We start from the raw sequence: 62,417 nt of genomic DNA, 5'->3' as shown, positions 1-62,417 counted from the left end.
ACCTGCATCTCATGGTTTATTTTCTGTAGCATCTATTTGGCTTGTTCCTGTTCTTTTTTTACACCTTTAACTTAGAGTACACAGTGTAGGTGGCTTTTTAAAAGGGCACGATTTCTTTACCCGTCCGACTATTAGCCGAGTACGGAGGCCATTCCAAACATCAGGTTGGAGTGTTTTGTTCGTGTGTGAAGAATCGGATAGGTTTTGGCACGTGGGAATGAAGATAGGAGAAAGGACCTGCACTGTCCCCCTTTGCTTTGTACTGCAATGGCTGTCAGTGTGACATCAAAACCTTTCCTGGAAGTCGATATCTCCGCAGCACAGGGTTTTGTCCATCGATCAACCTTGACCCGTATTTCGCAGATATCGGTATGAATATGACGCACGGAGCCTCGAATGACGCCCCTCCTTCAGCTAGCTGATCCTGTTACTTTATCATTTTAGCGCGCTTGTAAATTGCATCGCCTGGGAAATATCGACAGGCACGCTTAATATTATCTGCAGATAAAGAAGTCAGCTGCACTCCATGTTTCCCTCCTTTTTTGTGTGTGTTTGAACACAAAAGTGGGGCGTTAAGAAAGATCAGTGGATAAGACGACTCTTTGCAAACTTTATCAGAAACTCGTGACCTTTGCCTTTCGACATGGAAATAAAGCAGTTTGACAAACTGGATGGCGTTTAAAATAAATAGACTTATAGGTAACTCCATTGCGTTCGTATTTTTGTCATTGTCGTTGAAGACTGAATGAGGCTACTGGTGCTGCGCAAGTTCGACCGGCAATGTTTTTTGAGTACTCTTGTTCACAATGGCGTCCCTCATGGCCTGAGTCGCTTTGGGACGTTAAACCCCCATAAACCAAACCAAACCACTCTTGTTCTGAAATTGCTAGCGCCACCTACATACCTCTCGTTTACTTGCTCAATAAACCCAACTTCCAGCACGGAGGTGGCCAGTGGTGATGGTGGCGATAAACTTTAGTCATTAAAAAGCTTTGCGCCCCCCCCCCTCCCCCAACTAGAATGGCTCTTAGTCCACGGCTCCTACGGCCTCAGCTGTTTGCTGCGCCCGCTGAACCAGCTGTCTTTGGTTTTCTAGGCTTGAGTTGCACAGCACGGCCTCCCACTGCTCAGGTTGTGGAGGCGAGATTTTTGGCGCGGCCTGCATGCTTTGGCAAGCCCATGTAGTGTGATACAGTGCGGTGTGCGTAGCAAGCATCTCTGTTCGGGTATAACGTGAGGTGTATGCAGTGTAAGAGGCTAATGTAGTGGGTATGTGTTCGTCTGTGGCTGTCTCCAGGCTACGGCTTTTTCGCGCGTCATCTTCTTGAGTGGCCAGAAAGAAATATTCAGAAAGAGACAGAGAGAGAAAGGAATTTTAATGAAAGGGAAAGGAGGAGAGGTCGGCCGGTGGTAACATGGCCCTGACTTGCTACTCCACGCTGGGGAAAGGGAAGGGGAGGAAAGGGAAAGTGCGAATGAAGATTGATGATGGCAAAATACAGTGAGTTTCATGGGTGATGTCCACACATCCACACTGGCTGGCACTCGCATCGCTGTGAGTAGATGCACGGTAAATTCGTGTCTTGAACACACACACCGACGCATGTCATTAATACACACTGGAGTACCATGAAAACACAAATGTGCACTCTCACGCATGCCAGACCGTAAACCGTGTAAAAGACACTGTAAACTGTGTAGGTAGTGCACAGGCGGTCACAGTCGGGTATCCAGCCATTCAACATGGCCTCCGTTCTCTCTTCCCATCATGCCTGCTAATCTGTAACCATCGTGACATAAAAACTGTTCAGTTGCCTGTAAACAGTCTTCAGTAACTTCCAAACAGCAGCTATTGCATGCATTAAAAATTGCCCTATTTCTCTATTACGTCTGCTCTTCACTCATAAACTTTCTCTAGTGCATTACGTTTGTCTTCGGGAGGATTCCAGTTTGCCAGTCCTTGCACGTTCAGTCATCTGGAAACAGAGAAAATTAAAGGCAGCAATTTACGGGGACACCTAATTCCATTGCATTACGTGCTGGCAATGCGATAGCACTAGAAGCTGTTGATGATTTTACCGGAAGTGACGTCATTTCCCTCCAGTCAATGAAAATTATCTGGTCCGATGACGTCAGTTCCTTCTAGACAATAGGTAATTTTGTGAAGAACGGCACTTTTTTTTTCCCCTATGAGGCTTTTAATGCGACAACTTTAAAAACCTCGCATTTAAAATGTGTATTACATCTTCCGTCACGTGCTTCACGAAGGAAATTGCGCCCGCGGCTTCGGCTGATGATCACTGTTCGCTACGGTTTTTGCTACAGCCTAGCCAACTGAGAACTTACACGTATTCCGTGATTTAAAATGCGGTTCTATAAGTCACCCTGGCTGTGGTTATACGAAGGCCCCCTGCCGACCTGCCGTCTAGTTTTCCTTCAGGATGCCTTGCTGCAACCGTCGCGAACTTGAGAAGAGAGCAGCTTGCGCTGTTTATTTAGTTCGCAAACCTGTATCATCCTTTTCAAGGCCTCCACTGTTTCCCTTGTTACTTTACTCGTCCCTTTTTGCGTTATTTTATTTTGTAGATGTCCCCGCTCTCAGCAGGACATTGGAGACCCCACACAGAACAGTCGCTTGCCTTTTCAATCACGGGTCAAAGAGGATCGCGTCAAAAATTGCTCCTCGCACGCCCACCTTTGACTGCAAGTTTTGAGTTTGGTCATTCAGCACAAATTTCCTGGAAGCATCGTTGCCGTCAAGGCAGCCAGCTTGATTGAAGAAAAACATCGCGATGTGGGTGTCTTTTTGTCGAATCTGGCTAGCTGCAGCGTTAAGTGGCGTCAGCGTCAGCACTCCGCGTCAAAGAAACCCAGCTTACGCAAACAGTGCGAATATTGCAACGCACACACCCGACGGTAAATAGTTTTCTTGCCAGAAAACCCGCTCCCTGGGACCTGCTCGTTTACGCGGAAGCGCATATTGCCTGCTTGCTTCTGTAGCCAGCGCGGCGATGCCCACAAATTGTCCGCTTGCCGTCTGAGTGCCAGCGAGACGGTCTCTGCGGAGAAAAACACTCTCGAGTCGGGCCAGGAACGCCAGGAACATTTTGTGCATCGCGTGCGGGCAGTGAGCGGTTAGAGAGACGCGTCAAAGTGACGTAACTGAGCTATTTTATGCGCTTTGCTCTTGTGGGCGTGAGTGCACCAGACTGAGAGGGAGAAATATGGGGGGAGGGGGGGGGGTTAACTAGATTGAACAGAAGCCAGGAGACAGAAGTAAATTGCACTCGTCGCGTGCAGAGCTAACTGCGTAGAAATGAAAAGAGTTTGTCGCTGGAACAACTAGGACATGATTCTTTTCTAGATTCTAATGCCTTGGCAGAAAACAAAAAGGCGGCGAATATATCTTTCATTTTTGATTACTCATGCATAAAATAAAAGACCTCAAGGTTGTTCTCCACCATCCAGCGTGAACATCTGATAACGACAGATCTACCACAACAGTCGTGAGGATGCTGCCACTATACAGATAGTAGATGAATCCAATAGAGGAGGACTCCCCGCTCCACATACGTTCCGCGGGTGACGCTGCTATGCAGGAAAACTTTGTTAAACCAATATCATCGCAGATGTTATCAGAGCGAACGAAGAAAGTAGAGTAGAAGAAGAGATTTAGTAGACATCACTGCGTGCCTTTGCTCTTGATCTTGTAACCATTCTACCTCGTGGTGGAGCAGCGCAAAGGACGGGACACAAGAAACAAGGAAAGACGTACACAGGCGCTGCCTTGTTTCTTGTGTCCCGTCCTTTGCGCTGCTCCACCACGATGCAACAGCACCAACTAGCCCAGCAACTTGCTCTTCTAAACCATTCTACACTCATACTGTAACGCAGCATGGACCGATAGGGCGAAGAAAGAAAACAACGCAGGCTCTCGGGGGGTCTCTTATTCATTCGTCCTGTCTCATTATGCATTTGTATCAATTGGGCCAGCTAGCCCAGTTATTGCCGCTTTGGGCCCAATTCTGTGCTGCTGTGCTACGACAGGTGCAGAACTGGCCGACACGAAGGATCTCGAATGTATACAGGCAGGAATGAGACAATTCAGCGAACAAAAAGAAACAGGAAGATAGCGCCGAGTACTTTGCCTGCCAGGTCTTTCAGAATGGATCGCTTTGTTACTTCAGCTAACGCCAGAATCATACCCAACAATTTTGGGCGAAAGAATTTTTCATCGGCAAAGAGTCGATCAACGCAACTTTTTTCGCGTATTGCCAGATTTCATATAACAATCACTATATCCACAGGTCTCCCGTCGGTATCTTTGCATATTTTTGCTATTAACGTTTTTGCTGGCGTCAAAAACGTTCCCCATTAGTTTCGATGGGAGACATGGAAAAAAAAAAAGAAAGATTTCGCTACGTATCGGAAGAATGGGCCATTACCTTCAATATTTATTTATCATTACCATACAATATTTCAGTATTCAATATCTTTGTCCAAGAATTCTGGACAAGGAAGACAGCGAAACATATCCGTCGCAGTTTTTTAACCCCAGTTACAAGGCCCTAAACGGCTACCGCGTCGAGATAGACCCAGTTTCTATTATCTTTCCGGCATCTATAGGTAATGGGAGTTTAACGTCCCAAAGCGACTCAGGCTATGAGGGACGCCGTAGTGGAGGGCTCCGGAAATTTCGACCACTTGGGGTTCTTTAACATGCACTGACATCGCACAGTACACGGACCTCTAGAATTTCACCTCCATCGAAATTCGACCGCCGCGGCCAGGATCGAGCCCGCGTCCTACAGGTCAGCAACCGTGCGCGGTAACCACTGAGCCACCGCGGCGAGTACACTCTAAGCAGAAAGGTGTAAAGAGGCAGTAAGCTGACCTCTAGCGAGCGCACTTTTATAAAACGGGGTGCACTATAGGACAGCTTACTGCATTTTTGCCCCCATATCAACGAATTAATATTACGAGTGCAGTCAAAGTACAAACCATCGCTGACTACCTCACGGGCCACAAGTCGATGCTTTTCAAAATCGGTGTGAATCAAGAGCCATAACTTTAAAAATGGTTAAGACTTGCAAACGGAGTACTTAATAAGAGAACATATATCAGCCTGCAAGCAACAATTTAAGCCAAGAGATAAGAAACAGAAAAATCATAGTAGATGCAAGAAAAGCTATCGCTCGAGTATTCGGTCTAACATAGTTAAACCGCTGTCATTTTGCGCGTGAGAAATTTCGGGCTGATTTCGAGCAGCGGCTTATTTCCTGGAAGAGGCTCTACAACCGCAGAGGCACACTCGCTGTCCAGAACAAACGAGGAAGGATGGACGGACAGACCATGACACGAGTGTGTGCGCAGAGACGCTGGCACGGCATTGACTACTACCCGCTCGGTACTCAAATAAAAGACGCTGCTGGTTCTTTACGAACTCTAAACAGAAGGTCAAAGTTCACGTGCGAGGCATGCAGCGTCCTTATCTGATTCGTATTGTTACAGGCCTGAAGATGACGATTGGTGTGAGGCTGCGAAATATAAAGGATAACGACGCCCAACCGCCTGGTGTGTTGGGCCCAGGGGCATCCATCTGGTACCTGTTGCACCCCGTCTTTTGAGGTTCCGATCATGAAACCCAAGCACTTGACAGTTTGGTGCAGGTTTCGGGTATAGATCACCACGAACCCCTGTGAACATCCCTGGAGCCGAAGACTCGCCTGTCTTTCTCCACTGACTGAGACGGTGACCCAAGAAGGCGACGCATGGCAGCCAGGAACTGTCGCGACATTCGCTTGGTGGCACTATAGCGAACCTTTCTGGTCAGCCCTGTAGGGACGCGTATAGCTGGCTCACCTGCGGATGAGGAAGTACAGCCCCTGGGATGCCCCCGTCATACTGGCAAATGCTGTGCTTTCTTTTTTGGCCATGACAACATTGACTTGAAAACCATTATTCCCCTTTTACGAGCTGGGACCCCTTTGTTGAAGGAATTAGTAATTGCATCGTGTCATGACTCAGCTTGCGACTCGCGATGATGCCTGTGGTGGTGTTGGTGGTGGTGAAAACATTTATTTAGAACGGACAGGAGGTGTTTGGATCAGCCCGTAAGGGACCGATCCTTACAAACTCTAGGTGGAGGTCCCTAGTTTGGGACCCCAGTGGCGGTAGCCGCCGCCCGGGCGCGCCCGACTAAGGCTTGTTGGGCCTGTAAGTCGTGGCAGCAGAGCAGGGTCGCCTCCCAGTCCTCCCTGTGGCGGCAGCAGTAGCGGCAACTTCAATAGGTCGCTTGACCCCACGATGACCCCACCAAAAAAAGGATGACTGGCTGGGAAGTAGCCTGCTGAGTTCTTCCCACGCTCGGCTCGGTGCGAACGACCTTCCCTTTGGTTCCCCACGAGAAGCGACCGACGATGGGCAGACGACAGGGGAAGAAGGGATTAACCGCGTCTGAGAGGAGCCGGCTCGGATCGGAGAGAGCCAGCCGCAGCGGCGGCCCGCGGCGCCACCGCGCCTCACCTGTGTTTGTTCGAAAGACACGTATGTTGCACCACAGTGCGAAAAAGCTGCGGACTTGCGTTTCCTCCTCGCCAGTTCCCCCACGTGGACTCTGCAACGAGTGCCTCCGCTTGCTGTGCTGGGCCTAACTGTGCCGTCGTGTTGAATTGGCCACCGCCTGGTGGAGGGGCGGAGCCTTAGGGTATTTAACCAGCGCCCTAAGTGAGAAAGAACGCTCTGGTCCTTGGCGACAAGGCTCATCCAGTCGGTCGACGCTATGAACTTTTAATTCTTGTCTGTTTGCTCTTTTGTACGGTATGTAATTAAGTTTCCTAAAAGTGCAATTAAACTCGCTTGTTTTTCGTTTCCCAAACTCCGAAGCTTCAGACTTACCTCAGCCCGACGACTCAACACGCTACCAAATGAAGCCCGGGTTCGAGCTTTCTTGTGCGCCACAACAACTGGTGGCAGCGGTGCGATGCTGCTACCACGACTCGTAACAATCGGTAACGCTGCGCTAAAACGAAGCGCGCCGAAGAAACCTTCTCACAGTGCGCGCAGACATCGTATAAGGCATGCACGACGTACACTAAAGATGTCTTACGGCTGTGGAACGTGGTCGATCCCAGGATGTCTGAAGAGGACAAGTTTGTCATCTTCTGAAGGGTGTCGCCAAATACTTCTGCAGTTTTTTTACCAGAAAAGAAGATTTTGATGCTACCATTGACATCTTCATGTATTGCTGCACCTTTAAAACACAGATTTTTCGCATCAAATCGTATGAGCGCCTGTGAATTTTTAACGCGACAGTGTCAAGGAGCTCTTGTCGCCGAAAAGCCGGCGTCGTCATCGACGTCTGTTTTCGGCGTCCGCGTCGTTGACAGTGAGCGAAAAATCTTGTGACGCCATCACAAGCTGCCCGCCCTATTGTGAGAAAACTGCCCACTGTGGCAGGTGGCAGTTAAATTAATGATTAGTCGCGAGACGTTGTTCACCTGCATTGCACAAACCCCATCCGTGGCAGCACCTGCCATCGGAGAGCACTGGACCATCGCTTAACCGCTGCACCACTGCGCAAGCAGTGATGTAAGGAGTATTAGCGATATATGAATGTTAAGTAGAAAATCAACAATTTTGCATCATCATCATCAGCAGCAGCAGCAGCCTGACTAGCCCCCTGCAGAGCAGAGACCTCTCCCGTGCTTCTCCAATTAACCCTCTCCTTTACCAGCTGCGTCCAACCTATCCCGGCAAACTTCTTAGTATCATCCGCCCACCTATCTTTCTGTCGCCCCCTGCTACGCTTGCCTTCTCTTGGAATCCACTCCGTTATCGTTAAGGACCAGCGGTTCTCCTGCCTTCGCATTACATCCCCTGCCCAAGCGCATGTCTTCCTCTGTATTTCGACTGGAATGTTATTAACACGGGTTTGTTCCCTCACCCACTGCGCCCGCTTCCGGTCTCTTAACGTTACGCCTACCATTTTTCTTTCCTTAGCTCGCTGCGTTGTCCTTGACTTAAGCAGAAGCCTTTTCGTTAGCCTTCACGTTTCTGCCTCATAGGTGAGTACCGGTAAGATGCCGCTGTTGTATACTTTTCTCTTGAGGAATAGGTAAACTGCTATTAATGATCTGGGAGAACCTGCCGCACGCCCTCTATTCAATTCTTCTTCTTTTTATTTATTTCCATCTCATGATCCGGATCAGCTGCCACTACCTGCCCTAAGTAGACGTAGTCTCTTACTACTTCCAGCATCTCGCTACCCATTGTGAACTGCAGTGTCCTTGCGTGACTTTTGAACATTACTTAGGGTTTCTGCATGTTAATTTTTACACCCACCGTTCTGCTCTACCTGTCTAACTCATTGATCATGCTTTGCAGCTCATCGCCTGAGTGACCTAGGAAGCAATGTCATCAGCGAATCGCAGATCACTTAGGTATTCTCCATTAACTGTTATCCTCAACTGTTCCCTATGAAGACCTGGGAACACCTCCTGTAAACCGGTGGTGAATAGCATTGGCGAGATAATGTCTCCCTACCTGACACCCTTCCTTATTCGAATTGTATTGCTTACTTTATGGGGAACTATGATAGTGCAGTCGTTATAGATGTCTTTTAGTATGTTCACATAAGCCTCTTCTACACTCTGATTCTGCAATACCTGCATGACTGCTGGGGTTTTCACTGAGTCAAATGCTTTCTCGTAATCAGTGAAGGCTATTATAGGGCTTGGTTATATTCTGTTCATTTCTGTATTCCTATATATGGGCGTTAACCCATTAGCGCCATCGCTTCATACCCTTAAGGCGGAGCTTATGGCCCCTCCATTTCTTTTTTAAACCATCTACCGGCTCTCAGCAGCAGAATAACTGAAAAGATTCTCGCGCTTCACATTAAGGTTATTACAATATCTTTAAGAAGAATCACAGGAATTATTTGGTCGTAAACACTGTAGATCGATGAAACTCAGAATGAGGTCCCAGAGCACAAAGGCTCTCCGAGACGTCTTATCAGCAATTCAAACATTGCAATGCAAACAACAAAACAACAAAAGTTCATGTTGAAAATGCGGAAAAAAACAGTATGATCAGAAATAAAGAAAAACAAGATCAGACCAGTATGCGTTATACACTGTGAGCAATAAACCAAATTAGGGCATAAAAAGTGAAATTGGTTCACACATACCCATAGATGACAGATGTTTGATGTTGGTGGGAAGCTGATAGTACTAGATTGTTTGCCGTAATTGGTTCATGTTTTTTGGAGCAGATGAATGTTACTGGCGGCGAATGTTGTTGAATTGCGTTGAACTGATTTACGTGTTTTATCCTATTTGTATTTTTTTTAAATGTGATTCAAATATTACAGAGTTGAAGCAGAGAGCATAGAGAACGGTCACAGAGAAAGAACCGTTGAACCTATGACGAAGGGAACCGATGGGAACGCCCAGACTTGAGAAATTAGTCTTGATCAACATTAAAAAACCTAACTTTAGCTCAACTGTGAAGAAAAGACGCTTTCAGCTAACTGGGTCTCTATGAATGACTGCAGTCAGGGCAGGGTTTGCCAGAAAGTGGGCGCCGTCGAGCTCCTGCCACCACGTTGTCCCACCGTCGCCGGTGCTGCTCGTTCAGCTGCCGCCGTCAATGAGCCCTTGGCGCGGCCCCCTCCGGTGCCATGCCGTCGCCGATGGTGACACGCTGCCACGGCATGCACGTCCGGTTTTCGCGCGAACGGGGGTCGCAGGCCGCGCTTCGCTCGGCTCCGGAAACTTATATTTGGAAGCTTGCCTGTGCCCTCCTGCTTCTCCACGCTGGGGGCTCTGGCGGGGTGGCAGAGGCGAACGAACGTTATATGTCAACGATCGCACGATATCGTGCCACTGCGCGCTCTCGCATCGTCTCAGGGGTTAGGAGAGACGGAGACCGCGGGTGTGTGTGTGGGGGGAGGGGGCGTGTGTGTGTGTGTGCGCGTGCGTGCGTGCGTGAGTGAGTGAGTGAGTGAGTGAGTGAGTGAGTGAGTGAGTGAGTGAGTGAGTGCGTGAGTGCGTGAGTGAGTGAGTGAGTGAGTGAGTGAGTGAGTGAGTGAGTGAGTGAGTGAGTGCGTGCGTGAGTGAGTGAGTGAGTGAGTGAGTGAGTGAGTGAGTGAGTGAGTGCGTGCGTGAGTGAGTGAGTGAGTGAGTGAGTGAGTGAGTGAGTGAGTGAGTGAGTGAGTGAGTGCGTGCGTGAGTGAGTGAGTGAGTGAGTGAGTGAGTGAGTGAGTGCGTGAGTGAGTGAGTGAGTGCGTGAGTGAGTGAGTGAGTGAGTGAGTGAGTGAGTGAGTGAGTGAGTGAGTGAGTGCGTGCGTGCGTGCGTGCGTGAGTGAGTGAGTGCGTGAGTGAGTGAGTGCGTGCGTGAGTGAGTGAGTGAGTGAGTGAGTGAGTGCGTGCGTGCGTGAGTGAGTGAGTGAGTGAGTGCGTGAGTGAGTGAGTGAGTGAGTGAGTGAGTGAGTGAGTGAGTGAGTGAGTGCGTGAGTGAGTGAGTGAGTGAGTGAGTGAGTGAGTGAGTGAGTGCGTGCGTGCGTGAGTGAGTCAGTCAGTGTGTGTGTGTGTGTGTGTGTGTGTGTGTGTGTGTGTGTGTGTGTGTGTGTGTGTGTGTGTGTGTGTGTGTGTGTGTGTGTGTGTGTGTGCGTGCGTGCGTGCGTGCGTGCGTGCGCGCGCGCGCGCGACACTTTTCTTTGAGCAAACAAAAACAAAACAGAACACTTAGAAGGCGAAGAGCCTTTATCAGTACAGGTGCCCTGCCATTTTTTCCGTTCACGTTATCCCCGGTTTATATTAAAATGAATCAGCTTGCCCCTGGTGGTTGCAAGCTTGAACTAGCTTGTTGAGACCCATTTGATCGGAGAGATTAGTAAAAGTGAGACACCATAGATGTCGGTATTATTAATGGATCACTGCTGCGACCAGGCTTTCAATAGAAACAAACATTTTCCGTTCGCTTTGCTGTCGTCTTTGAGAGTAGGCTAATGTGCAACGAAATAAAAGGTGCCAGTGACAACTGAAATCTGTGTTCATGAAATGACAAGTGCTTGAGATATCGCAGTCGTCCGTTCTCTTCATCGTACAAAACCCCTACCCCCTGTTTTCGCTCCAAAAAAAAAGAAAACAACAAAAATCTGCCTTGTGTCGCGTTTTCCTATTGCGCGCTGGCTACTCTGGGCCTGGTTGTATGTCCCAAGAACTATACAAGAGATCACCGCACAAGTAATCTCTTAACAGCTGGACAGTCTCCCGACTGTGAGCAGTGCAAAGTTTCTCGGGTCCCAGATTCTGAGCTCTGGGCATGAGCCCCGATCAAGTGTTGTATATTCGTAGACGGGAAAAAAAAAAGAGTCCCACTACTCCAAAATTGCGATGCGTAACAAAGAACGGTTGTAGGGATTACAGATACACGCGAGAGTACTCTTACAATTCCTCACGGCTACTTCATCAGTATACGAGCGGTGTAGTAAGCCCAGTTACAACAGTATTTGAAAGCCCTTTCGGCGTTTATTGCGGTACCGTGTAGAAAAACAAGGATTCTAGTCGAAGTTAAACAACGAATTTTTGAGTGCTCGAGTTTCACTGCGAGCTTTGAAGCACAACTTATTAAGAAGCACCGGATTAATCTTCGTCACCTGGATCTAATTTATCTGCACCGTAATCAAGGTGCTTAGGCGACTATCTATCCACTTTCATCGGAATCTGGTTATCCCGGGAGAATATCGAAACCGTGAACTCTTAATAGAGTGCACCAAGCACTATATAACTGAAAGAAAACACGAGAGACGAGGTATGGATGGAAATTATTGAGACGTTCCTGCAGGTGACGGTATAGAAGGTGCGTTTCATTTTCGATGCATTCAAGCATGGGCGCAAATAAAGTCCCCCAAACTACTTTGATGTTCACTTGCAGCTTAAGTTCCTAATCTAAAGAAGTCTGTTGCGCGTCTTACGCTTGCATTGACAACTAAGTGGCACAGCGATGGTTATGTGCACACTTATAACATGGTGCGCTACAGCCTGAGCGCAGCCCTCTCGAAGATTTCTTCCTACGTTCAGCACAGCTTTTTTGTGAAAGACACGAAGCACGCCTATGGCAACGCTCCAAAGATAAGTTACTTTTTAAACCTTTCTGTGCTTTCGTTTGCATGACGATGTTTAAGCCGACATGCACTTACGACAAGAAAAAAAAAACACTGTTAGATACCGAACGTTTATTTGCGCCACCGCCACGACCACCACCGCCACGATCACCACCGCCATACACTAGAACTTCAGTCGCTGCGGATATAGCAAGTGTATGCGGTCACTCTCGAAACTCGAATATGCCTATGCGGGAGTAAAAAATGAGTAAACTATTCTCTAACACACACTCTTCTATAAAAGGGATGTGTTAGAGAACGATTTCCTCTTCTTTTACTCCTTTTTGTTAACAATGCACTGACATGTCAGTTTCGACGCGGTTATGCGCGAAGTGATACAAAGGGACATTTTTTTTTTCAATTACTGGAATAAAAGACAAAGACTGAAGTTGGCGCTGCGACCGATGTCACTGCGCACCTTTGTTTGGCAGGTCTCACTCGTGGCACGTCGCTTATAGCACAGAAGTCTAAGTTAAACTTGCTGTCTACAGTTCATTACAACGAGAACACAAACAGCGTAGGGCTTTTAGCAGTGAAAACAACACTACTTCTGTCGAAGTGCTGACGCACCGCCCACGAGTGACTTACTGCCGTTTGCATCCTGTTTGGATTCCTTAACTGCGCCAAGCACTCTTCAGCCACGCCATGCTGAACACAGGCGATTTGCAAGCCAGGATAAGAACACCGTTAGTGTCCTGCCCTGACTGCGCTGAAAGCAGCGCGCATTTTCGTTTTGCGCGAATTTACTTGTTCCCGCACCGTTCGTGGCGCACTCTTTTCCAGGAATGACAAATCGGAATACCAGCCACGCTTTCCAGCTCTCGAGGTCACACGTCGGGCATTCTTTCACGCACACCAGTGAGCCCCAAGGCAGGTGCTGGTGGAGCTTGCGATGGATGGTGATTCAGCGAGCTGTGTAAACGAAAACAAAGCCGTCTCGTGCCACCGCATTCCATAGGACTACCGCTAAGCGAGACAAATATGCGAGGTATTTATTACAGGAACACGTGTTTGTCGGGAAACGGCGCCGTACTGTAAGCAATTTTAAAAGAGAACGGGTCTCTATAACGGCAAGCCAGCCCGCTCCCGGCATCACGCGCGTTAAACTTCAAAACCAAACCAGACGCCGACTGTTTATATGCGCCTCTTCGGGAGTAGAGAAAGAGGGGGGGGGGGGGGGGGGGGGGACGTGCCCTCATACAGTTTACGCGGAGAAAAACAGACCCGATGGAAAGCGCTCCACGTGGCGATGGAAAACAAAGCGCACGTGTGTTTTGGCTCGTTGAAGCACCGCTGGCCCCAACCTAGGCTAGGTCCACACCATTGGTCGTAACTGGACCAAGTTTTAAAATAGGTGACGTCAGCTTGAAGTCTGGAGAGCAAAAGCAGGGGTACTGCAGTGACCATGGGAGCAATGCATCAAGTAGTACTAGGAAGGGAGGAATATAAAAAGATAACTTGAAAGAACAGCTTGCGAGCATGAAAATGGTTTTGTGATCAACCGATCATTCAGTTTATTCGAGTTCAAAAGATCTGAGGGCGCTGAAGAAAGCCCTGAAAGAGGCTTCAAGAGCGGCCGGCGCTGCACGCATAAATTGGCAATGTTGCATATCTTTGTTGCGTTGAACATCGTGAAAAGTACAGCAGCAGCAATGTCAGTAAACTTTGGATTTTCAAATTAAATACAACCACAGTCAACGTTATTTAAACACGCAATATGTCCAGGTACGTGCTTCAATAGAAACTAAAAGCTATACCACTACATTAAACACATAATTCGCAAGTGTTTTTCCTAAAAACCAATGAAACCTATTTGCGTACAGTGCACATGCGTTCTCGCGTGTTTCGTTTGATGCCCCTGTAATAGGAAAATTAAGTTTCCGCACCTAATTTATATCACCCTAGTAACGTTGTTTCGTACAACTCTGGAAGGGGTGGCGTTAGCTACCGCACAGATAAATTGGGTATGCTCGTATCACAAAACATTATTAATACTTCGAAGATCTTTTCCTGACGCACAGGTTCAAACTTTGATATTAGAGAATGACGTAGTACCCCATAATAAAGCAGCAATAACAGGCGATGGAGCAACACAGTGAACCGCATTACAACCGCTTGGCACACTTCGGCAATAAATAGTGCAGTCTGCACGAAACATCGGCATCTATTGACAACTTGTCCTCCATTACTTCAACTTGTTCCTTCCATCCGTATAGATGTCCGTCTCGTCCCACCGTCACCAAAAATAGGCATAGCCTAACTCTGTGTGTGAATCAGCTTTTCTAGCCATCAGCTCCACGCTTTTTACGCATGCGCCTAAAGGATCACATGCTTCGACTGTCCCATTTAGAGCGATGTTAAATGCAGCACCACAAACCGCTAGCAAGTGGAACATTGCAGTAGTTGCCACATGGCAAGTAAGTGGCACATTGTTGTAAAATTAATTGCAACAGGGTGGTTTTCCGGTGTTGTCAGCGACGGCTGGCGTGGGTGGGGAATGACGTCACAAGGCCGTGACTTCAGAACATCCTGTCGTGTAGCGGAGGCCATTTGTCACAAAGATCCGCTATAACGTCAGTGCCATTGTCCGAAAGTGCGAATGCTTTTTGCGGCAGAGCTACTTCTTTCCCTACTAAACCCCGTTAAAGAAACATGGATTTGTTGTTGCTGGTGCGGCTTTGGACCCATTTTCCCGATAATGGACGCAAGTACCGCTTCTACAACATCTCACATCATTCTGCCATCATTTGGAGCGATATGCGTTTAGGTTGTGTTTGCTAGGACCCGTGGTCTTGAGGGAGCCTTATGAGAAACGATTGTCACGTGACCCAAAAGACCTGCGTGTTCCTGCGTTCCTTCACGAGGCGCAGCGCCTACCTTTCTCGTTGCTATTAGTGCAACATGCCGCATTGCTTCTGAATACGTCTGCTACTCACTCAAGTCAGTCATTCTGCAGGCTGCAAAGTGTCATATCGGCACACCGGTTCCCGCCTTTGGTCGACCTTACTCTTTATACTCAATGAGAAGCCAAATTGTGCTTTAGCCAATAACAGGCATGATTACTAGGCGGCAGACAGTTTAGGGCCAAATATTTAGGTGAATCCCCCGGGGTAGAGAGTATTTGGCAGTCAATTTATCTGTGAATGCGCATCGTACCCAACAATTCTGAACAGAAACATTTTTGAGTGGGAAACCGTTTACGAACACAGTTTTTTTCATATGATGTAAGATTTCACTATAACAATCTATATGCCCGCAGATGCCTCGATGGCAGTCTTGCATTTTTTTTGCCATTAACGTTTTTGCTACCGTCAAAAGCGATCTTCATTGGTTTTCTATGGCGTTTTGACCGTTCGATGCGATCGATGGGAACGCTCTAAAAGTAAGATTTTGATAGATATCAGAAGAATGGACCATTACCTTCAATATTTCCTTAACAGTATCGTGCACTTTTTCAGTTTTCAAAATTTTTTTTCTAGTATGTAGGACACGAAGATTCATACTTATTTTAAGGCGTCGTCTCCGTGATTACCCCTGCAGGCTTAGCCCATGCTCGGTGTCAATGTCCGTTACGAGTTCATCTCTTAGTAATTTATTGCAACGCGCGCAGCTCGCCCTCCTTTAAGACCCGCCGCCGCATTCGCAAGCTCGAGGCAGCTTCTATAATATGAAAACTACATAAATCGTCAAAAATCTCGGCATGTGGAATGCGTGACGATCCGCGCTATTTTTAACCCGCTGCCACAGTTTTCTTTCCGTACGAGCGCGGCCAGCGGCGCCTTTAGCGTTCCAGGCCAACCCCGAGCATTGCATTTCAGTGGCGCAAGCGTCCTGCAAACGGCTTATCTCTGACCTCACTGCCGGATCTGCGAGTTATGAACTGCCGCGGCCTCTGCACACGGAACGAGCCAAGCGTCATTGACTGCCATTGACACATAGGTGAGTAAACACTAGAAAATAAATAGTAAACGATAGCAGGAAGGGTAAGGTCCTCGGCCCCGTGCATTACGCGGTTGATAGCGGGTATGCATACAGAAACCGAACACGAAAAAGCAGGGTGTTCATATCGCCGAGCTTCCGCGAGGGACAAGCAAATTGCGGTCACTACCACTGCGGAGGAGCCAGCGAGTTATCCTGCGCCAGGTACTGTAAACCGGCCTGTTATCCTATAACCGAAGTAAATAATAGCTCGAGGAAAGCGCGTTTGAGTCCCGCCGCGGTGGCTCAGTGGTTACGGCGCTCGGCTACTAGCCCGAAAGACGAGGGTTCGATCCCGGCCGCGGCGGCCGAATTTCGATGGAGGCGAAATTCTAGAGGCCCGTGTGCTGTGCGATGTCAGTGCACGTTAAAGAACCCCACGTGGTCGAAATTTCCGGAGCCCTCCACTACGGCGTCCCTCATAGCCTGAGTCGCTTTGGGGCGTAAAACCCCAATAAAACAATAAAACAAACAAAGCGCGTTTGCTCGGATGTTACAACCACGTTAACCCCTAGAAGCGCTGCATCTAAATTTGTCTAAGAGATCTGGGTGTTGTTAAGTACTCGTATACAAGGTCCAATGTAAAAAAAAATTCAGCCGCATCAAAAAAAGTGTACAGACATCTGAAAAATCTTGGCCGATACAATCTTAAGCCAGGCATGCAAAACAAAGGTGGCGCATTGTTTTTAAGGGGAACACGTTCACCTTTTTCAGTAGATGGCACTGGTGTGTTTTAATTTGCTTGCTTTGCAAGTATTTGCTTGTTAGTTTGCACAGCGGCATCTTATGATAGGATTGCATCAAAAGCCATTTAATTGGGACCAGAGTGAGTCATCTGAGAGGGGGGAGGAGGATTTTTTCTCTATAGTCCTGGCATGCAGTCCTTACATAATTCTGACATTTTTGAACTTTTTCCCAACAGGATAATAATAAGCGCCTGAAGGGCTCAAAGAAAGAACAGTGCGCAGACCGAGAGCGTTGTGGCTGGGATTGACCTCGACTGTCTTGGTTCCTTTCTAATCAAGTTTCTTTACATGCATCTCCCTTTTATGCGTAGCATATTGCAATCACTCAGTTCAGCCCTTGGGCGCGGCCGGGCAGCCACCAAAGAACTTCAAAAAAAGAAAAAAAAAACAAAAAGAAAAAAGAGAAAAGAAAGAAGAGAAAAGAGAAGAAAAAAAAAGGACGGCTGAGCATGGTGGCGGTTGCCACCGCCCCATTTCAAAGGGGGCGCTCCTATCCATCCATCCATCCATCCATCCATACGTCACGGAGGAAAAGCTGCTGAGAAAATCGAGTGCCGCCAAGCAATACCTCGCGCAAAAAGACCGCGCAATATGCAACGCATTCTTGGCTTAACCAAGCTAGGCCTGGGCATATTTTTTACTTCGCCCCTAAACTCTTGTAGCATAAAACTTACTTTGATCATCATGAATCAGCTTATCGGAGCTGGCCCACTGCACTCTCGCTGTAGTGATCACGTGATACAGGTGCACAATAGATGATTCTGAGCTCGTCTCTCAACCGGGGGAACTCGATCTACACGCTCCAAGCATTCTTGAAACATGGAATTATTGTTCTGTGCCGCCTATTTCCCCATTAAATCGGATTAAACGTCCCGGCTCCCGCAATTTTTCTTTTTGCTGACCTCCGAGAGTAGGCGGAGTGAATCAACGCGCGGAGTGCCTTTCAGCAAGTCGAGTGGCGGCGGCGCTTTCGCTTTTATTTTGTCTTTGTTTTTAGGTTCCCGTGAATAAATGGCTTCAGTCACAGACAACATAGCCGTAAATTAGACCCAGGGAAATAAATATACACGTGGGTCCTTTGCTTTCGCAGATGACCCCGTGTATTACTACGGATCACTCCGCCGATGGCAGAGCGGCAAGCCGCCACGCGACTGGGTGAAGTGAAAGGCACTCCACGCGTTGGTTGACTCCTCCTCTTTTCGGAGGTCAGTTCAAAAAAAAAAAAAAAAGGCGAGAGCCGGGACGTTCAGTCCGATTAATTAGAGAAATATGCCACACAGAACAATAATTCGGAGTTTCTAAGAATGCTTGAAGGGTGTAAATAGAGTTACCGCGGTAAAGAGACTAGCTGAGAATCATCTTTAGTGCACCTTTAAGTGTGGAGCGGCACATTCACGCCAGCAGCTGGTCAGGATCGAATAGCACTAGCAGCACATTATTAAAAATCATGCTGAATATGAACTTCTCACAAATGAATAAGAACAGCTGACCCATGCACATCTCTGCAGTCATGGTCTTTTGCTGCTTACCGATCATATCAGTATAGAATACTATTGAGAGCACTTACAGTATAGGAGCAATGACGCTTTAATGAGTGTCTATAAACTCATGCAAGCAAGACAGCTCCACGTGCTGTACTTCTGCGCATGCTTTCTCGCCAGTTTTGCAACACTCTATAAGCAGCTCACGATCATGAAACATATTGTCGTGAGAAGTTTTGGAATACCAAAATAACCATAGACAGCGCGAGAGTGGTACATCAGGGTTACTAATAGTAATATACATCCGTCATCTTTAGGGTAAACGTCTACATGGCTTACATCGGGATGCGGTTGCCGCCATTTTCTGTCCACTGAACACCAAAACGTACGTATAAACGTTTCTGTATTCACTAAACCAAGTGCCTTCTTATATTTTTCAACTTACATGGCGTATCGATCGAATGTGCATACCCAACAATTCCGGACAAAAGCATTTTTGAACGGGAAACCCTTGATGAACGCAATTTTTTTCATAAAGATTTCACTATAACGATGAACATATCTGCAGATAACCCAGACAGTCTAGCATCTTTTTTTTTTATTAACGTTTTTGCAATCGTCAAAAGCGTTCCCCATTGGTTTTCCATGGCAGTCTTAAGCGTTCGATGCGGTTGATGGAAATACTTTAAACAAAAGATTTTGGTAAATACCAAAATAATCAACCATTACCTTCAATATTTCGATAGGAGTATCTTAAATTTTTCCAATTTTCACATTTTTTGTACCAGAATGTTGGACACGACAGTCGGCGTGTGTCATGTGATAGAATTTTAAATCTAACCAAGTGCAAGAAGGTAGAGTAATTTGAATGCATTCTAAGGTTTTGCACCCGTGACACGTATCTCATTCGTGATATCCGCGGCAGATAAGAAAGCCGCGGCACACATTGTCTGATAAGGCGCTCAATGCATCTACGTCAAGAGAAAGGAAGCACGAGATCAGAGCTAAGTTGCTTGTGGAACGCAGCCTGCCGATAAAGAACTCCGTCCCACCAGACACAACCACTAATGAGGAAAGTATACACAATGTACCGAGGCCCCAGAAAGCGAATAGCGGAAATATGTGCCCACTTCTTCTATGCCGGTTGCGTTTCAGCCATCATCAAGCCTGCTACGTTCGAGCAATAGGAGTCAAAATAACGTATTGAGTACCAGCGGCCTTTGATCATACTGCTACGTGGAGTATGCTACAAGGAGCTGTGCTGCGCCGCTAGGTGGAACTCAATGACCTCACGCACCTGATGCTAGAAAAATACTCGTGCGCACACACCTTCAGCGTCGTCTTCTTGGTTGGTTGGTTGGCCTCAAACAAAATGGCACATACCCACTAAGGGGAGGGGGAGGGGGGGGGGGGGGGGGGGGGCAAACACAGGCGGTGAACTGCTGGAAAGAGGAGTGCATATAGAGGAGGAAAAGGAGTAGTAATAGGGTATGGGCTGACAGATTAGACGACGCAACGACAGGGGACCTGTTAGCTGGGAGTTCGAAGACGGGACGGTGGCTTTTTGTGCAAATTCGAATGCAACGCATGTAATGGTTCAATTTTTCACTGACTGAAAGAGAGAAAAAATACAATAATAAAATAAGGTGAAAAGCCCAGATATCCACTTCGTCGTTGTCTGGTAAAAATAATATAATTATACGAAATTTCCCTCCATCCATTCGCATTTGTCGAAACCTCGGATATTGGCTAACTGCTACGCCACTTGCAGCGTTGAGACTAACTAGCTCGTGCCCGCTCGAAACACAAATATTGTGTAGAAACACGATTTGTATAGCGCGTCACAAATAGGTTACTTCCTAGCCCATGGACGGCATTCCTGTCCTCTAACCTCATTGGAACATGGAGCATCAGAACGCGGAATTAGAAAAAGAGATAAACCCACGATGACGAATTATGTAGTGTGTAGTAAGTCTGAAGGGACAAGCATATTTTAGTAGAATGAGCATCCATTCAGGCATTCAAACCGGCATGATCAGCACCAAGCAAGCCTTCGGATACAGATATAATCAAGATAACGTGAACGTATCCGCAGTAGTAGACTAACAAAAACGGCCGGAGGACTGGTGACGGAAAAGCACGGAAGTGACGTAAAGGGGTAATTGCAGAAATAAAATTCGGTAGAGCTAGGCTGCTATTCGGCGTATTTAATTCAAAGGAGGGTGAGCTCCAAGAGACTTACAGCTAAATTTAAATGAAAATTCAAAAATTTGGTAAACTTGATGTTGGCGTCTTGCCAGCCATCCACCAATGCTCCAAGAAATGGTAGCTAGTGATGCCCAGATGTCAGGCTTTGACTGGCGGTTTCGTAACCGGCAGAACTAAAGAAGGAGAAGAGGAAAGGGAGGGAGGTTAACCGGAAGAATAATCGGTTTGCTGCCCTACACAGGGGGAAAGGGGTGAGGGGATAAAAAACATGAAGGAGAAAACAGAGTGGCAGAAAACTGAAGTCAGTATGAAAAGTCTCATTCAAATCCACGCCCTGTTGTACCGTGCGCTCTTTGTCATAATCACCGCGTGTTCACAGCATCGTCTGATTCCGACCGACAGGAACTGAAATTGTGCGTACGATAATGCTCGCATTCGGTACGACACCTCGGTTTCAGCATAGCTAGCAGTTTTCCTCGACAAGCCGTCTGCTCTGCGAGTTCCTGTCTTCTGCGTCATTCTCTAGTGGCGCTACCGAGCGAGCTTTCGCGCCTGTATCGCATCTGTTTGTAAAGAATGCCGTTTCTGTTTCACCGTTGCCCCTGACGTCAACTGGCCTCCGCTTCTGGCACGCCTCCCGTCTTTGAGGTCGATATCGAATCTAATCACCAGATACATAACCCCATTGTTCTCGGGGTATCGCCGCTCTGCTCCGTGCGCATAGGATTGCAGGTCTCCGGCAGAACGAGGAACAAAGAGGAAAGGTGATAGGGGGTGCTTATTACTAGGCCTAGTTGCCTGGTAACCAGCAGGCAGAAACAGTTTCCGTTTTGCCCCTCTGTCGTTGCAGTCTTCAATATGCTTTTGATGATGATGACTACCTACTCCTTGCAAAAGTCAGTAACCAGGGCAACCATGCTTACTAGTTAATTTCATAACATTTCCATGTACATTTACAGTTCTTGTTAAATTTTAAACGAAAGGTGCTCTGCCAGCTGATTCGTAAAAGACTGAGAACAACGCCAGAATTCGTTCTTGGGCTAGTTGGTGTTCGGGTGTTTTGAAGGGTGCAGGTGAAAGCTGTAGCAGGAGAGCAGATTTGTCCCCTCTATTGTTCTTCGCTTTTTTCCTCTTGTTTTTCAACATGCCATCCAGATTTCAAACAAACAAGCTTCTGCGATCAAGTTCAGCAAATGCTGTCACATATGCTGATGTCCTCAAAATGCAAATTTTAGATACAAGGTATAGAATATAAGATTTACACATGAAACTATAGCGGAAGTCTAAAATCAGCAGTCCTATGCAAACAATCAATTGAATGACCTTGAAGGTGATTTTCGAGTATTTTTCAAGGTCAGAATCAAATAAATCGCCGCTTAGGCAAGAAGTGCTGAGACTTCTCTTTCCTGATTGGAACAACAACTTGACATGCCTGCTTATCCTGGCCTTCACCTTGATTGTTTCTAAAAACATTACAGGAGGCCACAATATTCTATTAAAGATGGCACAGTTTTTCTGGCACTTCTAACTGCAAAGTGTCTGCCTTTGGTCCTTGGTTCTTACCACTTTGACTTATTCTTCTAATCCCATTCTCTGAGGGGTTTCTCACACTATAATCAGCTCATCATGCAGAATGGCATGAAGGCGGCAATACCCACACATGTACTGCTCCTGTTCGATAAAGATCTTGGCCTAGCTGCCTTTGCACTGATGTTGCGGTTACCCGCCCTCACTTATAATCGCTCTTGAGTTGGTCATTGTCCGGCCACAGATAATGACAAGATGCGTTATGAAATCTCACTTATATCATCTCGCCCTCGACAGCAAATAATACAATGGGTCAGTTAAGCATCTGTGCTTAAGTCAGCTGCCGGATCAAGGGCCACCAGGTTGGTATGAATCAGTTTAGCGCTTACATGCCCAAATGTGCATCTACAGCAATTGAGAGGATGAGTATCGTGTTGTCTAAGCGAGCGCTGCTCTTGTGTCAACCTCACGTTACTCAGTAATCTTGCTCAGTTTGACGCCCACCAAATCAATACCAGAGCATCTTGGTGACACATCAAGCAATTCTCATTGGTGCCGAGCTGGGGACCTGTCCTGTTCAGGTGTCCCTCTGAAATTTACAAATTTGTTTTAGTGTGCGTCTGTGTGCGTTTGCGTGCGCGTCCGTGCGTGCGTGTGCGTGCGGACGTGTGTGTGTGTGTGCGCACGCGCTCGCACGCAATAAACAACAACGCTTAGTTAGTGTTTATTACACTGCTGTAAGCGTTGCATGTGACTCTGAGGATTAGAATTCTCTAAAGGCGTCAGATTCCAAGGCAACCGTGTACGTTTACATAATTACAGTATAATGAGTGGCTGAGCCATGAACTGGCACTGAACGGTCGGAAATGAACAAAAAGAAGAATAAAAGTTAAGTGTAACGCACCGCAGTGTACCTAATTAGACATCATACAGCTTTTGGGAAAAGTTTCAGATTCATGTTGAGCGGCTCGCTACGCATCGGCAACGTTAAAATCTCCCGAAGGTGAAAGGCACGCTCATTCTCATCTCATTCTCAAATGCTACTAGAGCCCCACTAGACGGCTTGGAAAACTTTGGCACCCTTTACCTTTTCACAAAGGCTGACATTTTGTGTCAGCCTTTTGTGTCAGTCAAGTGTGATTGTGGGTTCTGAAAACTAACAAACAAGACAGCAAGAACTTTGCCAGAGAAAGCTGAGACCATGAGGCAAACCTAACATGTGTTAACCCTCGCGCACGCAATCATCGTGTACGCATTTCGCAAGGAATAATCGGCACCACAAAGCGTTAGAGTGCACCTGCCAAAATATCAGGAAACGTGCGATCGCAGAAGCGGAGATAAAGGCAAGTGTGTTTGACCAGGCATGTCATATGATGAATACGAAACAATGAGCCCAACAATGAGTCCAGCATTGTGTAATTGCTGCACTTGTCGTAGTGTATTTCCTGGATGATGTCACAAGCGAGGAAATGCCTACGTTCCAAGTTTTGTACATCCCCCATGGTGGGGAAGCGGGTATCGGATTCAGCTCCCAAGCACGAGCTCAGTCGTAGAGAGGGATAATTCCTGCCGCGGCAGCCACAGTTTGATGTAGAACTGCAAGCAAAACTAAGAGGACACCTCATCTCTGCTTTAAGAGTAGACCCGATAGCACCTTCTCCTTCTTTTTCCTCTTTTTATCTCTTTTCTTTTCATTTCTTACCGAATACCAATCCACAGTCACATTGCCGATCGAGGTAATCGATTACATCCACAATTACTGAACACGTTACCGGTTACCAATCACTCCCGCGGGGCCTGGAGCACCTCACCAGCTGGGAGGACTGGGAGACCCTGCTGAGCTCTGAGGAACCGGTCCGGCAGAAGACCGCCATGGACCGGGATGCCGACGTCATTAACCATAGGATTATGAACACTTGAGTGTAGTGGGAACGTGCAAGGGCCCAAACATATCTATTAAAAGAAAAGTTTTTACCACCACCATCACAATTATTGGTTAGCAGTCACCAATCACTATCTAGATTACACTGCACGGAATACTATGCCACTACATACTCACATACATACACACAATTTTTTTTTTCAGTATAATCATCATCATCAGCCTGACTACTCCCACTGAAGGGTAAAGGTGTCTCCCATGTCTCTCCAGCTAACCCTGTCATTTGCCAGCTTCGGCCACTGCATTCCCGCAAATTTCTTAATTTCATCCGCCCACCTAATTTTCTGTCGCCCCCTGCTACGCATGCCTTCTCTTGGAATCCACTCCGTTACTCTTAAGGAGCAGCGGTTATCTTGCCTTCGCATTGCATGCAATGCCCTGGCCCATTTGTTCCTCCTCATTTCCACTAGGATGTCATTAACCCGCGTTTGTTCCCTCGCCCACACTGCCCGCTTGCGGTCTCTTAACGTTACGCCTATCATTTTTGTTTCCATCGCTCGGTGCGTTGTCCTTTGTCTCTTAGACTCCACGTTTCTGCCCCATCGGTGAGTACCTGTAAGATACAACTATTGTATGCTTTCCTCTTGAACGATATTGGTAAACTGCTATTCGTGATCTGAAAGAACCTGCTTATTCTTCATTATTCTAGTTTCAGTACGATGAAGGACTATAACAGCGTATTTTAATTATACCCCGCAATTTCGCGCATTTCTGATACTTGGCTTTTATTTTTTTAAATTACTGTATCAGTACACACCTCAAACACACGTTACAAAGTCATACACACCGCAACGCAGTTCACTATGCACCCCCCTAACACGTTTGAACCAACGCCCCTTCGTGGTCTAGCGCGTGGAACAGTGATTGTTAATGGCTGTGTCTCATAACCAGTTCGCATTCAGTCGTCTGTGAAAAAGGGTTGCGCATTGTCCTCGCTCCTCTTCTCATTGTAGTTGGAGCCACTTTGTCTGAGTGCAGCCGTCCGTCAATGGTTTTCGTATTTTGGGTCACGAACTGAATGCATTAGCTTTCGCGGATAACCTCGCCTTTTTCTGCGCTGATAAGCCAAGCATCGATTAGGTTATTCAAATAACGGAAGGCTTCGGTTCATAATCGCGCTAAGAGTTGCGGTCTCTGGTTTGGTATGTGGGGAACGACACCTGCCGAATATTCTGGTATACAATAGAAACCTACGTCACTAAAGTACCTTGGCGCTCCTTTGAGTGCCTATAAGCACAGTGCACATTACTGGAAAGACCGCATGCCAACTCTTCAGCTCTATGCTCAGACTTTTGTGCCCCGTGGTCCGTCGATTTTTGACAGGGCGACCGCATGTAATCTATTTCCCGCCACTAAAGTTTATTATTTACTGCAAATAATTAAATGCACAAGACTTCATATCCAGCGTTTCCACAGAGTTCTCGCTACTTTTGTGTGCGATTCGTCTTTGGAATCAATAAGGCGTGGTAGCCTTTTCCGGCCTGTAAGCGTTGGCGGCCTTGGTTTAGTCCACCTCTATGTCCAACCGGTAGCTTCACGTTTCATGCTTTTCCAGGACACTACCCACCCAGAAGCGCGTGCGTTCGTGCAAGTCAGTTTAAAGTTCATGTTTAACCGAGCTTCACTGTGTCTTGTAATGTTCCTGATCACCCGAGTTTGGGCGTATTCATGCATGAGGGATATTTGGCTGTTCGCTTCCTGTTCGCCCCCTCCCCGAGTTCCTGTTTTCAATATCGAGGAAACGGTTGTACAAGGATTTAATTTGTATGCTCTTCCTTCCGCCCATATTCTGTGTATCTTGGTTTACCGGAATATGACGCATTCAAGAGAGAACGTAAAATACCCCTCTCGCCGTGTACAAAAAAAGTTTTTCTATGAGCTACACATTGAGACATTACCGGGTCAAACATGGCTAGAGAAAAACGGTATTTTTGTATCTACGGTACATTATCGCCATTGTGATGCTCCTGAAACGATTACATCGTTTCACCAATTGTAAGAATGTAATACTCTTCTGGGACATCATGCAACGAACATTAAAAAAAAAGGACTTAATTTGACGCCGCATTCTCTACATTATCTCACTGCATTGCCACATGCTGATAAACCCTTAGATATGTTATTTTTAATTGGATTACACAGCATCTGGAAAACACGCATGATGGGCCGACGTTGCGAATCTGTTGTTTCTGCAAAATACCATTTCAGTAGAATAACTGTACAAGGAGAGGGCTGAGTCGGGCTGGTTGGTTCATGTCGAATGGTACGGCAAAACAGCGCTGACGGAAGGGACGGAAGAAGACGAGACAGACACATGCGCTGAACATACAACAGATATGTCTGTTGTATGTTCCAACATGACTGTACAACCTAAAAGAATTATATGCCCAGACCGATTTCAAACCGGAGTGGTACTCGCTCTTAGTGCTGTGCTCTCCATTGCCTTTATTTCTAGTTCTTTGTTGCTTAAATGTGTCGTATTATGATGTATTAGACATGTGCTCTGCATTGATTGCTTGCTCGTGTTTTGTTACTTAGCTGTGTTTCTTATTATTTATATATAGCTCATGTGTATCAAACATCGCATCATTGTAATAAGTCCATCTTGGAAAAAGAAAACCCTTCGTGGCCTAAGCGTTGCGTGCCCACCTGGCACGCAGATGGCCTGTGTTCGAGTCCCAATGCGGGCTGTTTTCTTTTTCTATACTTTGATTTTGGAGATTCCGTGATTTCATCCGACTGACGACGTGGTAACGCTGGGTTATCAGCCGAACGAACTCCTTACGTTATCGCGCAATATGCGATGCGGTGGGAAAATCGGCAACAGCAGACCTTGCTGCTACATAGGTGTTAAGACGTGAAAGCGGCGAACCCGTCAAGACCACGCACGTCGTGCAGCAGAATTCAAAGCCAATAGGCGTCGACGTCAGGTTCACGTAATGCGTGCCGAAGAAGCCGCAACAAAGATGATATCGCATAAACACCTCGTAATGTTTGCCGCAGGAGCCGCAAAAAACCGGCGTTGAAAGCAAGCGAAACGAAAGCCGAAGGAGCCGCGAAGCAGCCTCGCGAACGATTCCTGGACAGCTCATTCGGTTACAGACACTCTGTGTTTGACTGTGCGTGGTTCAGCAACGACCTTACGCCGTTACCACCAGCTTGCAATTCTGCAATGCAGGGGGCGTTTCCGACTGCTGAAGTCACGACATTCCAATTATGCACCAGCTATCGCTGAATTTAGAGTTCTATATTGCCGTAATCATGCCATATATTTTTCCCCTGTTTTGTACATTTTGCATCTTAGCGTTACGGCTAACCTTGTGGACCTAGAGATAAGCCTCAGAACAGTGGTGCAACGGCGAGATGTAGCTGCATTCGGTAAGAAGAATGATTCTAGGTTCCCACCGCGCCGAGTAGGTCGTTGCATAACCAGTCATAAGCAATAAATGGCACTCGCCTCGTGTGATCGGCCTTTTTTCCCTGATACGCTTCTCGGTTTTAAACCTGCCGTTCGCAGTGCTTAATTAAGAAATCCAGAGAACTGATGCCGTCTGCTCTCCGTAACCTAAACCTCCACTCATTCCCCTAACCGTCGGCCGAAATCCCTTGAGACTCTGCGGTGGTCAAGGTGAGACCGATCACTTTCTGTTGCTCTTAGGCTTCATGGTTGAGTGATAAGATCTGCCAGGATTCTAAATTTCTATTCAGGCCGTTATAGGAAGGGTAGGTTCAGACCGTGTGGACTAGATCTGTAATGCTGTTGCAGTGCGTCCGGATGCCATTTGCTGTACAGTTGAGGGTTTGGGAACAACTCGGTGTGCAATTTCCTCCACATGATTTCCTCTCTTCTGCTGAGCTGTTTATCCGCTGCTTGATAAGTCTACGACAGAGCTTATAATGAGAAATTATTTCGTGGAATGTTCTGACTTCATCACCCGAAGGGAGGGGTTTCCTCGCGTGGAGGCGGTGCGTCAGCGGCGATCGACCGGAAGGTGAGCCCTCGGGCGATCGTGTGCGCCGTGTCGTTCCCCCTTAGGCCCCGATGAGCTGGGAACCAGATCCGTGAGATTTGCCCGGATGGTACTTGCCCTTCTCTCAGCATTTTGGCGGCTGCAGCATAGATTCTGCCCATATCATAATTATTAATGGCTGCCTTAGAGTCATTATCACCCTTGCACCGTTTTGTGTTATTAGAGCAACGGCAACATCTTACGCTTTTAACGGTGCTGCACGAGACCGGGTCTCCACTCTCACGAACCACTGCCGCTGTGTACTGCCTTGCTATCGTATTCACAAGCGTCCATGTAGAGAATACCGGATCTATACCTTCAAATATGGCCTGTTCGGCTGCATCCCTGTCTTTGTGTCTGCATTCGTGAGATACCGGACGCATGTTATATGGCAGCGGTGGAATTTTGAGTCTATCCGTAGTTGCTCTCGGTACGTTATCTGTCGGCTTCGAACACTCCGAAGGTTCGAACCCGTGGCGCTCCATCATTTTTCTTCCACTTGAAAGTCTTTGATGCTGCGACACCGTGGCGGCTTCTATGAGCTCATTCAGAGTGTTGAAGGCACCTAACCGTTGAAGTGTTCGGAGGAAAACCTAGTGCGGTGTTGATCCCTTTTCCGATTATGATTACAATTTTGTCCTTTTGTGCTCTGCTCAGTTTCAGATGGGGGGGCAACGTATGGCACACGGCTTATGACGAAAGCCTGAACCAATCTCAAAAGATTGGCCTCCTTCATCCCCCGCATGGCAAGTAATTTTCCACCCTGCGTAGAGCGCTGAAGTTTCCCTGACGTATTTGTTAACAAGTTATCTAACAAAATGCCGACTTCTTAAAACGCTGCTCAAAAAGCTTTTAAAGGCCCTTTCAGAGGCTAAAATCTAAAGCCCTGCAGGATGCGGAGGCAACAATTTAGCTGTGAATATAGTAACCTAAAAGAAATGCGCCGTTAGCCAAAAAGAAAGGACTGTCTAGTAATGCTCTCAGAGAAGCGGCGCAAGTTGAAAGCAGTGACTCAGCGTTTGGCTGCGCCGTTCGATGCGGGATCGGAAGCAAAGCCATTGTTGCTACCGGTCTTCGCAATGACAATAATACTGTGCGAGACCGAGGAGAGAGGAGAGCGGCTGAGTGAGGGCTAAACTGCGGAGCGCAACCCCCGGACGAAAGACAGCTGCGCGCCAGCCTGACGTCACGTCTCACCAAGTCGAAAACAACAAAGAGGAAAGGGGAAGAACACGAAAACAAAAGAACCGAAAGTCTCAAGACCGGGATGAGGTAGCTGGCGAGGGGGAGAGAGAAGAGGGAAAGAGCAGCGAAGGAAAACGCTGGAACATGAAAGTGCTCGCGCGGCACAACGAAAAGACGAAACGAAGGAACCAGAAATTCGGCAAGGCGTAGAAGGAGAGTGCTTCGCGAGGCTAGAAGAAAGCCAGGCAATGGTGAGGAGGGTAGGAAAGGGTTTGGGGGTGCGGAACCGCCTTGACGATAGAGAAAGGCTGTCGGGAGGGGGACGGGGGATCTATTCCTGGATAGATTTCGTGTGGGTTCTTGGCCCGGGCTGGAGCCAGCCGCCGCCGCCTCCTGGGCGAACTGCGACGAAGTTCGGCGCATGTGACGCAAGCAGCGGCGGGCGGCGATGATGCTGCCCGTGTGACTGGCCCGCCGCGCGGCGCAGTCAGTGCCTGGCGCAGAAGAAAAGCGCCGTCCGACGGGTCTGGCACGGCACATTGCAGTCTGATCTTTGGCCGGTGCGGAGGTGGTGATTTGCCTCCTCAAGAGAGTTCCATTCCGATTAGCGTGCACCGTGGTGAACCCGTGAGAGGAACAGCTTCCTTCTTGCCTGCACGCGCCCGGCCGCAAGGCTACTGCTACTGCTGCGGCCGACTTCACCTCAAGGCTCGCATCTGCTCCGCATCCGTGTGCTGCTCGTTGGCTGCGGATACCCACACATCTTGATAGGGTAAGCGCCGAACGAGCCCTGTTCAACTGTGTCGTGCACTATGAACAACCTTCGAGTTTTGATGGTTTCGGGTTCCCTGGTTACTGAGACTTAGCGGTGAACGATGAGGCGGATACCGTATCAAGGAGTTTCTATTTCGTGATTTACAATCTTTGCGTTAAACTGCAACCACATGCCAGGCTAGTCATCGAGGCGTTGCCACATCGAACTGATTAGCCCGTAAACGTTTGCAGAAATACTGGACTCTGTGCGCTGTTTGTCCGCTTCAAGTAGCCCGTGGTCCGAATACTGAAGCGACCAGTCCTCCAGGACCGTTGTGTCGCTGTCTTCGTTTATACGTGCATTGCGTACCTTGGACTTACGAGAAGCCTTCTGCGCCTCGTGTTATTAGCGATATATCGGAAGCATTCGCTCAAGCGTGTTCTTCACTGTTAAGCCTAATGGAGTATTCAAGCACCTCATGGAGAAGATACGAACCCACGGACGTCAGAAATTCTGCAGACCACATCGAATATTAGCGTTAGCGAGCGCAAACAGACGTAGGCTAGGTAGAACGATGTGCACCAATCGAGTGATTAGACCAGAAGCAACACAAACAGTGTCGGACTTGCACCGAAGTGCTTCGCAGTTTGCGGCCGTGGCATGATATCAGACTTCACAGCTACTTCCTTGTTAATTCTTGTTCGTTAAGCTAACGTTAGGGCTAGTTGTTTTCTCGAAAGCGTCGCTGCAATACGCAATGCACTTTAGCTCCGTTTCTCTTGGCGTCGCAATTAAACATTTGCACTCTGCGTTATAAAACTGGTCTCTCGCTTCATAAGGAGATACTACGAGCTCGTTTCAATTGCTTTCTGGTAAAAGAAAACGGTCATCTACCGACTGAGCGACAAATGCATGGTTGTCGTGATAACTGCGGTTCATGCGCGCTACGATGAGTGTAGAGGTGTGCCGAAAATAAAACGGAGCGCGCGAGCTGTCGCAAAACTCCGTTCCAGCGCGCTTTATCAGCAGAAGCGCATTCAGACATCGAGAGTAAGGCGGACCCAATCTGCAGCCTTGATTCTCGCTTTAACATCTGACCTGGCGTAGCCGCGCTGCTTCTTTCAGCGTTAGTAGGGCCGCTTTTAATGTTAATGCAAGTATTTATCGCTTGCACGCCGTTAATGGGTGGTCGAAGAACCGTGAAGCGAAGCGCCAACCACGCACGCACTAGAGCGTGCATTCTGGGAGCGGTCGCATTCGTGAAGAAGCAGAGAGCGCGAGCCGCCAAAGGCCGACTCTTTTGGTACGATGCCTGCCAACGATAAATCTTTGAATGAAGCATTCAAAACGCCCCTGATGAGCACTGATGAATGAAGCGCGGCGATAAAGCCAGCATCAAGCTGCAGGATGGGTACGCCGGAGCTTCGCTGTCTGCATGCGCTTCCACCGATAGAGCGCGCCGGGAAGCAGTTTTGCCAACTCTCGTGTGCTCCGCTTTACTTCTGATAGACCCGTAAAGCCGTGAGCAGGATTATCTACAGTGCTCTAATACTGCCCTATGGTGCAAACGAAGCGAAATTTTAAATAGTATTGGTTTCTCGAGACTATTCTTGCGCTCTAGAAAACTCGTATACGTGCAAATTGCCTCGGCACTATCCAGAAATAGAGCAGCTGAGCCAAGATGTCACTCTTCGTTCCGCTGAAGACTGCTCCGTGCTCTAGACAAGCGTGTTCACGTCCGTGCTCAGATAGCCGGCATTGCCGCTTTTTTTTCAAGTAGGCTCCAAAAATACAAAAGGACCAGTTGACAACTAGGGACTGAACGCATAGAGTAAAACATGGAGTATTGCAGGCAGTAAGTGGATAGCAAGAAGGTACGGAAGTGGAGAGAGGGGAGGAGACTAAGCTACGCCGACACTCTTCTTACCTTCTTCTTACCTTTGCCTTGTCGGCGTCATCTTAAATGCGCTGTTGCTTGCATTGCGCAATGAAGCGCTGCCTAGCTGGGAAGTCTTCATTGCTAGTTTAAGCAGGAAAACGGAAGTTCATAGAAAGCGCAGTTGCCATGACAATATTTTTTTTTCCTGTGCACGGCAGAGTACGTTTGGATATTATTCGTGCAGAGAACTGAACAGAATAAATTGCCTCTTGGTAACACTTACTGAGTAATTGTTGGAAGAATCGCACTGTGTCGAGTTTCCTTTGTTGCCAGTCACCGTACACTCGTGAGCAAAAAGTTGGTGTTTGGAATGTATTACATCGCAAACCAAAATCTCTGGTGTTCCAATCGTGGCCGGAATGGGCCCTTGCAGCAGTGCGTCTTTTACGCACCACCAAGTTAAAATTCGGCTCTGATTGGACACCACTACCAAGTGCAGCTGACGGCCGTTCATTTCTCGCGGGCGTGCTCTCGAGGTCGTTTTCTGGCGCCATTCTGTCCTAATCGCCGCTTCAAATTCGCGTTCCATCCACACTTATCGCGGGAGTCACGCGCGCCATCGAGAGCGCGCTCTGCGAGAACAGTTGCGCGCTGATAGCCAGGCGCGCGAGCCCTTGTCGTCGGTGGCCCTCCCCCCCTAGCCACACCGACGCCGCTGTTCGTTCGTTAGTATGTACCGCTCCGCATAAGCAGCAGCCCGATGCACTGCTTCGCCGTGTACTGCGCGTCAGCGATCCGGCGGCGTGGCGTGATGACCGAGCAGCGCTTTGTTCAACAGACTTCAGGGGCAATCTGTGCGGGTGTGTGTACGTACACCCGTGCCCTCTCTTCAGTATCGGAGCCCGAGTCATAAAGCATATTACGAAGGGCCATGCGCAATGCCACTAGAACACCTGGGTGATAAAAGGGGTACAGCTCGAACGCGCTTTCAATCTTTCTGCGAGGGGATCGCTAGCCGCAAGTGTTCCGGGAAAGAGTTCGGCTCAAGGGCTGAAGGGTATACGCATCAATTGGATTCTTTTCCTTTGTTACTTATTGGGCGCACTATCAATGTATAGCTACATTGGCGTGTTTTGGAGCGCAGCAGCTACAGCGGTCCCAACAATACTAAGTGCATGTCCGGGAAAGCATCGGATCAAAATCTAATCTCAACGGACACTCGCGTCCCGGACCGAGGTATAGTGCCTTCGACTGAGGTGCAGCTAAGCCCTTAGTTGCCGCTCACGCTGCTCTGAGCCGTCGCTATTAAGCAGGAACACCAAACGGAACGTCATGATTTTTTTGGAACGCTACCGGCGTGCAAGACGCGCGCAGCGCTTCCAACGAGGGAGCGGACAGTGGCTCATTAGCTGGTCAGAAATTTTACACGGGTTGTACTCACTGGCAAAGACGTAGTTGTAACCAGCGCCGTTCCTAAGACGACGAAACACACAACTGCTAAGCTCAGCTAAGTATCGCGTTTCCAGTGCGTCGCCACGAGATGTTTACGTAGAACTCGAGTGCGAATTGGAGTAGCGAGAACGTCACATGGGCTTTATGTAGGTGGCGTTGGCTCAGCGTGGGATGCAAGTTGCCAAACTCGTGGCAATATATAAAACAGGAAGGCGAGTAGAGGGTATAGGCAGAAAATGAGAGAAATTCACTAACTAGGTTGCTTCAGCTAAACGACCTGTGCGATGGTTCTGGTTCGCATCACACCGCTAACCGGATCATGAAGGCACAGTGAGAATGACCCCCTGAATGTCAGCATGGAAGTTCAGCTTTCCGCGCATGCAGTGCCACATGCATTGAAGTTTTGACTAAGGAGCGACTGCTGCTCGTTGCAAACTTTTCTCTTACATTCTTCCACAATGTCGGCCCCGGCAATTTTTGGCGGATGTGGCCGAGCCTTATAATCTCATTATAAAAATGCATGACTGCCTCCACGCTAAGGACCGGGTGTTCGCTTATTTCTTGTCCTTCAATAGCCAACTTCAATCTCATGTTGCAATGTTAAAACATGGCAGAATTCCTACCTATATTCACTTGAGAACGGATGAGTACAGCGTAGGTTTGGCCCCAGGTTCTCCTTTATTTTGGTACTGTCTCTCAAAACATCATAGTATGTTCCCTTTTATCCACCGCTGTTGTCGGCTCAATTCAATTTTCTGTATAACTTGTATAAACCTGGAGATCATACACTATTCATGTATACATCCGTCAAGCATTCGCAGTGCGCTACTAAGTTATTTGCCTCTGCGTGCACTGAAGCAATTTTCGCATGCGCGTATTTCCCTGTATGCATTAAGGAACTTTCAGTGCTCTGTATAAAATCTCGCATTTGGCAGGCGCAATAGCAGCCGCATCGAAAATCCTCCGATTCGGCATGGGACAGATGCAGGTTTATAATACATCCCAATCATCTATATCAAGGCTGTCTAAGCATATACGTAGTTGAGCCCTCATTCTCGAGCCGTCGTAGTGGCTGAGTGGTTGTGGCGCTGGGCTGATGACCCGAAAGACGCTGGTTCGATCCCGGCTACGGCGGTCAAATTTCGATGGAGACGAAATTCTAGAGGCTCGTGTACTGTGCACGTTAAAGAACCCCAGGTGGTCGAAATTTCTGGAGCCATTCACTACGGCGTCCCTCGCAGCCTGAGTCGCTTTGGGACGTTAAACCCCCATAAACCATTCATTCTCGCTGTCCTGGTCGGCATAAACTTTCTCCCCGCGCATTTCAGATGGCACGCTCAGTTGTTGCGTTGGTTCATCATGCAGCTGCTGCAACGAAGAACTTTCAAAAATACCCCCGGGTCCCTGTAAGCGAGACGCAAGCACACGTGGCGATGAGCATCTTTGTCTCGGGAACCCGGTGGCCTCGCGGTGTTGCGCGTTGGGACGGTTCCAGGAGCAATCCTTGTAGCACGTCTCGGGGCAGCATTTTCAAATAGTGACGCTTTCGCTCGTCTGGCGTTGTATTGCGTCATTAGAACGCACTGTCCGCTCAGCGTTCGTCTTCCACGCGGCCACTGTTGTAATCGCTCTTATTACAGGCTGTGGATGTGTGGGAAACGAACAAGTACAAAGAAAGCGGTGCATGCCTTTCAAAGATCTTGCATGGCTTACAGCGAAAAATGTTTTCCAGTTTTTATTTCCTCGTCGCTTTTAGGGATTTCGAATGCTAGTTATTCTTCAGATTATAAATTTAGTATAAAAAATTGGAATATTTAAGCTCCGCCTTCAAGGTGTGGCACTATAGCTATAATGGGTCCCTTCAGCGGGCTTGGGCGTGCCACTCCGCGGACGCGGACACTGTTTATTTTATTACTTTTCATTTTTTTATTCGACGCAAGGCACTCAAAGCCAAGTCGAATGCACGTTCCTCAGTGATCTAAGGGTAGGGCACCCAGCCCACGACCTAAAGGTTCGTGGTTCGAGTCCCGGAGCTCCGCTGCATTCCTTTCATTGGAACTACGTAATGGTGCTGGAATGACGTCGCGATCCTGTAGACCAATGAAGAATTGTGTAGAGACGTCACCAATGTTGTACTGTGCGATCGTTGTGCGGTACGTGTTTAAATTTCTCACGCGAGGTCATATGGTTGTGACGTGCTGACCTTTCTGACCTATCCGGATTTTCTCGGCACGCAAACGCCAACTGCGTCGGTTTCTTCACTGAACGAGACCCTTAACGTTACCGCGTAATATCCTCCTTTTGCATCATGTCATTGGGCTCAATGACTGCACACTTAATTAACATGGTTTTTTTTTATCGTTCGTTCACTTATTTACAAGCGCAAGTGACTTTTGTAAGTTAATATTATAACACACCCGATCTGGTGTCATTTTGTGCACATTAACGGGGCTACAGTGAGGTGTGCTTGATCGCCCGAAAAATTGTGCCCTGTAACCGCATGAGGTTCAAGCCATCTCTGCATGCCACAAATGAATTTTGGAATTCTACACTGCGCTCAGCACCGGTGCTTGCTTCGCGTGTGCGTGCGGTCTGGCGCTTAAGGCTCTCGTGTTTCAGAGAAAAATGCAGCATCGCATTATCGCTACAGTCACGGCGGATAGTCACTTAGTAACGTTTAGCGTCTTTGTGCGTTTTGAATTCGTCCACTTATTGGTGCAGTTTTTAACTTGCTGACTAGCGATGTCAGTGAAGGTACATTTGTACGGACTGGGCGCAGTACGCAATTATCAACCAACGATTTGTGCAGAAAAGGGCAAAGCGTAAGCAGTCATACACTGCACCTAAGCTCATATCGAATAGCATTGGTAAGCACTCACGTGAGCAGACATTACACATATACCGCACTTCAAGCGCAATTAGCTTTGCTGATTTTGTGTTATCGCAGTAGACTGCTTATGGATTACATATGCAGTATTGGCTGGGCGTAACGCTGTTTCGTAAAAAAAAAAAAAAAAAGCAGTATCAAACGACATTTTAGCTTATTCGGTGCTTTCTGGTAAGAAGGCATTTTCGTAGTCTATTGTAGCTCATTAAGTGTTAACTAGGCTATTGTTTCATGGCTGAACAAATACGCAAGCAATGCATCGCATAGGATAGTCCACGCTTTGCAATACGGGCCTTTCGAGCTAATCCCAACTTATTGTGACCGGCTATACAATATGTTGCTAATCAATTATCTTTCAGCGATAAAGTAATTAGTCCATTCATTTTCCATTGATAAACACCACAAGTTAGAAAGAATACTCTCCGCTGTTTTCCTTGGTTTCTGTGATTGTTAGCTTCCTTCATACTGACGTGTATACGTATTCGATGTTGAATTGAAAATATCATGTCGACATTTGCCCGGGTATTTTTGCATTTAACGACACTGTTGAGAAGGGCCCGCTAAACCCTAAAGCAGCGATGTTGCTATAGTATGTAGATCAACAGAAGAAAAGCATCAGCTGATAGCCTTTTTCTGCGTATCGCCTTGAAGCCTTGTTCGGACCAGGTTAATGAAGAAGCAACAAGCCCAGTTCCGTGGCCTCTTTAAGACACCATTACAGGCTCTTAATTTCCTCACGTCCGAAATATCTTTTTCATGAACATAAGGAGATGCCTTGTAGCAAATTTCAGTCGCAGGCGTTGAGTGGAAAATAATTCAGTTATTTTCTGTCCGGTGAGCCGCTTGCCATTTTCAAGCACATTGATTTACGTCAAGGTGATTGACCCCAATTATCATGACGTCCATGAACCTAGTCGTTGTTCACTAGTTCAAATGTCGATTCAACTTCACAGGAATAACCAGTTCATGCCGCAAACGCCGACGTCATCAGTATTGTGGTAGTTGAGTTTGGCCGGTAGACCGTGACGTCAAAAATGGCGAGAATTGGGTAGTAGGTTGTTCATGATGGTTCAACGTGCTTAACTTCTTTCAGAACAAGAGACAGAACAATTGTGCTCTGTTTTTTTTTATTATTATTGTTCTGTCTCTTGTTCTGAAAGAAGTTAAGCACGTTGAAACATCGTGGTGACGTCACGGTGCATTTCAGCGCCGCCACTGGCCGAAACCGAAACTGTCGGTAAAAAAATCATTTGTAATTAATCACGCTGCGCACCGGTGTTTGGTGTTCATTTTCGTGATTACTAGGCCCATAGGCCTATTTGAAAGCAAAAAAAAAAAGCAGACATCCAAAAACTGTGCGTCTGTACCCCTTTAACAATCTTCCCTTCCTAGCTGCACCGACTCGACGCGTGCTGTTCAGGGCCGGTGGGAGGTAATATTAGGCTGCATACGACTCCTTTGCTCCGAATCGAGATGCGCGCAGGGCTGCGGCGTCGCTTGGCGGCACTGCGCGGGCAGACATCGCCGAGCAGCACAGTCGTTACTCGGTGGACCGCGCATAGGCGTTCTCCACTGTCCCCTTCCTCTGCCGATCCCCTTTTTGCTTTCTCAAAATAGTCCGCGCGGCTGCAGCTGACTGCGGTGTGCAGGAGTGGCTCGGTCGTTAGTCTCGGCTCAATTTTGTGCTTGTTTTCTCCAAGGAACGACTTGCGTACCCTGGAGATTGTTATCGGCGACATTGAAGAATGTGTCCCGTGTTTTGTCCCCGCGCGGACAGTTGTCGCTGCCGCTACTCAAAGCCAATGCAGCGAGGCGAGATGGGAGGCATGGTGCCAGCGGGCGGTGCCATCACTGCCTGACGCATGCTCCGCTCCTTGTTTTCTGTGGAGTGGTGTACAAGCGTTGGGGTGCAGGCGTTGCGCGTTGGCCTCGGAGAGGAACTTTTTTTGTATCACCATTTGCAATTTCCACACCAGAATTTTATCGTCGCTACGTTGTTTTACGTGTCTTTTTTAATACAATAGCGTTTAGGTTGCGCTCTTGAAAAAAAAAACACCGGATTTCTCCGAAGCGAAATTCCCTGGCTGGTCGTGAGGGTCTTGACGTCATCAGCACCGCCCAATTTGAAAATCTGAACGACTAGAATGTTCGATTACCTTCTATTAGTTTACCATAAGGTTATCATCATACCCAACCCGCTATAATCTACCTTAATCTAGACACTAATTCCCACTAAACTACCTTTGTCTAGCACGCCGCCGCGGTGGCTCAGCGGCTATGGTGCTCGGCTGCTGACCCAAAAGACGCGGGTTCGATCCCGGCCGCGGCGGCTAGAATTTCTTTGGAGGAGAAATTCTAGAGGCCCGTGTACTGTGCGATGTCAGTGCACGTTAAAGAACCCCAGGTGGTCGAAATTTCCGGAGCCCTTCACTACGGCGTCTCTCATAGCCTTAGTCGCTTTGGGACGTTAAACCCCATAAACCAAACCAAACCAAACCTTTGTCTAGCCACTAATTCCCACAAATCCGCTTTAATCCATTTTCTAGGGTGCACCTACTTAAAAAATTTGGGGGATCCTTTGAAATGTCTAGGATGGACCAACTTCCAAATGCTATCCTCTTACTCTCCACTAATGCCCTCCCGTACGCACAGTGTCTTATGCTGTCCTAAACACGCTGATAAATGTGCCTGCTTTACAGTAAACAATTTCTTTCTATCGCTGCCCTCAAATAAATACGCCGTTAAGAATGTTGGTTTGAGGGCCTGTAACGTCCCATGTCACGAACGTGCGTGTTCCCTCCCGAAAAAAAAAAAAAAAATCTCCCTGAAAACAGCTACGCGCTCGTTGGCTCGTGGGTCGGCTCATTTTCAAGAATGTTCGGAATTCGTTGTGCTGCGCTGTAAAGTGTAGCTGTCTCTGCACCGCTTGGACAAGTTCGCACGATATTTCGAGTTTGGCGCTCAGTTGGTACATAGCTTGGCTAGAGACCGGGAACAGGCTGTAGGTCACTGGCGTCCACTGGCTTCGGATATTTGGGGTAACGTGAAAATGGACTACTGACGGAGGCGCGCCGCCAGATGATCCGTTTATAATCTCGTAAGAACAATTGTAGAAACAATTGAACACCTCATACTCAAATTTGATGGTATCCTTCCGGATGTCGATGCAGGCACAGTCACTCTTCCTGTGGCCCTAGGGTTTAGAGGTAACAATGGTCATGTAAATCAATCCACGGTGGAAGTTAGCAAAAAGTGATTGGAAGATCGGTTGCTCAAAAGCAGAGAGGGGAGATAAGGTTGGTAGTGTAGGAAACCGTATTGAAAGCAAATGACGAATTTTAATGACAATTTACAACCCTGTTAAACAAAAATAATGAAAAAAAAGCCGAGCTTGGTGGCAATTACCACCAACCCGTTTCAAAGTGGACGCTCCTATCTTCCATCCATTCCATTCCGTTCCATCCTAGCGAACGTTTCTATCAACAGCGAGAAACGAAAAAAAAAACAAATTAATAACTAGGCAAAAAGAGCCGCTAAATCTTACTTGAGGTTAGTTTTAGAACATACAGTATGTGTCATACTTAAAGGGAACACGTTAATGTTTGGCTGCCGCGCTTCGCGAAGCGCTGCCGCCTAGAGCCGACGAAAATGCGCTGCACCAGGCACATGCGTCTTTGCCACCGATTTTAGCCGGCTGTCGTGGGCAGCCACCCGTTACCGTGTTCCTTTTAAGTACGACACACAGTGTACTTTAGAGTTCGTAGCCGCGTCCTGCAATTATAGCCTTTGCTAAATGTTTAAAGCCCAGGGCTTTTCTTCCAGATTGTGCAGTGGAGCATTTGTAGCTTCCGTGGAAGTTCTAACCTTCGTAGGGTGTGGACTTGTGTTCCCCTTAGCTTCAAGAAATTCTGAACGCTGGGTATACGTATGACGGGTCGCACGCACCCCATGGTCCGAAGCATGCCCCCTGGGCTCTGGTCATGACAAAAGCTGCACATGTGAGTTGGTACTGCTCTTCTAAAAAGCGACATCTGTGTGGCACATTTTGAAGGGCCAAATTTACGACGTCTGTGAACTGTAACAAAAAAAAGTGGCTTAGGGCAGCCACAACACGCATAAGCCCCCCCCTCTCTCCTTCCATCTTGCACCTTTTGTTTACTGCCGTTGCGCCTTCCATCAACGGTCTTAGGCTTAGAGCTCGAAATGGATTACCGGTTATTGTCGACAAAGGGAGACGAAGTGTGCTGAGCTGTCCTCCTCACGTGTTGGCCACGCGATATGTAAACACGTATACCCGCTTGTGAATGGAAATGAGCCCGCCACCGCATTTCGTGGACATTATCACTCCGCCGACACTCAAGTGCTCCCGATTTCAGTTCTGGCTTTCAACCGCGGTCCGCTACACAACTTTCACTTTTCCCACATTCCAATGTTTGTTTGTCGCGGCGACCCCCGTCGTCACAATTGTGCGCAAGAGCGCGACAACCGCACTCGTCGCTGTAATCGCGGTCTAGCTCTCTCCCGAGGGTTTCTGCAAACATCCTGCGCTGAAAGCGCGTACCTGTCTTTTTCTTTATTCCTTTCTCTTCCAGAATTTTCCGTTCGAAAAAAGGACTGCATCACTAAGCGACCGTACATGTCGCTTGACGATATAGCGCAACGTTTTTGCAACTACGTCATTTCCAGTGCGTTTCCATAGGAAACCATGAGCTTTCTTTTTGTCCTTCTCTTCTATGTTTACCTAACGACGGCTAGACAATGGCCCGTGCGTGCTCTTTTGTTTTTTTTTTAGGCTGTTTACTACGGCGCCTTTACATATTGCGCTTCGTTGCGAAAATTCGCGCAGTCGGCAGCCGCAACTTTTCGACGATTTTGCCGTTCCTTAATGTGCAACCGGTGTTAAGTTCACACGTCTTGCACAAAGCCGCACTTGAGTTTTCTGTGGGCAAGTCAAAGAAAATGGTACCCAAATATTTCCCGGGAATGAGAACCAAAATGGCGAAACGCTGCCAGGGGCAGGCCATACAGAATTCCCAGTGTAGTCCCCAAAAGCCGGACGCAGAAAAGCAGAAGGAAATACTAATGTCGGGACAACCGAACGATTATTTTTTGTTTGCTCTGCAACGACATAAGCTAACAAAAGGCAAACATGCAATATAGTACACCCAGCACAAAGCCACCACAATACTCACGCATTTCGTGCTGCTGTGGCAACATGTGCAATTACTTGTACTTGAGCCGGTGTTTTTTCACCTGTACCGCTTCCTTTTGTCTATCGCTTGTTAGTTGATGCTTATTGCACGCAAAAAAAGACAAATAAATCCCATTATTGCTACTTTAATGTGTCATAGCATCGTGGGTATCCCGCGAAATGGCTTAGCCCCACAGTAGGCGCTAAACACAGGCAGAAGGTCGCTCTGAAGCAAACATGAAAAATAACAATACAAGCATCTCGGGGAGCTTTGTTTGTGGGAAGTCCTTCGAGAATGTTCTCTCGCAGACGGCAGTGAGCTTGCACTTCAAAAGCAGACCTGAACGACCGCGCCGATAGCTCGCTCGCAACGCGGGAGCAGCTCCGTCAGTCGAATCCCGAAATTCGGTGCAGCGCCACGAAGCTACGCATTCAGCGGGCACCATTATCATCCCCTCACTTCTCTAAATCTGCCTCGTTCAAGTGAAGTGCAGCGTTTTTAACATGAAACTGGGCCTTAATGCTCGTTTCACATTTTGCTACAATCCGCTGCAGCGTCGCACTCACTCAAAATCGCGCGTTTCTTCGAAATGGATGCGGAGTAGCTAATTGTTTCGCGACGATAACGGCTGCCTCTCCGGTTTTACTACCAGCAAGGCTTCGGACGCACTGCACGCAACTACACGGAGCGCACCGCGTGCTAAAGTCCGCTGGCTCACGCGCTTCCGAGGGTGAGTCACCCCCTTACGGAGGCCAGCGATCGGTATGCCCTCGAACCCTCCCCCTCTCTCCATCCCTCCTCCCGCAGGGTAAACCAGTATCGGTAACGTGCTCCACTTTTATCAGCCGTGCGCACAATCGCGCGCGCCCTCCGTCAGGAATGTTATCGCTCTCCTCTTGTGCGCGATAAGTTCCGGACTGTACCGGTCGTGCACTGTTCCGCGGCGATTTGTTTTGCTTGTATTTTCATCGACCCGTCCATTGTCTTAGGCGAGCTCGCCCCGCAGCTGGCAGTCAGTCGAGGCGAAGCCGAGCTTAGCGCTAGTTGCGTTTCGATTTCCTCTCTTCCCGAGACGCGAGCGAAACCTTCTTGGGAGAAGCTGGTCTCTCATTCATGCACTGGTGTCCCGTCTTCCAGGACGAAGCCAATGAGTGCGACGCTACGCTTTCTCCTATGGCATCTGGAGTACACGTAGACCAGGCCTTGGCCCACATCAAACGTAAGTCACTCGCGCCAGCAAGCGGAGTATTTGCTTGCCTTTCCTTGCTTGCTGTACTTCGCGCGCGCCGTGCGGATACGCCTTCGGAATCAATTCTCATCCTAGAACAACTGTTTAGAAAACGATAATTGACCAGCGAATACTCGTTAACAGCGTCACTGGCGCACCTTCTAGACATTGGTCGTGGGCAAACCGCCATAAGATATTCAACTAGTTAGTCAAACTATTAGGTGCCTCTCTTCTGCGAGCCCGCCTTTTCAACACGCGTTAGTGTTTAGGCCGGCTACTCGATTACTTGACTGCATGTGGAGTGGAATAGAATAGTCAACATCAACGGCAAAAAAAAAAAAACAACGTCCGTCTGCTCTTTCAAAAAAGCAGTCTCATATCTCCTGGCGGCGAAGAGATTTTAAGTTCTTTCAAGTGCTCAAGAAAACGGCTAATTAACTGTATGCAGAGCAGAATATGCAGGTCAGTGCCAAGTTTAGCGAGGCCTCGCATTCGAAGAGAGGTGCAGCGGACAAAATTTAACTTAAGTACCGTTTATTTACATATTTAGTGCACGTTCCTTTTGCGCGCACACACACACAAAAAAAAAGCCAGTTGTATTCATAAGACACTAGACGCTGTCTTTACTATATCGCGACAATATGCGAGATGCAGCTGCCGTGTTTCGCTTCTAGATCCGATTTTTTCTTAGTTTCTCGAAGCTGGTGATTACAAACCGACTCCCGAGGCGGACGCTTGAAAGCTCGCTCGAAATTGACTCGGCAGGGCCGGAACAATTGTCCCTCTTATCGCGCGGATGTGCTACGCATAGCTTCGTTGTCGCATTCGAATTTCGCTGGGGGCGTACAACCGATTCAAATACGCTAGTCTGCAAGACCATCTCTGTGAAAGCCTATAGATTAAAGGAAGCTTTTATTGCCGCATGGGCTTTGCAGTAATCTAAGGGACGTTAATCCTGTATAGAAGCAACGTCGACATGGAGACAATAACGAAAACACAGTAGAGATGGGTCTGGGCTGACCGAAGGGTCTTTCGCTTTGTGAATGGGCATTTCCGCTGTTTAGCATACCAGGCGCTTCCCTGTTTATTTCGTTTTCTTCCTAACAAAGACTGCATTAGACTATGTCGATGCAATGCCACGGATGGCCCCTATCGACGGCGATGAAATGAGGAAACAACCGTGTGCTCTGGTAGCTATACTATAGCAGATTATGTGGTCGAAATTAATCGGTATCCATCAACTACTGCACGTGTCACAGTTCAGGGAGTGTATCTTCGTTAGCACTACAACGCTTTCACCAATCCACTGATATAACACTGCACTGTCCAAGAGCGGACAGCGAAAGCTGTTTCACTGTGCCCCGGTGTTGCACAAGCACGTTTTTTTAACCGCCCAGTGGAGCAACGCGAAAGCCTCGATATTCAGCCCAGCAGCTTTCAGTGCCGGCAAATCTGCGATGGCGGCAGCCAGAGCATCTTTTGTTTCCATCGCAAGCCACGTGCCCCATCGAGGCCAGCTTTCGCGCGCTTCAGCTGGGAGGGAAGCCCCAATCGGGCGGTAGCGTCACGCGCTGCTGCGATAGCCGGTCCCTTATCTGAAAGCCTGGCTGGTACGGAACCAACCGAGAGGGTGTGCTGCAAAACGCCCTAGAAGTCTCACGCTTATGTATTTTCATTAATGCGGAGTTAACTGTTTCGTATAAAATGTTTGCATAACTTCTGGTTTTCGTAACCGCGTGTCTTGCAACCGTATAGACAGTCTATTTGTTAACAAAAATAAAATTGGAAGATGCTGCTAGCCGCGGGATCTGCCATCGAAACCTGAGCTGCGGATAGCTTGAGAAAAAGGACAGGGAGACGACAACGAGAGGGAAAGAAAGTAGATAACGATAGGAAGAAAGGATAGCCCCGGGTAGGGGGGCAATTTTGTCTATTCTGACGAAAGAAATGTTTTGCAATTAATAAACAATTGGGATTACATGGAGCCTCGTCGCTGCCGCTAGTGGTGCGCTGTGGCGTCCAGGTGTTGTAAACAGGCCGCCAGGACACGCGAACGCGCGCTTCCCGGGGTATCCTGCTCATGCCGCTGGAGTCAGGGGCTCGCGCGTGCGTGCGATAGCTGGAACAGAAGCCGCGAGCGGCGTCTCCGCAAGAATTCGGGAGCACGCGAGGGCTGATCAAAGGTCGATAGGACTGCCTCGTATCCTTATCTGAGCCGCTCCCGGTGACGCGCCGTCTCTGCCGCGTCTTGTTGCGCTCATGGCATGGCCTATCTGGTGGCGTGTACGTCATCAGTATGCTTAGGCTGTCTCTTAACAACGACGAGAGTCTTTTCAAAGCAACAAAATCGCTAATGCCCCGTCCACTTACCCTATTCTTTTTTTACTTCTAGCGTAGCCATTCTGAACGAACTGACGATAAAGAAATCAAAGCACAGTATTAACCAATAAAACGTGACAAGCCGAGCCTTATCGAAGATACGAATAAAAGGGCTGAGAAGAGTCGGGCAAATGCTGCTCGCGGCAAGCTTTTTTTTTTTTTTTTTGCTTCGATAAAAATACAATAGGCCACTTAGAGTGCGCAATAAAATCCGATTTGCCACGACAAGGAAGCTTTACTGCGCTCATACTCCCTGTCATGCTGGTCGGCAAGCCAGCTCGGCCCCAGATTACTTTAAACTTTCAGAGAATGCGGACTGTACAGATTCGCAAGAAAATGGCGCATGCATGTATGGCCTCGGAAATGACGGAAACGCCATGTTTCGCTTGCTGAGTAATCCTAAACATCCCCTAACATCCGGGCCACAGGCTTGCGGCGACAGATCTGCAAGCGACGTTAGTGCTCAAGTTCTCTTGAACGCATGCAAAGTCTATGTCAAAAGCAGGGCTCCCGCGCGTACTCGGCCGTCATGATGATTATCGCTAACAGGGCTGCGGTTTTCCAAAGAATAAGAAAGTGGCGTGTAAGCCACGAACCTATAGGTCAGTCTGCGGTGCTAGCTGATAAAGTATATCAGTGACGTCGAGTTTGGTTTGTAAACCTCAGCTCACTTGACTGACCTCCTGTTCGAAGAAAACAAGATAAGTCGTGCTCAAACACTTCCAAGGCACGTGCTTCTGGAATCAGTGGCAGGACTTGGCTATCGCGAGGTCTCGGCAGACTTGTTTACCGATTCGATGCACTACCGCAGCCCAAACAGAAGCTCGCACTAGCTACTGCTTGTCAGATAAACGTCTAACCTTAACCCTGCAAGATTCACGTTTCTTTTGTGCTAATCAAGCGAGACACGGAAACAACGAGCCAAGTGTAGGCCACAATGTTTCTTCGCTCAGTGCTACTATGCGCTTAGATGGCCACGGTTGCCGCTGTTCCACAAAACTGAGCCGGAATGTCCCATGCATTTGCATTCTGCTTAAAGCGCAGAAATATGCGTCGTTGAGGAGACGTTGCTCGTGATCTCACTTGATTCTTTCAGACTCCCTTAGCTTTCGCCGCAACCTCCCTTTTCTCCCTCACCTTTATCCCCTGATCCCTTTCCCTTCATCTCCTTTTCATCTTTCGGTCAACCTCCCCGATTGTCCTCTTCCTCATCCTACTCCCAGCCCTTGATTATTTTCGTCTGGCTTTAACCTTCTGTCATGCAGACTTGCGTTGCGCAACAGTGTGACAAAATGTTGTGTACCCGCATATTTCACTCCTTGTGCTGCCATATGTAGCCGTGCTTTTATATTTATCTCACCCGTAATTGTTTCTTTTTTTCATTTTTCGTTAATAGAGCGCATCCAAGAGCTATGTGAAGAGTTCAAGGTGAACGACGAAGCTATAAATGACGACAGCACGACGCTGAACAAGTTCTGCTCGGAGCTCGAACTCGTGCTCCAATATGGACAGAAAGGTACAGAAATCAGACCCTAGCTAGAGATTTTCCTTTTCGCACTGGCTTTTATGCCCACTGATTTCTTGTCTTGGTTCTCTTGACACAGACAAGACGTTCCTTCTCAACGTCACCAAGGGATACTGGGGATACTTCTGTCGGTGCTTGGCCGGCGAGAAGAGCCTGAAGGGCTACAGCGCGCTCAAGTATGCCAAGTCGCTACCCGAGGTAAGTGTCTTACATTTTGAGCCCTGCAGTTCAAAGTACACGAATAGTAGCACGGATGAAGACAGACGTACGTAGAGTTTATGGCCATTTAAAGTCCGTATTTTTCACTTTGGCCAAACGGGCGTGGTAAACTTTTTAATAGTATAATGTTCGCTTGCACCGCAACAAGTACTCTTCAGGATGGAGGAATCTGGCGTCAAGCTAAGCTTATTTTTTCCATCCTTGTAGAAATACACTGCGTTAGTGAACTTTGATAGTTCACTGTGGGTGGTACAGCGCGAAACAGACTAAAGACAAAGTAGAAGACACGTTCACAATGAACTATTCCCGACTCGCCCAGCTATCCATCAGTCTTCATTGTACTTTAATAGGAGTAGGTTAAGCCTAATTCGTCACAATCTCAAACCACACCATACTGCACTGCGTCATAGACACGCACGTCTGCTTATTCCCTCTCTTCTTTGAAGTTCGTTTCTGCCGCGATTTGAACTTCGCGCGTCATTGAAGCGACTAGCTCTTGAAGTCTTGCCTTATCTTGAAGCCTGTTATCGCGAGTGTGACAGCGGCGTGCTGATTGCCTCGCAGCTCAAGACCCACGTGGGAAGAGGGCGGGCGGTGATCCGCTACTGCCTCGTGCACCAGTGCCTCGCCGACACGCTGCAGATCTGCACGTTCGACGAGAAGGCGACGAGGTGAGTTTACTCCGCTCCCTGAGCACACACTGCTTTCGTTTTCACCCAAATACTTCCAAAGGTCTTCGGACATTTCAAATTTTTCATGGGCATCCTTGCAGCCCGATTGATGCCATGTATGAACCGAATTTTCTACCCCCCCCCCCCAAAAAAAAGGGCGAGGTGGGGATGTCTGTCTTGCGGATGTCTGTCTTGCGGATGTCTGTCTAGCGGATGTCTGTCTAGCGGATGTCTGTCTAGCGGATGTCTGTCTAGCGGATGTCTGTCTAGCGGATGTCTGTCTTGCGGATGTCTGTCTTGCGGATGTCTGTCTTGCGGATGTCTGTCTTGCGGATGTCTGTCTAGCGGATGTCTGTCTAGCGGATGTCTGTCTAGCGGATGTCTGTCTAGCGGATGTCTGTCTAGCGGATGTCTGTCTAGCGGATGTCTGTCTAGCGGATGTCTGTCTAGCGGATGTCTGTCTAGCGGATGTCTGTCTAGCGGATGTCTGTCTAGCGGATGTCTGTCTTGCGGATGTCTGTCTTGCGGATGTCTGTCTTGCGGATGTCTGTCTTGCGGATGTCTGTCTTGCGGATGTCTGTCTTGCGGATGTCTGTCTTGCGGATGTCTGTCTTGCGGATGTCTGTCTTGCGGATGTCTGTCTTGCGGATGTCTGTCTTGCGGATGTCTGTCTTGCGGATGTCTGTCTTGCGGATGTCTGTCTTGCGGATGTCTGTATTGCAGGCTAAGTGGATCACAAAAGCAAAGATATGTACGCAGTTTATTTTTAGTTCACAGCCCCGTCTTCGTTCCTGTTCCCTTTTATGCTCACCGCTTTGATACTGTAATGTCTTCAATGTGACATCCCTAAGCTAGCCACCGCTAAGCTCTCTTCGCAAAGACGATTAGCCCTTCTCGTCAAGCTACTTCAATAACGCATGCGTGTCCTTTATTCGCAGTGACCACTACCATGCGTGGTCTTTGGTCCGACAGCCGGAAAAGCTGCAGACGCTGCTGTCATCTCTTTACGATCTGAACGCCGTTCCCTTCGATCTCGCCCCTAGTGGAAACGACTTGGACGCTTCCTGGCCAGTCTTTGCGAGGTTTGTTCGTTTTTTCTGGCCCTATATCGCGCAACAGCGAAGGCATAGCTCAGCAGTCAATGGTTAAAAGATCACTCGCATTAAAGATCAACTGCCAGCTGAGTGTGCACCAGACCATTTAGTATGCCCAGTCTTCATTTCCAGAATAAGTCTGTACCGATCTTATCTCGTGACTGCTAGATTTAAAATAAAAAGGCTGAGGTAAAGCTAGTTTCTAAAATAGTTCATAGCGCAGTTACACGGCCGCTCGATCTCCCGTAGTCGTGGCAGTGATATGCCAGTAATTTACAGGGCGATAACTTTGATTTTTGGGAGGCTCTGTTTCATATCTAACTACTGCACTCCTGGGTACCAGTTTAAAAAATGTAGTGCTAGCCCACAGAAGACTAGACTGGCTAGCATCTTATTCTTGCCCACTTGTCAGTTAAATATCGCGACACAGTACTATTCCCTGAACATATTTCTTTTTTTTTTCCTCAACAGGAAAGTCTTCCACGAGAGCTGGCCCACGCTGAGCCGGTGTTCGAGCATCTCGAGCCTGTCGAGCATCAACAGCGCGCACTCGCAGGTAACTTTCGCTTTGATCTGTTAATCAGCTTGTATTCCGAACACTACCCCCGTGTCCTAGCTCATGTCGTCTTCGCTTGTTCTTTTCCCATCCTTCGTTCCGATAGCCGGACACCGCGTGCGCAACGTCGCCTGTCGAAGAAGGGCCCACAATGGACTCGTCCCTTGCTGCCCAGGATGGTTCGCCGCGACCATCGCCGTCTGCAGACGACACCATGAGGGAGGCTTCTTGTAGGTCTGATCTTCAGCCGGTTGTGAGAACGGTTAGTGGTTCTGTGTATTTTTTTACATCTGTGGCATAAAGAATTTGTAACATAGAAAGAAGTGTGTTTAGGCAAGTCTAATCAAAATATGGCTCTGGTGGTAGCGGTGAAAGTCGCACAGGCTATGTTGTACGCTCATAAAGATGAGGTCGCATAGCGTTTCTAGCTCAGCAGAATACTACCACAGTCGTGCGGTTCCATTTCAAGATGTAATTGGTCTTTCCTAACTCTTAAAACTGGCCATCCTTGGTTCTAAATAGCACGCGTCCTTTGTCAAGTCCTGCGCTCACATGAGCCGTGTAAGAAGCATAAAAAAACTGAACCGAACATTTCAGTATAAGCAGAGACAAAGCATCGGTTTAAGCAAAATCCATGGTGTTATTTAGAACAGTTAGATCCGAAGATGGTGTCTCTAAATTTTTATGGTGCAACGGCAGGTGCGGCCAAAGAGCACGAAGTGCGGTTTGAATAGTGTATGCTGATGTGCGCAAAACCTTATGCGGTCACAAATACAAGCTCTGAAAAGACGCAGTAATGCCTAAGATTCGCTGCTCATCGCAATGCACCGAAGAGAATGCGCTCACGCATGACACTCCGTTTTCATTTTTTACAGTTCAAGAGCAGATCTCTATCTCCAGTTGTGTTCAAAATATCACCACCGGAAGTTTGTCCTGCGGCGTCCTTCCTGGCGGTGAAAACTGCATCTTCGCAAACAGAGTTCTGCTTACCCGAGCGAGTGGCCGAAGCAGAAGCCACAGCGATCGCGTGCTCCGAGAAACTGGAGAAAATGGCCGAGGAGTGGCGAGCCAAGGAACAAGCCTGGCTGGAAAAAGAATCCCAAATGCAAGGAGAACTGGAATCCCTGAGAGCATCGCAGCCCGGTGAAACCGCATGTGTTCAGAGTAGCTGTAAATCATGTGATGATCTGAAGGAAATAGTCCAGCGGCTGAGTGTTGAGAAAGACGATCTGACCACAAAGAATAACTTTCTTGCCCGCAAACTGAACGAAGTCCTGGAGAAGCTCGAAGACTCGGAAGAAACCATCAACACTCTGAAGCAATCCGAGACGGAACTTCGGACGAGAATAGAGAAGCTCAGTTTTGTGAATGAAGGGCTGAAAAATCTGGTCGACGCCGTCAAGGACGAAGCCACCATCCTTCGGCAGCAGGTCCTCATCATGGACAAGGAAGTCAAAAGCAGCCACGAACTTCTAGAGCAAAAGAAGATGCAGTGCAAGGGTCTAGAAGATCAACTCGTGAAGCTGCGGTCCAAGTGTTGTGAGAGCATCAACGCTAGCGCCGTCAAGGACCGTGAAATTGAGAAACTTGCTTCCCTAGTCCGCCTGGCACGGAGGAGGTTATTTTCCAAGACACCAGCCATGCACCAGCCAGACGCTTCCCTAGAAGAATCCTCCAAGATTTCTTCAGACAACAGTATGAGTGATGAAGCTCTGCTGAAGATGCTGTCATCTGAAGAAATTGAGGAGTCGGGCATTCCAGCAAAGCAGACATCGAGGACCGAGAGCTCGAACTGCGAGTTGTTCGAACACTGCCTGCGCTACCTGGGCTCCGCCATGCTGCACCACGAGTCCCTAATTGACAAGGCTAACGCGAAGGTTCGCGACATCATTTCCACAAGCCACAGTATTAATCTCCAGCTGCATGTCATGCAAGAGGTGATATGCATGCAACATGCTAAGGAAGACGGCGGCTCAGCCGAAAGGAACATTTCTGTGACCAAGGAGGTTACGGGGCCTTCGGAGGAGTTGGTGCCACCGCGTATAGAGGGATGCGACTTCGTTACCTCCCTCTTCGAGACCATGTGCAGGAACCACTCAAAGATGCAATCTCTCATGCAGTCCGAATCTCATCTCGAGAAAGAGCTCGCCGACTGCCGGGAACTGAATCGCCTGCTCTCCAGTAAGGTGCACGAACAAGAGCGCAAACTGTGCGGCTTCGTGCAAGAACTGGACCGCACCAAGACTCTGTTGGCGGGCATGGAACAGACTCACCACAAGCTGCAGACCGCCAAGGCCGTCATGAGATACGAGCTGCAGGAGAAGAAACACCTGCTCCACAACCTGCGGCAGCAGCTCGAGAGCACGAGGGAGAACTGCGTCAAGGTGATGCGCTCCAACGCTGAGTCTGAGATCGAGTGGAAGAGTCTGCGCGAGGAGTTCCAGAGCCGCAAGAAGCAGGACAGTCAGGACAGCGGCGTCTCTGACAACGGCCAGAGCACGCGCGAGCAGACGCCCTCGAGCAGCGAGGACTGCTCGGAGAGGGACGACCCGGAGTCGGCCGAGGACGACGACCACTCCGACTCCGTGGAGGACATCCCCGAGGAAGGGGCACAGTTCATTCCAGAGCAGGTGGCCGACTTTGAGGGCAAGTACCGCGCGCGCTCTCAAAGGCTCGAGTACCTGGAGCAACAGTGCCAGATCCTGTACAACAGCCTGGTGCGTAGCAGCGAGCGCAGCAACAACCTGCAACGCCGGCTGCACAGCCTGCTGGAAGCCGGTAGCACCAGCAGCAGTGAGACGGTCGTCCAGTCTGTTCCTTCGGACAACGCGTCGAGCATTCCAGTGGAACCGGATGACTCCGGTTCGCGCGAAGGTGTGATGGACGAGGAGGATTGTGATGCCGCGAGTGACGATGTGTCCTTCTGCGGAGAGGACAGTGAGGAGGCCATGGATGGGGCTCTGCCCGAGATCAGGAAAAAGACTCTGGACACCATAGTGGGCAGGGTGAAGCTCGAGCGGTCCCAGAGCGAGGAAGTCATCTCGAACCTGCGGGCAACCATCGAGCAGCTGCAGACGGCGAACGAGAGGCTGCGGCAGCAGGTGTCCAACCTTGTGGAAGAAAAGGCGCAGCGAGAGAAAGAAATGAGGTGAGCCGCTTTCATAGCACGCGTTGGACCCATGAAGTGTGCGAACAGTACGTGGTGAACGCAAATTTAAAAACGCAGGAACTTACTAATGCCTTCTGCCAGCCACAATCTCCAGCTCGTGTTCACAAAACGCCGAGCGTGGCGTGTTTGACTTCATTCAGTTGACATGTATCATACTGGCCCACTGTTTACACCGAGGAGTTTTGCTGCTAGACAGCTGAGTTGTCATTCGATTACGGGGCACTTGTTTCTGCGCTCAGTCTGCAAGCTTTTGGTTGTAGCAACTCTAGGATTTCTGGAGCGTTTGTGCAGCCGGATTTCTTGCACTTCGATGAATTAGCATTGGTTTTTTTAACTTCTGCTCGAACCAAAGAACAAGCGTCAAAACTATTTACACGTGCCCGTAAGTAATGTGTTCGTACCGTACCGTAATGTTCGTACCGTAAGTAATGTGTATGCATTAACTTCGGGTCTGGGTGTAAAAAAACTAACACCTATGCCATCGACAGCGACTGTTAATTGCAATAGCAGCCACAAATTTTACTGGTGTCGATGAATGGGGCAATCAGTGGACGTGTAGTGCCAGGGTAAGAAAGCAGACATTCAACCCATTCTGTCACCAGCAGGGTCACCACATGCAATCCTTTTGGTGCCCTTTGGTTGACACCATGACTTGTTTCTGAATTATGTCGCATAGAATCAGTGACAAGAATGTACCTTATTCCCTTCGAAGTCAAGCAGCATACAAACGAGCTCCTGCTGGGTGCATGTTGGTCACGAGTTGGTGCATGCTGGTCACACTGGGTGCATGTTGGTCGCGACAGCATGATCACTCTCTTCAGGAGAGTCAATGCTAATTTCTCAAATCTCCCTCACAGGCAAAGGGCATCCGGGATGCTGCGCACGGAGCGCAGTCTCAAGAGCGTCCAGATGCAAGAGATCTCGCGTGAGCGGGGAGAGCTGCTCCTGAGAAACAAGGAGCTCGAGCAGCAGCTGGAGCAGAAAGACATCCAGATCACGCGGATGGACGCCAGCCGCCTCCAGAGCATCGAGAAGCAGCAAATGCTCGAAAAAGAGCTCGGCACGCTCACCGAAAGGCTGCAGGACCAGGCTGCCGCGAACAGCCACTTGTACAGAGTAAGTGTCCAAGCACATCTGCTTCTCTCTTCTCAGCACGACTGCACTCCGCTTCTTGATCACTTTAGGAGACCAGCTGGCTCCTGATGCAACTTGGGCCGCGAAAGTAAATAACGTGCATGGCGGCGTATGGAATTGAACTTGTGATGGAATATTTTGGACTTGCAGCTCTGTATTGCTCAACCCAGTGTGTGATGACGCTACTTGCTCGTCGGATAACATCAGTACAAGTTTTCAAAGACCAGTAAAGTCACAAGTCCTGTGACTGCTCGAAGCGTTACTTCTGTCTCGGATAATTTCTCTCCAATCTGAGATCCATAGTGTCTTTACTCGTTGTTGCTTGCACTCGGTAAGGCACTATACGCGTATAGCGCAATGCCTAGCATTTGCAAAGCAGCTTGAGTGACGACTGACCATTAGCATCGTATACTGCGGTAAAGCTCATTCTCAACGACACCCATAACCGAGAATCTGTCCGGCATGTGTTGCAAATGTATGAACAAGCGCTGTATGACTGGTGTGGCCTGCTTCACTAATACCTGCCACTAACTATCCCTACCCTTAGAATTACGCGGCACAGCAAGCTGATATCCAGGAAATGCGTGAGCGGCTTGAAGACCAAGAACGCATGATTGTGGAACTGGAACAGTGTATCGAGAACCTCAAAGAGGACCAAGTGGTCGAGCAGACAAAGTTCGCTCAAGAGGTGAGGTGCACGACAATATTGTGTTCTTCGGGAAGCACGCAGTGCCTAGACGAAACACTAACTCTGCTACTAGAGCTACATTGCATTTTCGGCTTAACCGATTAAACCATGCATAACAATAACCTTTTTATTGTAGTCTTGGAAATTCATTTAATCTGCACTCCCCAACTTCTAGTACAGGCTTGAAAGCTCATTCTTGCACGCTGAATGATATACTCGGTAGAGTATACGGAAGAGAACTGTTTTTGGTCGTTAGTGGCGTTGTTTGCTGACGTCCATTACTTTTTTTTTTTTCAGGTTCGAAAGCTTCAGCTCGGTTTGGCCTCTCGAGAAGAGGAGTGCTCCATTCTTAGCGACGAACTAAAAAGAGTAAGTACTAACTCGTGTTTAAGAGCATTATCACCACGAATGAATGGATTTTTTGGGTTGCGCCCGGCAAGCAAGGGCACCAACTTTGTCTAAGGTTGCTAGGTGTAATGGCTAATAGCTTTCGCTGATCGCTTTTTGGCAAACCCATATAATATACACACTGCTAATATCAGCGGCGAAATGCAAAAGAAGCGAGTCATTCACGGCTGCTCTCGTCATTTCCGCATTTTAGCTTCGTGTGCAAGCTGATGCTGACAAGGAGTGCGGAGAGCAGCTGAAGCAGCAACTCGAGCAGAGCTCCGCTCAAGTTGCATCATACGAGGAGCAACTGAGCCAGCTCAGGGTGGACACGGTAGAGCTCAAGAAGAAAATTATCAAGCTGGTCAAGTAAGTGTTTCTGGAACCATAATCGCCGCGTCTACGTAACCATGTTAAGTTAAAACAGGTTTTGGCACTGCCCCGTCCAATGCACGCGGTTAAAACTAATATGAAAACAAAACTGGGAACCTCTGGTCTGCAAGGACCGCCTAATGTGATGGATAATGCATTAACCTAAAATAATAGAGATAACGTGTTCCGAAATGAGTGGGAGCCACAGCACGAACGACTCACGTAATTTCTCTGCTCTGTTCATTTTAGTGCTGAATTTTTCTTCGAAATACCGAGTTCCGTTTCTCCGTGCTGCCTCTTTTGAAAGGGATACGGCTTTTGAGCAAATGTACACTCATGGACGAAAGTTTGCAGGACGCGTACTCACACAAGGGGAAAAAAAAATCGTTGTATCGCTACCCAGGCAGTTAGTATTCGTTCCATCTGCTGAATAATGTCTCCTTAAGATGCCAGGCTTTGCTTTTTAGCCTGCCTGAGCAACCTCTTTTTGTTAACCCTCATCCATTGAACTTTTGTGAATGACCGTGTATTAAATTGCAATTGCGGTGCAGATTAATGTGAAAGGCTGCACTTGTTCATTATGCGTGTGGCTCTGTTTGTATCTCTAGGGAGAAGGACATTCTTTGGAAGCAGAACGACAATTTGCAGTTTCTGCAAAAGCTTCAGGCTACTGACAAGTGGATGGACAACAGCGAAACAGACTCCTGCCTTCAGTGTTCCGCTCCCTTCACGTTCACCCTGAGAAAGGTACGCGATTTGGACTTTCTTCTCGGCACTGGTTAATCGTTCGCTCATCAGCCGCTGATTCGCATCTGGGGCTTGATTTTCGAACGCTTGTGGCAAACACAACGCGTTGATTTGAAGTTTCATTTTCATGAACCGCGTCTTTTGTGTACTCTTGCTGATATGCGTGCGCGTACGTTTTCTGTGCTGCCTGCACTAAATTATTCATCTTGTATTGCAGCACCACTGCCGGCTGTGCGGGCGAATCTATTGCCATGAATGCTGCAGCAACTGGCTCATGACCACCGCAAGCAGGTAACATCGTTAAAACCATAAAGAAACCTTAATCGAAGGCCCTAGCTAACGGATTTCGCCGCATTTGATGCTGACAATTCCTAAAAAAAAGTGTACTGCATTCTAAAGGATGCTACACCACAACGTGTACTCTTCGCGCTTCGTTTATCACAGCGGTAAACATATCGGACAGCTTTTCTCGATAAGCAGTGGGGCTCGGGCTAGTTGGTCAATTATCAACTGATTGCGCGGCGCGAAACGAAACAGGTACGAGCCATGTTCATGTTGCCAGACATGGACAAAGTTCTTAGGACTAAACACCTGCGGATAGCAGGCCGATAATAGCACACAGTGATGTTTCAGGCAGCGCAGCCATTCATCTTTCCTCGGCCTGATATCCGTTGAGGTTTGCAGCTTTTATTTCTAACGCGATATGTCAATGCAGCTCACCATATATCTATGGGATACATATAAGAAAGATTAGCTTGAACACATTGGCACATTTCTGGTACAGTAGCTTACGTGTAATTTTCGTATGCAGCCATTTGCATTGGACGGCTTGCTTCATTGTCCCGCCAGTAGACCCCTCTCCCCGTAGTCCTTAAACCACCTTCTTCATATACAACTTCTGTGAGCCTGTTCTTATACACCTGTGGTTCCTTTGCGCAGTCGACCCACCAGGGTGTGTAACGCCTGCGCATTCCAGCATCAGCAGCTGGAACGGGCTGCCAGGAATCCTTCCGTCTGCTCCAACGCATCTGCAGACAGCGAAGAAGATGACATCGGCGAGCTGGCGATGCGGAGGAGGGAAGAGACTGCGGAGACGATTGACACCATCGGTACTTACTCTAGCCCTCTTCATCCAAATCTCCTCTTAATGCTTCCTTTCCTTCTTCGAATGCTTATATTAGCTGGCCAAGCCTTACTTCATCACGCCGCCATGGAAGCTTTTCTAAGACGATCTTTTCCGCGTTTTTTCTCATTAAGAGTCACACACACGGCATCTGCGGGCCGCGTGCATGTGTTTCTCGTGAACATGGCTTCCTTGCCCTGAAATTATGTCGGAGAACGCCGAGCTTTTCTTTCGCAACCTGTAATTTCTCGAACATAGCTTCCTGTGTTCTATCTCCGGATCATAAGTTTATCTATGCTTTCCGTTAGATGTACCCACCCAGTCTTTCTCCAAGGTAGTTAATTTTGTGTTGCATGCCTTGATCGCAGATACAGTATTAATCAAAAGGGGCTAGTGACACGCATTACATTTAGTCGCACTAAGAATCTCTGTGCAACTGATATCGTTCGTGATCGGTGTTTGACAGTTACTTTCAAAACTCTCGTCACAGAAAGGTGGTAGGCTATTGGTTCGGTATTTGGTGCGAAATCTGTCTGGATGCAAGTCGTTCGAAGAGCTGCGTTCTCTAGCTTCGCCAAGCAGAGCTTTCTTACTGCTTATATTGGAAGGTACAGCGCAAGTGGCGCAAGACGTACAGAAAGTGCTTGCCTGTGTCCTCTTTCTGTACGCCTTGCGTACTTTCCAATATGAACCATTACCAACTTTCCCAACTGCCCATCTTTCTTCATTGCTTACTGCTGCCTCTTTCTTACTTCAACCTGCTTGCTCACTTCCAGACTCCTCAAACAGCTCTCCCGTCGAAGCGGTCTCCTCCTCTGCGCCGATCCAAGGAACGGCGCCCAGGACAGAGGCCCTCAAGATGACACGAAACTGGTACGAATTGAAACATGCATTCCTTTCGTGGACCTGTCATTGGCACGCTTCTTTTCTGCGGTCCCGCTGTGAAAGGAAGAAGGGTGACTGTTAACTAAAGGAAATAAGATGAGCACCAAAATTGTTTTTTCTGCAGTGTGACCGCAGCAAAATTCGTTCGGGTCTCTGCTCTTGTCCTCAGCCGCGGTAGCATATCTATATGGAAGCGTAAAGTGTCCCCTCTTCAGACAAATGTGAACCTTAAAACTCTACTTGGCTTCCACAGAGCGTACGCCATGAACCCATAAATGGGCGTCAACCGGGTACACTAACGCAAGCATGACAACCACAAATGACTTTCTTAAAGTTCTAGTATTTCTGCAAGTATAAAATTTCGCGCCACTACTTCTCGTCCCTAATGTTTATTTTTGTACACCTCACTGTTCTACCGATCTGCGAAACCCACGTCTCTTGAAAGCTGGAAATTCCGGTAATCTCTGCCGCAGAAACTCTCGATTCGGTGCCCTGTTCTCTCCGTGCCACCTTTCTGGCGGAGTGCAATTCCACTCGATGCATAGGTCTTTCGTACGCTTCGGCAGCTTTCCGCAGACGCGTCCCTTCTGAGCTGGGGCCCTGATCGCCCCTGGCTTCTCTCCACCGCGTGTGCAGGTCCTTCCCTCGCTTGCGAAGGCCCCAGTTCCTGCAGAGCGGCGCCAGCAGCCTCACAGAGAGCGACAGCTGCGCCAAGCAGGATTTCGACATCATCAGCGACGAGGAGATCGCGCGCTCGCTGCTCGCCTGCAGCCCCTACAACAGCTCCCCCAAGACTACCCACGACCCGGCACTCTTCCACATGAGCGGGCCGCGCACCATGGACGAGATCGCCCAGTGCGGCCCGGCAGGACTCCGTGGGGAGGTGTGGGTGAACGCCGGCGGACGCTACAGCATCCCTGTACTCCTCGCGGTGCCCGAGACGGCGCTCTTCTGGGAGTTCAGATGCGAGCCGAAGGTGCGTTCCCCAACCCTAACGGCAACCGGCCGCCGCGGTGGCTCAGTGGTTATGGCGCTCGACTACTGACCCGAAAGATGCTGGTTCGATGCCGGCCACGGCTGTCGAATTTCGATGGAGGCGAAATTCTAGAGGCCCGTGTATTGTGCGATGTCAGTGCACGTTAAAGAACCCCAGATGGTCGAAATTTGCGGATCCCTTCACTACGGCGTCCCCCATAGCCTGAGTCGCTTTGGGACGTTAAACCGCATAAACCATAAAGCAATATTTATCTATTAAACAAGCCACAGGCTCTGATAATTTCTCTTAAGATTTCATCTTGTCCCTTTTTATTCTAGTTCAATTAGGAAAAGCTTTAATAACTATTTACTCGCTTTTTGTGGGCTAACAGTGTGTAGGCGGCGTTTCCCCGCAGACTTGACCTTTATTCGACCAGTCTCTGCTTTTAGTGAAATGGGGTCGTTTAAGAAGAAATTGCATTCGGGTATTGAGGTTTCGTGTACTGGCGCGTATAAGTGAACTTAAATTACAGCGGTTAGAGGAAAATGGTACCGAGCTCTCCGCTACAGCTTGACTAATAGCCCGCAATGCCCCTTTGAAAAGCAAACTATTAATAAATTGTTCTTACAAATCTGTTCATCTTTCCTTTCGTTGACATTCGTAAACTTGTAAACGCCTCCCCCATTTGCCGTCGTCTTACCAATCTTTATTTTTGTTTTGGAATTTTTTTTCGCGCTCTGAGGCGTCATTTGAGTAGTGCTAACTATTCCCCTTTCATCAATGTCGCTTGCAGAGCATATCGTTCGAGATGCGCTATAAGCCCCTCAATAGCGACGCCGAGCTGGAAGCGATGGACGTCATCCTGACCGCGGTGAGAGTCCAGGCTGACGTGCAGCCGGTCGAAGGCCACCTTCTCGTGAAAAACGTGGGCGTCTACGTCCTCGTCTTCGACAACCAGCACTCCAAGTGAGTCACGACTCCTGCATACACTTTACGTACACCACACGGGCGCGCCTGCAGTTTGCTGTCCGAGATGAGCTTCCACAAAATCGTCCGGAGGCCTCCAACCTCTATGCACTGAAAGAGAAATCCTCTTCAGCACTCGCATCACTTGACCATTCTAGTGTTGTGGATGCCCATTCATTTACTTCATCAGTCTCGAAATGTCTTGTCAGTTCGTTTTCATGAATATTGCGAGTGATAAATGCAAAGAATGACTTTCTTCATTCGTGTATCGAAAAATTGGCAGCACTATAAGTATCACTGGAATCCTGTAGATACAAATTTTAAGACGTGGTAATAAGCCGCCTTCATCACGAATGAATTTAAGTGCAGTTGTTGTAAATGCTGCGCGCAGCTGCTCCCAAATTCCGAGGTTTCTTTCCTGCAGTTTTTTTTTTTTTTTTGCTGACATCTTTCCTGGATTTTAGGGCAACACCTGGCTCCTTTTTGTCGAGATCGTTTAGATACATACCTCGACTGTTCGAGTACATTGGGATTGGTGTTACCGAATCGTAGATAAGCACTATCATCATCAACCTGACTACACCCACTGCAGGGCAAAGGCCTCTACCATATCTCTCCAATTAACCCTGTCTTTCAAAAGTTGCGGCCACAGTATCCCCGCAAATTTCTTAATCTCATCCGCCCACCTAACTTTCTGCCGCCCCCTACCACGCTTGCCTTCTCTCGGAATCTTCTCTGTTACCCTTAAGGACATTTTGATGCCCTGGACATCGTGTTGGTCCCAATTCGATCGCGCGCCTTGACTACTCCCCCTGGTAGGATTTTACCTGGTATGTGTATAAAAGTGCGGGTTCAGTTTTGCTCAAATAAAAGTTCAGCGCTCTTTACCTTCTTCTTCTTCCTGTGTTGTGTTCGTGCTGCTGTTACATATGGACCCTTAAGGACCAGCGGTTGTCTTGCCTTCGCATTACATGCCCTGCCCAAGCCCATTTCTTCCTTGTGATTTCGACTGATATCACTGTATGAACTAATTTTCTTCAGGTATTTTTATCTTTTATGACCATATGAAACAGATTTTAGTGAATCCCTCATAACACGAAGCTCATTTCTGAAGGCGGCTACAAAGCACTGCCGTTTAAAATGTTTCGCATATTTTTTTGTGTGTGCCGAATTAGTGCTGCTGATATTGGCGGTGATGTACTATTCAGAGATGTGCGACCGTCGTAAATTCGTAAAAAAAAAAAAAAAAAACAGGAATCTTGTACTGGAAAAAGTAAAGACGGGCTTCTTTGTGTGCGTACCTGTCTAACAGTGAAGTTAGCTTTGCAGGCAAAATAATGCAGTGGAAATATTCAATCGTCCATGGGGCTGGTTGCTGCAATGTCAGATGTAACGATTAAGTACGAAAGGAAGGGTATATCGGTCTTACGTTGAGCAGAGATGCCTGGACAGGTTCAGCCGCTCACATCATTACCGAGCTATATCTTAGTTCATGATCTCTTTCGGTCTGAGGTACCTCATGCAACCAATATGAACGGAAATGTTTGACATTCATATCTAACGGCGTTCATTGCTCCTTTGTTTTGTTGCAGGTTCATGGCAAAGAAAGTGTCTTACAAACTGCACTTGGATAAGCCATGTGCTTCGGATGGCGAAGCTAGCAGTGTGTAAATATTTCTTCCAACAAGTCTTCAGCGGACTGTTATTGTATAGACGGACTCCTGCGCTGCCCGTGTGACGTGCTTTAGACATGTACATTTTATGTATACGTTTTAGTGTGTGTTGTACCATACCTGCTGTGACTAGCTCTGTGTACAGTAGTGCGATGCTTTTTATGTGTAAGCAGTGCCGTATAAGTTATTTAAAGACTGAAGACGACTTTCTTCCATAGCCCATGACATTGTTTTATAAATGCTAATTTAAATCCTTTTATTTAAAGTGGTGTCGTTGTAATAAAGTGTATTTTCCTATTCACTGGTTGTTCATCTGGTTTATTTTTTCATCTGGAGATGCAGTGAAACAAGAAAGTCGGTAAAGTGTAGGCTATTAGCTCCCATAAAACCGATAGCAAAAGGGATTAGCGAAAACTTGCTAAAGCGGGCACACTTGCTGCGACCATCAACATGCCGTACTAAATGGCAATGAATACGCGCTATCCGAATACTGTGTTGTCACTCATGTCCAGGGTTAACCACATATCATCTTCGACAGAATGTCGCACTACAACTTCAAGCCACCACACTCACCACTTTGCCACGCACCCATTACCATGTTCGTAGATAGTGTCGTAAGGGTGTCGTATGCCACATCGTCGAGCTATGCGGCGACATTTGAGCCTGTGTGGGATCGAATTTGAATATGAGAAGTACCAGCTGAGAAACCAGATAGCGATAAGAGCTGCCCCCCCCCCCCCCCCCTTTTTTTTTAGGGGACAGGGGACAGTCATTCTCTTCCCGGGGGAACCGAGCTGGTCAGACATGTCTTCGCGTGACCCGAATCCAGAGCTTGAAGAGGAGTGAAAAGAAAAGGACCTGCTTTGGTGGCGAGGACTGTGAAAAGGCTGGAGCACGCGATACGAGAAGATATACATCAGCAAGAGCTGCCACATAGCATGAGAGAAGTCGGGAGAATTTGAGAATTTTCGAGAGAACATTTTCCTAGTCTTTCGCCTTCGAGGCTCAGAAGCCTAGCGTTGACTGCGGTGGTCCGTGCACGGCGGTCCAGCAAAATTTGATGGCTGGCGATGGGCAGAGATAGTCGGTGCTCTTAGATTTTCTAGTGGGGTAGCGGATCGGCGGCTGTGGAATGTAAGCGCATTCACAGACCATGTGGGTGAAGGTCGGTAGGAAAGGGGGGGGGGGGGGGGGGGGGGGGGGCTGTTCAAAAGC

At 48.1% G+C, this 62,417-nt stretch overlaps 1 protein-coding gene across 3 annotated transcripts; it reads left to right on the top strand.

Moving 5' to 3' along the window:
• The first annotated feature begins 29,645 nt into the window (after positions 1–29,645).
• On the top strand, positions 29,646–61,503 carry LOC149339739 (uncharacterized). 3 transcript variants are annotated; one of them, XM_089548415.1, is made up of 20 exons: positions 29,646–30,018; positions 42,548–42,629; positions 46,414–46,533; positions 46,622–46,740; positions 47,326–47,432; positions 48,371–48,514; positions 48,998–49,082; positions 49,189–49,344; positions 49,958–52,230; positions 53,109–53,367; positions 53,933–54,073; positions 54,371–54,442; positions 54,675–54,829; positions 55,441–55,579; positions 55,797–55,870; positions 56,519–56,688; positions 57,479–57,575; positions 58,224–58,563; positions 59,357–59,529; positions 61,122–61,503. In XM_089548415.1, the coding sequence occupies exons 2-20, from the start codon at positions 42,584–42,586 to the stop codon at positions 61,198–61,200; spliced, it is 4,749 nt and encodes a 1,582-aa protein (XP_089404541.1). In that variant the 5' UTR covers positions 29,646–30,018; positions 42,548–42,583; the 3' UTR covers positions 61,201–61,503. The 3 variants fall into 3 exon arrangements, with proteins under 3 accessions (XP_089404541.1, XP_089404540.1, XP_089404542.1); XM_089548414.1 differs by lacking the exon at positions 29,646–30,018 and having other exon boundaries at positions 42,041–42,629; XM_089548416.1 differs by lacking the exons at positions 29,646–30,018; positions 53,933–54,073 and having other exon boundaries at positions 42,047–42,629.
• Positions 61,504–62,417: the final 914 nt, after the last annotated feature.

This window comes from Amblyomma mixtum, chromosome 6, assembly GCF_055824585.1.
Source record: "Amblyomma mixtum isolate Tamu chromosome 6, ASM5582458v1, whole genome shotgun sequence".
Lineage (NCBI taxonomy): Eukaryota > Metazoa > Arthropoda > Arachnida > Ixodida > Ixodidae > Amblyomma > Amblyomma mixtum.
Note: the sequence above shows the minus strand (reverse complement) of the source record. Positions and strands in the feature narration are given on the sequence as shown.

Coding starts and splice junctions, on each gene's coding strand:
- LOC149339739 (XM_089548414.1), top strand. CDS start 42,524: ATGCACTGGTGTCCCGTCTTCCAGGACGAAGCCAATGAGTGCGACGCT. Junction 49,083..49,188: donor TCAACAGCGCGCACTCGCAG/GTAACTTTCGCT, acceptor TCGTTCCGATAG/CCGGACACCGCGTGCGCAAC. Junction 55,580..55,796: donor TCACGTTCACCCTGAGAAAG/GTACGCGATTTG, acceptor CTTGTATTGCAG/CACCACTGCCGGCTGTGCGG.